At 38.4% G+C, this 72089-nt stretch overlaps 1 pseudogene; it reads left to right on the top strand.

Annotated features, from left to right (window-relative positions):
• The first annotated feature begins 43097 nt into the window (after positions 1-43097).
• LOC113743381 (disease resistance protein RFL1-like) lies at positions 43098-59997 on the top strand (annotated as a pseudogene).
• The last annotated feature ends 12092 nt before the right edge of the window (positions 59998-72089 follow it).

The raw sequence follows: 72089 nt of genomic DNA, 5'->3' as shown, positions 1-72089 counted from the left end.
GTTAGAAAAGGTTATGGATTATGGCAATATTTCCTTAATGGAAGGAAACCTAGGGATTTTGGTATTTGCCAGAAAGGGTCCCTAACCTAACCTATAAATAACTGGTGGGTGTCAAACCAGCAAAAATAAAATTCCTACTCTTAAGTCACGAATTAAGTCCACTATGGTACTGGAGCAGGGACTTAGACTGTGCAATGGGTTACTAGCTTCACCCTGGTGCCAGAGTTTGCTTGATCCGATATAACAAAGTATCTTAATTACGTGAAAGATAAAATTTGAATATAGCAGTGAGCAGGGTCGAATCCACAGGGACTTGGGAATTTATTTTGAATGAATGTAACATTAAATAAAAATGGGGGGAATTGATATGGAACTGTCTAATTTAATTGCTCAAATTAAAAATAAGACAATCGCAGATAAAATAAATAACAATAAATATAAAGTAAATTAACGGAAGGAAAATCTCTTGTCAAAGGTATAATCTCCACTAATGGTTCGAATCATTGATCACAGATGCAGAGATAAAATCTTTCATTTACAAATAAACTGGTTATGGTTGTCAACAAGCTCTGACAACCTGCCTAATCTTCCTGATTCGATAACCACAACAAGCTCTGTGGTTATTGCCCTAGCCAATTAAACAGTCCTAAACACGCTCTTAGGATTTAACCTATTGACAGCATTAATCATTAGACTGGTCACCAATTATAACCAACAAACACACACGCTCGATTTATTTAGGCTATATCATATGTTTCCGCAACAATAACTCAAAAGTTTCTACTACAATTGAATCATGTCACTTGCCACATGCACTAAAATTACCCAACAATTACGGATTGAGCACTCTTAGATAGCTGTTAATTACTCACACAATTAAACAGTGATCAAGTATTTAATTGCAAGAAATAATCATATGCATAAGTGAACAGGAAATATATAAATACTTGCAAATTAAAGAACGTAGGCAAATCAATTCCATCTCACAGTTTTGTCGAACCAAAGCTTCGATTTAACCTCTGACTAGATGAAAAAATTAGCCACTCCTCATAGTTGAGTTGCAGCCAAAAGTACTACTCGAGTTCTTAATTGAAAAAGGAAAATAAATTGGGAAAAGGAAGGAAAAAGGGGACGGAACAGAATGGCTTGCGTTGATTTTCAGAGTCTTTTTTTTTTGCCCTTCTGTTTTCTTCTTTTTTATCCTCTTCAGTTGAACCAGAGGTCTTGTTTGACCTAGCGTTCCCCCAGGGCTTCTTTAGCGTTTCTTTCTTTTTTTTCCAAAAATGGGCCTCGTGTGCAATTGAAGCTCAATGGGATGCGGACTTTCTGCTGCATCAGTTGTATTGTTCTTTGCCGTAAACTAACCAAAAGTAAAAGCCCAAAACACTTGTTAACTTGATGCAGTAACAATCATCAACCGAACAGGGCATTGTAGATAAATACACCTAGATGGTTTCCACACCCCATCATCCCTGATGTAGCGGTTTTCAAGTATCAACTAAGAAACTTGTATCAAGATTTTCTTAATGAAATTTCCTCAATTAGGATTCAATTTCTCCTTTTCTGCCTCAATTGACTTGAAGTTCCTAGAAATCACACAAAATTCAAATATAAGTAGAATCTAGCAAATTATCACAACATTTGGTCAAAATAAAGGGGGAAATATTAACAAATAAACTGCCTAATTTGAGCATTAACAAATTCCCCCACACCAAGACAATACTTACCCTCAAGCATTCACTACCCAAAAATAGCAGTCAAGATCACAAATACTTGAATAGCTCCATAAACTAGCACAGGTGTCACATCTTCTCAACAATTTCACCAAAATTAGGATGTTAAAAACTTGACAAAGCTCACATGGATAGCAGTGTATACACTCCACCACTCAAAATATGGAAAGGATGTTTATATCACTCAAATCAACAACATGGGATAATTTTACCATATGCTTGCTAATATATCAAATCTCCACCACTTTAATGAACTTGATACAAAAATCAAAGGGTCTTTTAATAAGGATGTAATGGGGCTTGGGTTAAATGTTAGACAAAATGGACCTTTAGGCTAATAATGTCAAAAGAAATACCAATAGCTCATTGCATGAAATGAATCGCCCTTTTTTTTTTTTTCAATCCCATAACTCCAAGGCACATCAACAATCGAAGCCAACTCTACATAAGAACCTTCACACAGGCATCAACCCAACTTTCTCAACACTACTACAAGGACACTTCCATATTTTTTTTTGTTTTTTTTTTGTTTTTTGTTTTTTTTTTGGTGCAGCAAAACATAACTAAACTTGAAAGATAAACATAACTGCCAAATCCTTGTAGCAATACTTGATAATTTTCACGCAATAAAACTTAGGCATCCTTTTGACTCAAGGTTCAATAATAAAGTTCAAATAAAAAGGCTTAGGGTGCAAATTTGGGTATCAGACAAAGAAACAGTCAAGGCTCAGATTGGTTAACTAGGTGAAATATGATCAAGGTAGGCTTTTAGAAAGTCAAAAGGGGTTAAACCTAATTGCCCTTCTCATATTAATGCCTCAAATTCAAACGTGGTCTCGATATGCATAACAAAGCAAGTTCTAGAATATCAAACCATGTGTGATATCACTCATTCAAAGCAAATAGAGCAATTATAAATGTAATGCTCATTAGGCCCAAAAGCTCACAAAAAAATGAAAATATGTCAAATTTTTAAACACCCTTCATTCGAATCAATAGTCAAGAAAACACATTACTTGCACTAGCAATAAAATACCATTCACACGTGCATCTTGACTGAATCAATACGAATCTCAAAAGTCTTGAAAAATCAGAAACTAGACGAATTAACTCAAAAACGGACCAAAAATACTTAAAATTTTTTTCTCTTTTTTTCTTTTTTTTTTTAAAAAAAAAACTAAAAATTAAAAACCAACATGATCTCCCTCCCCCACACCTAAACATTGCCTTGTCCTCAAGGAAAAAAAAAATAAAAATAAAGTGTAGAAAGAAAGAAATACTCCCCTGAAGAAATACTAAGTATTCGGTGGGAAAGGAGGTTGGAAACGAACGTGCTCGAAATAGGCTGCCAGGTTCTGACCCATGCGGGACAAACGTCGATCCATCTGTTGGCTCTGCTCCGTGCGAGGACCGACTGCTCGGAGATTCAGCTGATGGTTGAAGGTTCGCTGCTGATCTCGGCGAGGGCCAACGGCTGCTGCTTAATTTGATCCTACCTGTCACAAAGAAATTATATCACGTAAATCATCTTTAACAAATCAACAAACACAATCAAACTACTAAAAACAATAATTCTTGGATTGCCTCCCACGCAGCGCCTTTCTTTAATGTCTTTGGTTAGACAAAATAATGCTTCAATCAGAGTGTTCAGGCACTGCAAGGGTCACCTCCTCAACATTATTAACTTCAAATCCTTCATAAAAAGGTTTGAGACGATGACCATTAACCTTAAAAATCTTGTCAGTGTGAAGACTTTGGATTTCTACTGCACCATGAGGAAACACATTAGTCACAATAAAAGGTCCAATCCAACGAGAACGCAATTTACCAGGAAAAAGTTTAAGTCTAGAGTGAAAAAGAAGTACTTTTTGACCAATACAAAAAATTTTCCTTGAAATTGCTTTATCATGAAATGCTTTTGTCTTTTCCTTATAAATGCGAGAACTCTCATATGTATCATTTCGGATTTCCTCCAACTCTTGCAATTGCAACTTCCTGTGTTCTCTAGTTTCATCCATCCGCATATTGTAATTTTTAACTGCCCAATATGCCCTATGTTCCAATTCCACAGGTAGATGACAAGGTTTGCCAAAAATTAATCGGTAAGGAGACATACCTATGGGGGTCTTAAAAGCTGTACGGTAAGCCCAAAGTGCATCATCTAAGCGCAAACTCCAATCCTTTCTATTGGGATTCACCGTCTTTTCAAGTATCGACTTGATTTTTTTATTGGAGATTTCTGCTTGACCACTAGTCTGCGGATGATAGGACGTAGAAACCTGGTGAGTGACGCCATATTTCTTCATTAATGATTCCATTACTTGATTGCAGAAGTGCATCCCTCGGTCACTAATAATTGCTCTTGGCGTGCCATACCTGACAAAAATATGAGATTTAATAAAATCAACTACAACCTTAGCATTGTCAGTCCTAGTTGCCTTAGCCTCTATCCACTTTGAGACATAATCAACTGCAAGTAATATATACATATTACCAAAAGATGAAGGAAATGAACCCATAAAATCTATATCCCATATATCAAAAATTCCACAAACCAGTATAGGAGTAAGAGGCATTTGATCTCTATGGCTTAAATTACCTGTCTTTTGACAATTTGCACATGATTTACAAAATAAGTATGCATCACTAAATAAAGTTGGCCAAAATAAACCACACTCTAAAACCTTTCTTGCAGTTCGCTTAGGGTCAAAATGTCCACCACACGCATATGAGTGACAAAAAGATAAAATTGATGGAACCTCTTCTTCAGACACACACCTGCGAATAATTTGGTCAGAACAATATTTCCACAAGTATGGTTCATCCCACACATAATATTTAACATCACTTTTAATTTTTTCCTTTTGAGCTCTAAACAAATCATTAGTTAGCGTTCTAATAACAAGATAATTCACTAAATCAGCATACCAGGGAGTTGTCTTTTGAACTACAAAAAGATGCTCATTTGAAAAATTATCCTTCAAGGGAGCAGGTCCTTCACTATTGATCAAATGACTGAGGTGATTAGCAACCATATTTTCAGCACCCCTTTTGTTTTTAATTTCAAGATCAAAATCTTGGAATAGGAGAATCCACCTTGTAAGTCGTGGTTTGGCCTCTTTCTTGTTGAGCAAATATTTCAAAGCTGCATGGTCAGAATAAATAATGACTTTAGTGCCAAGTAAATAAGAACGGAATTTTTCTAAAGCAAAAATAATAGCTAAAAGCTCCTTTTTCGTAGTCGAATAATTGCACTGGGCACCATCCAAGGTCCTCGAGGCATAATAAATGACATAAGAAACTCTGCCCTCTTTCTGGCCGAGTACTGCACCAACAGCAAAATTGCTGGCATCACACATTATCTGGAAAGGAAGACTCCAGTTTGGTGGTCGAACCACTGGTGCTGAAGTCAACGATCCCTTGAGCTTGTCAAATGCATTCTTGCAATTACCATCAAAATGAAATGCCACATCCTTTTGAAGTAATTTGCATAAAGGATGGGATATCTTTGAAAAATTTTTGATGAAACGCCTATAAAAACCTGTATGGCCAAGAAAAGAGCGAACTTTCGGCACACTTATAGGGTAAGGTAAATATTTGATAATTTCTACCTTAGCCTTATCTACCTCAATTCCTTTAGCAGATACCACATGGCCTAAAATAATGCCTTGGTCTACCATAAAATGGCATTTCTCATAATTTAAGACAAGATTAGTCTCAATGCACCTTTTAAGAATTTTTGTGAGGTTAGTTAAACATTCATCAAAAGAATTACCATAGACAGTAAAATCATCCATAAACACTTCTATGATATTCTCCACATAATCAGAAAATATACTAACCATACACCTTTGAAATGTAGCAGGCGCATTACAAAGACCAAAGGCATTCGTCTATAGGCAAATGTACCAAAAGGGCAAGTAAATGTGGTTTTCTCTTGATCTTCAGGCGCCACTGGAATTTGTAGAAAACCTGAAAAACCATCAAGACAGCAATAATGAGATTTTCCTGCCAACCTTTCCAACATCTAATCAATAAAAGGCAATGGAAAATGATCTTTACGAGTTAATGCATTTAATTTTCTAAAATCGGTACAAACTCTCCACCCATTTTGAACTCGAGTGGGCACTAACTCACCTTTAGAATTTTCAATAACAGTAATTCCTGTCTTTTTAGGAACTATTTGAACAGGACTTACCCACTTATTATCCGAAATGGGATAGATTATACATGTGTCAAGAAGTTTTAAAACTTCTTTCTTCACTACCTCCATCATTGGTGGGTTCAATCTCTTTTGAGCCTCTCTCGAAGGCTTAGCACCATCTTCTAATAAGATGCGGTGCATGCAAGTGGCTAGACTTAATCCTTTTATGTCAGCCACTATCCATCCTATTGCCTCCTTGTGGTCCTTCAACACCCGAATTAGTTTTTCTTCCTCTAAAGCAGTCAATTTACTGGAAATTATTACTGGGAGTGTATCTCCATTTCCCAAGAATGCATACTTTAAATTATCCGGTAACTGCTTTAATTCCACCTTCGGGGCTTGCACAATAGATGGCAAAAGCTATAAATGAGATAAAGGTAATTCCAAGTAAGACACATTGAAAAATTCTGGACAAAGAGAATTCAATTCAAAAATAACTTCCTGCAATTCAAAAGGAAAAACAAACTTCCCTTTTATCTTTTGTAAATTTTCCTGACAGAGACCAGTAGAAATAGCAACATTCAAAGCATCGTCATTATTACATTCAAAATTTTGCTGCGCCAAAGAATCAATTACATCTATAACAAAAATTGAATGAGATTTACCAGGATATTTCATGGCATCATAAATACTAAATTTAATAACATCACCATCAAATTCCATAGTCAATGTGCCAGTGAAAACATCAATTTTTGTTTTAGCAATTTTCAAAAATGATTTCCCTAACAGTATTGGAGATGAATTAGAATTATCATCATCCATACAAGCACATAAAAATCTGCAGGAAAAATCAAATTATCAATTTGCACTAAAATATCCTCCAAAACTCTATCAGGATAGGCATTTGATCGATCAGCCAGTTGAATTATTACGCCCGTCTCTTTTAAAGGCCCAACGTTCATTAAATTATAAATAGAACGAGGCATAACATTTATCGAAGCACCCAAATCCAACATAACTTTTTCAATTTTAATATTGCCTATTTTGCAAAGGACCGTAAACATACCCGAGTCCTTGCATTTAGGAGGCAATTTTTTCTGCAAAACTGTCGAGACATTTTCTCCCATATGCACTTTCTCGTTTCCTTTCAACTTTTTCTTACCAGTGCATAACTCATTCAAAAATTTAGCATATTTAGGAATTTGTTTAATTGCATCTAAAAGAGGGATATTTACCTCAACTTTTCGAAAAGTGTCCAAAATCTCCTGTTCTTGCTCTTGCTTTTTGGACTTTGCCAGTCGACTAGGAAATGGAGGCTGAGGTGTAACCACTTGTGTTGATTTTTCTCCAAAAAAATCTGGTTGTTCCAAGGCCCTAGGTTGAGACACATTCCCCTCTTTTTCGAGCTCTTCCTCGATTGCTTGTTCAAAAATTCTCTTGCTCGGCTCAGGCAACTCTTTGCCACTTCTTAATGTGATGGCATTGGCATTTTGCTTGGGGTTGACAATTGTCTGCGAGGGTAGCATTCCAGATAATTGGGACTCCAATCTATTGACTGTGGAAGCTAATTGGCTCATTTGATTCTCCAAATTATGAATGCTAGTTTTCGTCTCCTGTTGAAATTGTTGAGTGTTAATAGCCAAAGATTTCACAATATCCTCAAGTGACATACCTGATTTAGGAGCAGATTGTTGCTGTGAAAGTTGAGGTCTAAGTTGATATTGTGGCTGTTGTGGAAATCCTGGTCGCCTTGCTGCATAATTAAAATTAGGATGATCCATCCATCCTGGATTATAAGTGTTTGCATAAGGATCATACCGCCTCTGAGGTGGTCCTGAAAATCCAACTGCATTAGCCTGCTCAGTCGAATCATCTTGGAGTGTGGGCACATATCTGTTGGATGACTCGAACCATAGCAGATTCCACATGTTTTCAATTGTTGCATTTGTCCTATAGCTAACTTTTCAACCAAAGAAGTTAGACAATCTAATCTTTGCTCTATTGAAGAATTACTTACCTCATTGACTCTACGAGTTGTGTTATCCTGCCTGTCTCCAAATTGTTGAGCATTTGCAGCCATACTCGATATCAAACTTCTTGCCTCCGTGGGTGTTTTATTCACTAAGGAGCCCCCATTGGCAGCATCAATAATTCTTCTGTCAGTTTGGGACAGACCCTCACAAAAATACTGGATGAGGAGTTGGTCAGGGATTTGATGATGAGGACAACTAGCACATAGTTGCTTGAATCTTTCCCAATATTCATGTAGAGTCTCTCCATTGAATTGTCGAATTCCACAGATGTCTTTCCTATGCTTGCAGCTCGGGATGCAGGAAAGAATTTTTCTAGGAAATGCTTCTTCATGTCTGTCCATGTGGATATTGACCTAGAGGGCAAATAATAGAGCCAATCCTTAGCTTTATCGACTAAGGAAAATGGAAAGGCTCTTAATTTAATTTGCTCCTCTGTGACTTCCTGGGGTTTCATTGTCGAGCAAACCACATGGAATTCTTTGAGATGCTTGTGGGGATCTTCACCTAGTAAGCCATGAAAAGAAGGAAGTAAATGGATTAGTCCAGATTTTAACTCAAATGCAACCTCTAATGTAGAATAAGTAATGCATAGAAGCTGTTGATTTAAATCTGATGCAGCCAATTCTCTCAATGTCCGTTCATTAGCCATGGTGCTATTTATCTCTTCCATCTCACTAAATGAATCCACAAAATCTACTACTGAATTATGTCCAGTAGATGAGGAGGATGCCTCTGCTCGTTCTCTTGTTGCTTTTCTCAATGCACGAGCAGTCTTCTCTATCTCAGGATTATATTGCAGTTCATCTGTACGAGAAGATCTAGGCATAAACCAGTAACAATAAAAATAAAAATAAAAATAAAAAATAAACAAAGAAAATAAAATTCAAAGAAAATAAATTTATTTTGACACCAAGTCCTCGGCAATGGCGCCAAAATTTGGTGGGTGTCAAACCAGCAAAAATAAAATTCCTACTCTTAAGTCACGAATTAAGTCCACTATGGTACTGGAGCAGGGATTTAGGCTGTGCAATTGGTTACTAGCTTCACTCTGGTGCCAGAGTTTGCTTGATCCGATATACCAAAGTATCTTAATTACGTGAAAGATAAAATTCGAATATAGCAGTGAGCAGGGTCGAATTCACAGGGACTTGGGAATTTATTTTGAATGAATGTAACATTAAATAAAAATGGGGGGAATTGATATGGAACTGTCTAATTTAATTGATCAAATTAAAAATAAGACAATCGCAGATAAAATAAATATCAATAAATATAAAGTAAATTAACGGAAGGAAAATCTCTAATCAAAGGTATAATCTCCACTAATGATTCGAATCATTGATCACAGATGCAGAGATAAAATCTTTCATTTACAAATAAATTGGTTATGGTTGTCAACAAGCTCTGACAACCTGCCTAACCTTCTTGATTCGATAACCACAACAAGCTCTGTAGTTATTGCTCTAGCCAATTAAGCAGTCCTAAACACGCTCTTAGGATTTAACCTATTGACAACATTAATCGTTAGACTGGCCACCAATTATAACCAACAAACACACACGCTCGGTTTATTTAGACTATATCATATGTTTCCGCAACAATAACTTAAAAGTTTCTACTACAATTGAATCATGTCACTTGCCATATGCACTAAAATTACCCAACAATTACGGATTGAGCACTCTTAGATAGCTGTTAATTACTCACACAATTAAACAGTGATCAAGTATTTAATTGCAAGAAATAATCATATGCATAAGTGAACAGGAAATATATAAATACTTGCAAATTAAAGAACGTAGGCAAATCAATTCCATCTCACAGTTTTATCGAACCAAAGCTTCGATTTAACCTCTAACTAGATGAAGAAATTAGCCACTTCTCATAGTTGAGTTGCAGCCAAAAGTACTACTCGAGTTCTTAATTGAAAAAGGAAAATAAATTGGGAAAAGGAAGGAAAAACGGGATGGAACAGAATGGCCTGCGTTGATTTTCAGAGTCTTTTTTTTTTGCCCTTCCATTTTCTCCTTTTTTATCCTCTTCAGTTGAACCAGAGGTCTTGTTTGACCTAGCATTCCCCCAGGGCTTCTTTAGCGTTTCTTTCTCTTTTTTTCCAAAAATGGGCCTCGTGTGCAATTGAAGCTCAATGGGATGCGGACTTTCTGCTGCACCAGTTGTACTGTTCTTTGCCGTAAACTAACCAAAAGCAAAAGCCCAAAACGCTTGCTAACTTGATGCAGTAACAATCATCAACCGAACAAGGCATTGTAGATGAATACGCCTAGATGGTTTCCACACCCCATCATCCCTGATGTAGCGGTTTTCAAGTATCAACTAAGAAACTTGTATCAAGATTTCTTAATGAAATTTCCTCAATTAGGCTTCAATTTCTCCTTTTCTGCCTCAATTGACTTGAAGTTCCTAGAAATCACACAAAAATTCAAATATAAGTAGAATCTAGCAAATTATCACAACATTTGGTCAAAATAAAGGGGAAAATATTAACAAATAAACTGCCTAATTTGAGCATTAACAATAACCTGTGTTATTCTATCAACAATACACTCTTTGGTTAGTTATAGGTTGGAAGCTCCTTACTCTAACTTCTTCTTCTACATATTTTTGTTTTGTTAGAATAGACAATGAGTCAAAGAGACAAAAAGAGATCAACTTGTGCTTGACATGGAGGTATGTCTATTTAGATTTTCGCTGCGTAGTACATCCATATATACATAATTAGTTCAACGTCTATTTCTTGCTAGATGATGCTTTTTCTGTACTTGGTTGTAATTGGTCTAGTGATCCTATTTTTTGTGACTATTCCTTGAATATTATCAGAATTGTCTTGGGCTATTATGCCAAAATTTTCAGTCACATTATACTCCAAGAATGTGATTTCACTCAATGAATTTAAACCTTTTTATCTGTGCGCTTTTTCCTGTTTTCCATTACAAGCAATTATCTTCCCAATTCCGCTGACAATTCTACATCTAAATCCTTTTGGTTGGGGTTAAGATTGCATATGCATGTCAAGGAAGGATCATAATAGCATTCAAATCCCTTCTGGAGTTAAGTATCTACATTTAGAATCAATGTATTGAGCCTTTTATATCTGACATCTTTGGTAGCACTTGTCTATAAACAGATCAAACCTTTGCGGGAATGATCTTTTCCTTTTTCAAAACAATGTACAAAAGAAAAACCTCAGATGGAGTTTTCTCTTGCAATGGACCAGGCACTTGTATATGTAATCTGATATGGTATTGACTTCTATTGTAAAAAATCAGAGTATGCTTGAGATGGGAACCAGTAAACTAGGTAACAACTTGCTAGCAAATGCACAATCCTGCAATATATGAAGAGGCAAAATTTGAGGTTAATAACTTTAAATCAAGATAAAAAAAAAGACATCAGTTGCTGTATAATGTGGTACAGAGGAGAATGTGGTTTCAGAAAATATTATTAAATCAAGTGGTTATCACTTGAATTTATCCTACTAACAAATCACAGCATGTCAGGAAATCCTATTTTTGTTGTTCTCGGGGTACAACCAATCAGTTTTTCCATGTCCTATGACGTCAGTTGATCGTAATTGCAAAGACAATTCAATCGAATTTTTTTTTTCAACATGAGAAGATGGGACGGGTAAAGTAGACATTAAAGAAAGGATTAGTGTATTTAGTGAACTTAATTGAATGCTAGTTGATTCCATTGCCTGAAAGAAAAGAAATGCTTTGGTATAAACATCAGCAATTACTCCTACCTATTTGAGCAAATGTTGCCGTGGGAATCTCTGGAAGTACGCACCCTGCAATATAGGAAGTAAAATGCGATAAGAGATGAAAAGAAAAAATCAAAAGAAAAGGAGAACAAATCAAGAAAAGAAGATGAGAGTTTTCAAAATAGCAAGCCGAAGTCTCAAGATGACAACCATAAGCTGCAGATGGCATAAGTTATATTCTCTATCAACGATAGTGAACAAGTACCAGGCATGGTTGAGCTTGTTTAATTGCAGGAAGAAGCAGAAACAAAAGGACACCAAGGAGCTGCAACGTTGTCATTGAGATTGCAAGTGAATCCAATTCCCGAACTTTCATCAAGTGCTACATGGAAAGCAAGCTTGGCAAGAGGCAGCCAGATTCTGGAGACAATAAGTTGTAAATTAGCCAAAGGTAGTAATATATTGACATTCATTTTGTCTCAAGAATTAGAGACTTAAAACATCAAAGTGCTGAAAAGAGAATTTAAGCCTAATTCAGTAAAAGACTCTAAACGTTCTAACTCTGAGCTATTCTTGGTGAACCTGTCTAGTTATGACTCGTAGAGAAATTTATTTATGAGTAAATCTTTCCTACACTGACGGTGTATACACTATCATCGTTGGATTCATGACATGTGTGCAAAAGTTGAATTTCAAGCTCAAATTTTGCATAGTTGTCATTCATCCAACGCTGATAGTGTATACACTGTCAATATAAGAAAGATTAATCTTTTATTTAAATAACCTTTTTCTTTGGAGAATTGATATCTTAACAAGGGAGTAAGATGATAATATAAAGAAAAAGGTAAATTGTATGTCATTGGGCTATCTATTGAAATCATTACCTTTTGAGTCAACTGGAGAAGGATATTAGTTTTCTGCATATTGCACACCATGATGATCCACAAATTCATGAAAGGAGAAAAATCTCACGTGTTAGGAAAAGTGGCCTAAGGTAGTAAACACCCGGGGTACAAGGGAATGCAGACTTTGTGATGAGAAGCCCTTCAGCTTTATGTGACAAGAGGTTTTATATATTGCTGGAGATGTTAGCAGTTTTCAACTTCATGCCAGACCAGGAAGGAAAGTTTACTGCTTGCAAGTTAGTATACTTTGTCAAAGAATTGTTAAAACAATTACATTTCCTGGCCCACACCCCCAAAATCTACAAATTCGAATCCCACAATTTCTAATTTGTGTCCCACTAAACTTTTTCAAGAAATGGAAGACTTTTCTAGCTATTAGATTTCCCAACATTTTCAGTTAAACACTAGTCACGGGAGGTGACAGAAACACTATGGGATGGGCATTCAGGGAAAGAGCAACAGGCAATCAAGTCCAACAACAAGCTGAAGCTATCAAGGTTGCTTTGTTGAAAGCAGTAGAACAAGGACGATGGAGGATAATTAAAGTTGACGTCCCTGGCAAACAACTGTTGGAACAAATTCAAGGGAAAAAAAATATGGATAAGTACTTTTATCTAAGAGCTGAGTACCTTGTTTTACAAATGCTTCTCTTTTTCCAAATGGTGTAAACAAGAATGATCTTAGCTATTATTTTAGTGCTCATGCCTTGAGCAATTATCACGAGGTAGAATGAGTCAATTCCTATCTACCATGCTAAATGCATAATTATATAGAACATCCTGAACCTTTGCTCGAACTGTATATCCTTTTGACTAATATTATACCTGGCAATTGGGCGAGTTGGGCGGATTTTGAGTGGGTTGATGTTGGGTTTTCATTTAAATGGGTTACACCCAACCCGCCCAACTTTAGAGTGGGTTAATTTTGGGTTGGGTCATATTGGGTCATCTCAAACCCATGACCCAAATATGACCCAATATATTAATTAATAGATTTTGATACATAAACTCTCTCAAATACATTTTTACATAAAAAAAAAAAAAAATTTCACACACATAAATGTATTTTCACATAGATACACAAAATTTTACACACTAAAACACTCATAGACACAAAAATATACTCACTTCTTAAGCTCTTTTGAAATATGTTATTTTTACACATACAAAGACATTACAATACACACTAATATACTTTCACAAATACACACACATACTAACTATTTAAATTACTTGGATGAACTCACTATTTTTTATACAAGTAAGGATTTTCAAACTGGGTATAGCTTTGGTCCAAACTAAGAGATATTTTAAAACTCAAATTCTTATTTATTATTGCATGGGACACATGTCAATCAACTAAATAATGTAACGAGTGTAACGGAAAAAATTATAACAAAGAATCTCTTGTCAAATAATTAGCTTTCAAGAAACCATATCTTTATAATTTCAACATTTAGCATACAAATCTTTCGTGAAAGGATTAACAAAAATTTGGCTATTACTTCAATATTTAATCGCTCCATAAACGAATTTTTACAACACTTGTCTCAGAAATGTTTATTGATATATATTTGCCATAGGGACGACTCTCGGTCAACTAGTCATAGGCTGATGATTCTTGCTCTACAATAGCAGAGGTCAAATTACGTTTAAATGATAATTGCTAACCCCTTTACTAAACCATCAAAAAGTCCAACCAAAATACAGGGAACTTACTCCAAAAATTAACACTTTTTTTTTTGCCCCGAGGTTTTTTTTTGGGGGTGGTGGTAACAGTTTTGTACACAAGAATGTCTTTTTCCATGTGTCAACAGGATGGGTTATACTTGCATAGAAAACATACAAAGAGGGAAAAGTTGGGTAACGGGTGCCCAACACAAATACCCAAATCGTCTAAAATATATATGGATTTTTATTGCCCAACCCAAAATTTACCCAATACCCAACTTACCCAACCCAACTTACCCAACTCAACCTCTCAAATTAGTGGGTGGATTGGGTGGGTTGTTGGATTTTGGGTATAATTGTCCGCTCTAACTAATATATACAACCTATCATTAAGACCGGAAAAAAAATAGAAAAAAAAAAAGACAACTAGCTGCATGTGCGATTACATGATACTCACGTGCTGATTGACTGGGATTTGTCCACTGCTTCAGTGGACTCAGGAGCCAGTGTTTCCTCTGGCGTCAACGGCTAACATGAACTTGATCAGTGCCCCTAAATCCTAAGATGGAACACGAACCATTGGATTAGACGAAACCCATTTTCTTTCTGATATGTTTTTTATGTTATTATCATTTTCACAAAGCATAATTAGACCAAAGGCCTTGGGGGGCAAAAAAAAAGAAGAAGAACGTGTGCTTGTGTTTTAGTTTTTATCCTCTTTTTTATTTAATCCTTCTAAAAAATTTGACTGCTTGAACAGTAAACAAAAGCCAACACTAAATTGTCAAATTATTGAGTAAAACAAGGTTCTCAAACTGGAAGTTGGAATCATGTTTGATTCAATGAAAGATTCAAACTTGAAACTTGCTAAAATTAGTGGAAAAGATGGAAAAGGCTAACAACTTTTATGAAGGGAAAACCCGACTAATAAAGGTATTGTTGTTCGAAATTTTAGATTTTAACATGTTAATAATACGCCTTTGACGGGACGTTCTTGCTAAAATTGTCTCCTGGTCAATGGCTTTGCTTGTAGATCACTTGGGACTTGGCAGGAGCAAAGGATATAAAATAAAAGATCTGTAAAAGTAAATGATTTGGGATAGTTGTGGGCCAAAAAAAAAATTCCCTCTACAAAGTTTGAAATTAGAGGAGAAACATTATCATATAATGCTCAAGTAATGTAAGGAGAGGGATTCTTATAAGGACCGCATCGATTCTTGGTCTGGTTTGTAGGCTTGTGGGTTTGTGGGCTATCGGGCAATTGCTAAATTTAAAGAATCTTTAGTGTCTCCTTTGTATCATGAAAGAAATACTTTGTTCCACGAGACGAGACCCCAACCGCGTTCAGCTAGCAAATCTGGCAATTGCGTTTTATTCAAGTCTTCCTCCCACCCATTTTTACTTGTGCGTCTTAGGTTCATTTGAAATATGATCATCAAAAAATACGAAAGAAACGTTTAAAAATTACTTTTGTCGTTTCATTGAATCAATATAGAAAAAGAATACTATCCAATTAATTATAAATGATTTCTATGATATTACAAGCATTCTTGTAGCTCAACCATATTTCAAGTAGTAGAAGATTTCAATCCAAAGCAGAAGGATCTTGCTAGGAATACCGCAACTTTAATCTGGACTTCTAATTAATCTTATTGTTAATTAATTGATTTTATCGGCTGGACAATCCTGGCAATTTTAGACCAGGTGTCTAACTAGTTCCCAAGTTTCTTCCCATGACTTTCCTACCAGGTTTCCATGATTTTCTTCATCAATCTCTCAACGTCTAAAAAGAGATTCCTTCTTCCCCTATTAATCCACCCTTCCCTCTTGTCCATCAGCAGTTCTTCTCATCCTTGTGATGATTCTCAGCGTATTAAATTGAATAGTATGCCAAATCTTTAAGATATATTTCATTCTCAAGAGAACCTTCCTGTTAAAGTCTAAAGGTACAATAATTTATTTGACACACACTATAATCTAGCAACAAAGCACGAGTTTTGTAGGGGGAGAGGGCGCATTTTTTTCGTCAATCATTTGTGTTGTAAAATCTTACATACTTTGGCCTCTTTTTATCAGATGACAGATGCAGTTTGGAAGGCCGTCCATATGGAAATCATTGTGCATATCATTGGGAACGCTACAGCTAAATTGATACTACTGCTTGGCAAGGTTATAGAGAAGGTGGAGGACACAGCAGTTGAGAGGGAAGCATTTTGTTTCATGAATTCTTTTGTGTTGTAAAAACTAACATATTCTCTTTTGGTCTATATTTTCCTAGATGGATGCAAGTTTGAAGGCCATGGATATGGTGATGCAAAGAATTTTTAATATCAGTGGGAAGGCTATAACTGAAATTGCAGAGACCCCGTCCTGCGCCCAGACACGTGGCCGCCCAGGTATGGCCGAGCTGGGCCTCGGCCCCAGGCCCCTGGCAGCCGTCCTGGGCCGCGCTGATGCTAGGGCTCCTGAAGGGGCAGGGGACCATCCCGCAGAGGTCGGAGGGAATCCCCCTCATCACCGGATAAGGGCTATGCCGAGCAAGTCCCGAAACGTACGGAGGTCGGACTCCCTTAGCAGGTATGAAAGGTAACTCACATCAAGAAAAAAAGGTACGCTCACTATTGGCGAACGACTCTCGATTGTTTACTCCCGTGAACTTGGCTCACCGGAAAACTAACTTGATCGTCGGAGTGCCCTCGGGGACAACCTCGGGACCCCCTTGCGAGATCAACCTTTTGTTTGTTCTGCAAGCTTGGAACCAGCTCTCCCATCAGCACGCCGAGCTCGTCAGGTCGACTCGGTCCGGGGAAGCTCTGCGCTTCTTCAGTTGGTGCCGTCTGTGGGAAACGTAAGGTAAGCAAGATTGTGTTGATGGCAAGAACGTGATCCAAGCGAACGATAGAGAGCACCGGCCCTGGAGGCGGTGAGGGATCCCAGCGAATGGAGACTGAGGCGGCCCGGGGCACCGGGGGCTCAGCCCTTTCAGGAGAGAGAAGGCAGCAGATCTTCCAGTTCGTGACGGAGAACCTCCCCATGCTGGAAGACATAATCCGGCAGGCGAAGGAGGGGGGGGCTGGAGGCGCGCAGACCTCCAAGGCGAGGGACAAGGGAAAGGAGCCCCAGCTCGTCCCCTCCGAGGATGAGTCGCGGGATCAACCTCCCAGAAGAAAACGACCACGGACCCCGCCTCGTCCCCGAGCCTCGGTGGTCGGGGACGGCGAGAGATATTCCCGCGACGGGTCTGTGGGGAGCCGCCCAAGAGACCCCTCCCCATGGAAACCCACGCGGAATGGGCTCGAGCGTTCCCCTGCTCGGTCTATCAAGAGTCGGCTGCGCGACCTCCCGTGGAAACCTGTCCAAGACGAGCTCGAGCAGATCTTGCGGCCGCAGTTGTACGAGAACAACTACACTACCTCGCCCTTCCCCCGGGAGATAGAGGATTACTCCCTACCCCGGAGATTCAAGATCCCGAGCATTAAGATGTATGATGCTTCCACCGACCCGAAAGACCACCTCTCGGTCTTCCTGACGCACATGCGTCTGCAAACAGCCGCGGATGAGATCTGCTGCAAGACCTTCCCCATGTTCTTAAAGGGGAAGGCTCGGCTCTGGTTCCAAGACTTGGCACCAGGGTCTATCCGGAGTTTCCCTGAACTGGCCAGACAGTTCGTAACCCAGTTCGTTTTCTCGAAAACTTACTCGAAGAATGCGACTCACCTAATGGCTATCAGGCAGAGGCCTGACGAGACCCTGAGGAATTTCATGACCCGCTTCAACGCGGAGAGTCTGCAAGTCCGGGACAAAGACGAAAAGGTGGTCATGGCCGCCTTCGTGAACGGGCTCAGGGTAGAGGAGCTCTTCTACAAGTTGGCCGAGAAGCCACCTAAAAATCTGGAGGAGCTCCTGACCAGGGCGCATGCGGCCGCTAATGCGGAGGAGGCAGGCCGTCTTTAGAAAGAGTCAGATCGGGAGATCGGAGATCGGAAGGGGCGGGGAAACCCCCTAGAGGGCAAGGATGTTCCGGCCAAGAAAAACGTTTTTGACCGGCTCTCGAGGGGGAAAACCCCTGCTCCGCCGCCACTCCCGGAGAAAGGCTACACCCCTTTGACTCGGCCTAGGGTTCAGATCCTAGCTGTCATGGAGGCGGAAGGTCTGGGAGGTCGGCCGCAAAAGATAGGGACACCTCGGAATAAGAGGAACCAGGATCGGTACTGTGCCTTCCACCGCGACGTCGGACACCACACGGAGGGGTGATGGGTCCTGCGAAAGGAGATCGAAAACTTGATCCAGCGAGGGTTCTTGGGGCGATTCGTGCGGCAAGGTTGCCCCGGCCAGGAGCCTGGACGCACCTACCGCGGAGATCGGGGTGAAGGCCAGCGGCGCGACCGCCTTGGGCGGCGTGACGCGCCCGGGAGCCGCTCCCCCGACCAGGACACCCAAAACCTAGCTGGAGTGATAAACACCATCGCCAGGGGCCCCACCGAGGGAGACAGTCACACAACTCGGAAGAACAGGTTATCTCCCCCCGAGGGGGATGACTCCCTGAAGCGGCTGCGCATGGACGAGGAGATCACTTTCGGACCAAGGGACGCAGTTCCCCTAGCGTCCGGGAACCATGAGCTCATCGTGATAGACATTGTCACCAACAATTACCACGTGAAGAAGGTGTATGTCGACCAAGGGAGTGCGGTTGACATTATGTTCTATCGGGTGTTCAACGAGCTCGGCTTGGAGGACGGGCAGCTTACCCCAATTCGGACACCCCTGATGGGCTTCACCGGACCCCCTATCAACCCGGAGGGAATGATCACCATGATGGTCACGGTAGGGCAGGCCCCCAAATGCCGGACCATCCCTGTCAACTTCGTGGTGGTCAAGCAACAGTCCCCGTACAACGTGTTCCTGGGTCGGCCTGCCTTGAACGCTCTCCGAGCTATCCCCTCGACGCTCCACCTCAGCGTCAAATTCTCCACTTCGGGAGGGATAGCCGAGGTGCGCGGTGACCCTGAGGTGGCCAGGGCTTGCTACTTGGCCATGCTTCAGGGACGGAAGAAGGTGGTCGCCCAGACAACCTGTCTGGAGCCTTACATCCCGGGGGACGAAACCCGGCAGCCAGGCACCCAGGACGAAATCGAGAAGTTCCCCTTGAGGGAAGACCGGCCAGACCAGGTGATCCGCATAGGCGCTGCTGCCCCCGGAGGAGAAGGAGGGCTTGAAGGCCCTGTTAAGGGAATACTCCCAGGTTTTCGCTTGGACGGTTGAAGACATGCCCGGGATTCTGACCGGCCTGGCGGTCCACCACTTCAACATAGATCCCCGCTTCAAGCCAGTGAAGCTGAAAAAGAGGAGTTTCGCCCCAGAAAGGAACGAGGTGATCAAGAAAGAAGTCGGAAAACTGCTGGAGTCCAAGATCATCCTGGAGGTCTACTACCCGACCTGGTTGGCCAACCCGGTATTGGTTAAGAAGGAGGACCAGACCTGGAGAATGTGCGTGGACTTCACGGATCTCAACAAAGCCTGCCCAAAAGACTGTTTTCCTCTGCCAAGAATCGACAGGTTAGTAGATTCTACTGTGGGTTTTGATGTCTTGTGTTTTCTGGATGCTTTCAAAGGGTACCACCAGATAGAGATGGCTGAGGAGGACCGGGAGAAGACCTCCTTTATCACCGAGGAGGGAACCTATTGCTACCGGACTATGCCGTTTGGCCTGAAGAACGCCGGAGCCACCTACCAGCGCCTGGTCAACAAACTGTTCCAGAATCAGATCGGCAGAAACATGAAAGTCTACGTAGATGACATGATCATCAAGAGCCGGACTGATCAGCAGCTCGTCCCCGACCTGAGAGAGATCTTGGGCATCCTGCGGGAGAGCCGGATGCGACTGAATCCGAAGAAGTGTACATTCGGGGTTAGGTCGGGAAGGTTCCTAGGGTTCTTGGTATCTCGGGATGGGATCCGGGCCAACCCGAATAAGCTCCAGGCTATCATGGACATGGCCCCCCCGATGAGCGTAAAGGAGGTTAAGCGGCTCACAGGAAGGATGGCCGCCCTGAACAGATTCCTCTCGCGTTCCGCGGTCCGGGGATTGCCCTTCTTCCGGATCCTGAAAGCCCCCAAGGACTTTCAATGGACTGAAGAGTGCCAGAGAGCCTTTGCCGACCTGAAGGCCTACCTGGCTGAGCTGCCCACTCTGACCGCCCCGGAGCAAGGGGAGACCTTGTTGCTGTACCTGTCTGCTTACAACGAAGCCGTCAGCGCGATCTTGGTGCGGGAAGACGGGGGGGCTCAGAGGTCGATATATTATGTCAGCCGTGCTTTACAGCGGCTGGAGACGCGGTACACGCCGGCTGAAAAGCTGGTCCTTGCCTTGGTGCACGCGGCACGGAAACTCCGACCTTACTTCCAGGCCCACAGCATCGTCGTCATGACCGATCAGCCTCTACGGCAAATACTCACCAAGCCTGAGGTCTCGGGCAGGATGACCAAATTGACCGTTGAGCTGGCCGAGCACGACATCGGCTATCGGCCCCGTACTGCCATTAAGGCTCAGGCCTTGGCAGACTTTCTCGCCGAGAGGGCTAGCTTGGCCATGACCGAGCAGAACTCTCCGCCCAGTGGGGCGCGGTCGAGAGAGCCTTGGATTCTGTTCGTGGATAGGGCCTCCAGCAAGGAAAGAAGTGGAGCTGGCTTGCTGCTCATTTCGCCAACCGGGAAGGAGCTGACCTACGCTCTTCGTTTCGACTTCCCCGCATCCAACAATGAAGCCGAGTATGAGGCCCTGCTTACAGGATTGCGGATAGCCCACCAGATGGGTATAACCGCGATCAGAGTCCGGAGCGACTCTCAGCTCGTCGTCCTCCAAGTTCGCGGGGAATACGAGGCCAAGGAGGAGGTCATGAAGAAATATCTGGCCAAAGTACAGGAGGCAATAGCCCTGTTTGATACCTTTGAAATCGAGCGGGTGCCAAGATCGTAAAACAAGCGTGCAGACGCCCTGTCAAAACTGGCATCCTCCTCGTTTGTGCACCTGAACAAGGAAGTTTTGGTAGAGGTGGTCAAGTAGAAAAGTATCGACCAGGTCCGCATCCTGGCTATAGACAGCTCGGCCACCTGGATGACCCCCCTAGTAAACTTCCTCAGCTCGAGTGCCCTCCCTGAGAACAAAACCGAGGCTCGCCGGATCCAGCTCAGAACTGTCAAGTACGCCTACTCTGGGGTAACCCTCTACAGGAGGTCGTACTTATCGTCCTGGCTAAAGTGCGTGACTCCCGAGGAAGGTGACTACGTCCTTCGCGAAATCCATGAAGGGATATGTGGAGAACATGTGGGGTCCCGGGTATTGGCCAAAAAGTGCTTTCTCTTGGGCTACTATTGGCCTTCCATCTTCCAAGATGCCGCAGAACTGGTACAGAAATGTCGAGCTTGCCAAGTGCACGTCCCGCTGCGCCACCAGCCAACTCGGGAAATGATCCCCATCCACAGTCCCTGGCCCTTCGCTCAATGGGGGATAGACCTTCTGGGTCCTTTCCCCCGAGCCCGGGGAAGATATGAGCACCTCGTGGTGGCCGTAAACTATTTCACGAAGTGGGTGGAAGCAGAGCCCCTGGTCTCTATCTCTGGGAGGGCAATTCAGAAGTTCTTCTGGAGGAACATAGTCTGCCACTTCGGGATTCCGCATGTCTTAATATCAGACAACGGGCGCCAATTCGCGGATAACCCCTTCAAGAGCTGGTGCGCCGAGCTCGGGATCAGTCAGCACTTTACATCGGTCGGCCATCCTCAGGCCAACGGTCAGGTGGAAAATGCCAACCGAACCATCCTCCAAGGATTGAAAACTAGGCTGGAACTGGCCCAGTCTAACTGGCTGGATGAGCTCCCTAGTGTCCTCTGGGCTTACCGCACTACGCCCAGAATGGCCACCAACGAGACCCCGTTCTCTCTGACTTACGGAGTGGAGGCGGTGGTACCCGCGGAGATTGGTCTCCCCTCGCCCCGGACACAGAATTTCGTTGCGTCATCCAACGAGGAAGAGCTGAGGTGCAACTTGGACATGCTGGAGGCTAAGCGTGAGGAAGCGGCGGTACGGATGGCTAAGTACAAAAGCCAGCTCGCCCGCTATCACAACGCCAGAGTGAGGACCATACAGTACCAGCCAGGGGACCTTGTCCTAAGGAAGAACTCGGTCAGCCGAGCTCATGGCTCCAACAAGCTCGACCCGAACTGGGAAGGCCCATACAAGGTCCTTGAGGCGAGCCGAGCTGGCTACTGCAAGCTCGCGAGAATAGATGGATCAGAGGTACCCCGCACTTGGCACTTCTCCAATCTGCGACTGTTTGTAGTGTAGGTTAGACCAGGGTGTTCAGTTGTCTGTTCTTTGGAATCCGAATTTCAATTTCATCATTCAATAAATGCTCAACTTTCAAGCTTTAATTTCATTTGTACTTGTTTGCCTTTTAAGTTTGAATCTTACACTAGCACACTTAGCGTTCCTTCACTAAATGTCCTAGTGGGGGGCTAAGGGTTAGTGATGGATGCGGGATACCTTTGAGAGTGCGGGAGTGCTCGACCCCAGGAGGTCGGCACGACTGGAAAACTTTGAAGGATTCTGAAAATTCCACGCTCGGCCTCGAGAGGTTGGCGGACGCCGTTGCGAAGTGCGATGCTCGACCCCGAGAGGTCGGCACTGATTAAAACTTCCAGATGGATGCTCGACCCCAAGAGGTCGGCAAGGGTTATAGCTTGGGAATCTGAGAGCCCGACGCTCGGCCACGAGAGGTCGGCATAGAGTGGACTACTCTGGGCCTGATGGGATTCAAGGTTCGACGCTCGACCCAGGAGGTCGGCACGAACACCTTCAGAGTCAGGCGCTCGACCCAGGAGGTCGGAGGGGAAAATCCTTAAAGTTTGGTGTTCAGCCCCAAGAGGCTGGCACGTTGCCTTGGTAGGACGGCGTGGTGCTCGACCCGGGAGGTCGGCACATGGTTTCGGCAAGCTGGTTGCCTCTAATGATTTAGTTGTTAGACTAACGGGGGTATGCATTTGGTGCTCGACCCAGGAGGTCGGCGCCTGGCTTCGGTTGTTGCAGTGGGGTGCAGGAAAAAGTTGCGAGGAAATTTCCTTCAAGTTTCGTATATGAACCCAAAGGCTATCTATTACAAAGCTCCCAAGTCGCCTATCTATTACAAAGCTCCCAAGTCGCCTATCTATTACAAAGCTTCCAAGTCGCCTCTCTGTTACAGAGCCTACCGAACCACAAAAGGAGGACAGCTCGGACACTCTTTTTCTTGCTGGTAACCTGCTTGGAGCAGGGGCTGAAGGTACACCTTAAGCATGTTGAGAGGCGTATGGTGAAGGCTATTCAGGAACCCAGAAGCAGGGGAGCCTTTCCGTCTCAGATGGACCTTCAAGAGCATTTTCAACTGGAGTATGGTCACATCCTTATAAGGAGACGGAAAGGGTTTCTGGAGTGGTCGCTGCCCTAGGCCACCGGCTCCTTCCCGGAAGCTCTGCCAGGAGACTCGTCCTCCTCCAAGGGAACCTCCGCCAGCTCTGCTCCAATGTCGGTTCGGCCCACCAGGCTCTTCAGGGCATGCCCCTTGCGGTACCCGTCAAAGAGCCAATCCAGCCTATCCTCGGCCGCGGGATTGTAGTCCTTGAAGTCCATCAAGTTGAAGCCAGGAAGGCTAAGGCTCTTCACCTGGTTCAGGGCCCGCGTAGAGCCGACCTGGAGGATGGGCAGGTTAAGCAGGGCGATATCCTCTTCAAACTGCTCGGAAGAGATGAACTCCCGGACAGCCTTCTTCCGCTCCCGGCTGACGGTGCAGGAGAGCTCGATGGCGTGGTTTTCCTTCAGCTTGGCCACGCCGGCCTTCACTTGGTCGAGCTCCGACCTGGCAGAGGCGAGCTGGACCTGAGCCATTTCCAGCCCTTTCTCGGCCTTGCCCAATTTAGCCTTAAGGGAGTCCACCTCCTTAAGGGCCTGGGTAAGCCTCTGCTCTGTCTCTCGATTTTTCTTCTGCAATTTCTCCAAGTCGGGAGACAGCTCGGAGAAGCGGGTTGCCAGGGCAGCACCAGCGGCGTTGGCCTGAGGAGGAGGGAAAACAAGTCAGCACGTTACGCTATCTAACCAAAACACAGAGGCAAAACTGACCCACGGGCTAGAAGGTTTACTTGAGCCTGGGCGGTGTAATACGCGTCCAGGAGTTCGGGAGGGTTGGCTAGCTCCATCCACCTTCTATCGCGGGGGAGGACCGAGCCCACCATCAGCTCGCAAGCCACCTCGGGAAACTGGGCTCGGTCGTTGATGGAGAACTCCCAGGACGGACAGAAGTGGCGGGGGTCGTGCATAGCGGGGGCTTGTCCCGGTTTCAAGGGGACTATGTGGCGGAAGTGCCACAAGCTCGGGGGAGGCGACTCCCGAGCATGCTCCTCGGCAGAGCCAACGCCCAGGTGGACTGGCCCCCCCGATGCCAGCGTGAGGGGAGGGGGCTGAGCTGGGACCAGCGCGAGCTTCTTCCCGGGCTGGGAGGGCTCGTCCCCTCGACCCTTCTTCTGCCCGGTCGCCTTCTTCTTGTTGTTGGCGGCCTTCTTGGAGGGGGAGGAGGTGTCCTGCGCTTCCTTCTGGGGGGCTTGGCCGCCCCAGGGGCCTCTTTGGCCGCCTCTGGCTGAGGAGTGGGGGGTAGCCTCCTCAGTGGCCGCGCCTAGCAGCTTGGATAGCTTCCTCACTGCAGTGGACATCGCCAGGTCAATCAAAATAGGTCAGTCGAGAGATCATAATATATGACATACATGCAAATGCAACAAGCTATAGGGACAGAATCGGCGTTACAGGCGTCGAGGTCGATAGGCGAGGTCAGCACCTCTCCAGGGGACCCGGACAACGTCCCCATCAGCCCGGCCGCAGAGATCTGCTCGGTGGAGAACTTGGCGGCACTGAGCTTCACCTTGGAGCTCACCAGCTGGCTGAGGGTTTCGAAGTCCAAGTCCTCTGGGTAGGGGTCGGCCTTGACTTCCCCAGCCTTCCACACATTGGGGGGAAAATGCATGGATTTAACAAAAAAGAAGTCCCCCTTCCAATCTTTCACGGAGGTGGGGACCCCGTAGAACAGATCTTGGGTGCCTTTCCTTCCCCGGACTTGGCTGGCACCTCGGCGGGAGAAGTAGTACCATCTAGGGAGGGAGAGCTTAAGGATGAAGGCGGCCCGGAAGAGAGAGAGAGAGTAGGGGATGGAGCAGATTCGACAGTAGATCAGGAATCCGATGATGATCCTGATCGAGTTGGGGTGAACTTGGGTGATTCTGAGCCCCCAATAGGTCAGAATCTCGGCTAGGGCTGAAGGAATAGGGAGCCGAAGCCCTGCGATCAGCTGCTCCCTATAGATGACCACAAAACCTGGGGGAGATCGGCTAGCTCGGTCGTTGGGCCCGATAGCCCTTGGCTCGAAGGCCGGGGGGATGGAAAAGGACCTGACCAGTTGGGCCACCGCCTCAGGTGAGATGGTGACCTCTTCGTGGTCGGGGCGACCGAAGTCAAACTCGGCATCATCCTCCTGCTCGGGGGCAGAGGTACCCTCGGAGGAATCCCTGTCCTCCCCAACTCCTCCCTGGGCTCCGCCCGGGGAATCATGTGGAGACTGGGGAGAAGGGTCGGAGGTGGCCCGCTGCTCGATGAAAGCGTCGAGCTCAGCCGCCTCCTCTAGGTCCCGGGCTGAAGGAGAGTGGGCAGAGGGAGAGCTCATGATAGCAATGGGCTCAAGTAAGTCAGGAATGGGGAAGTAAGGATTGGAAGAAAAAGAAGAGGGGGGAGAAGGAGAAGGTGAGGAGGAAGACGAAGAAATGACAATCTGGGGGACTCTACGGCGGGCCGGAATTTGGGACGCGGTGGAAGTAACGTCGGAATGATCCGACATAAAAAGCAGGAGGTGGCGGAGGAAAGGAAAATGCGAAGGTGAAAGGGGAGGGGAAAAGACTTACTGATGTCTGGAGCAGGAAAAGAAAGAAGAAGTCGCCGGAATCTGGGTACCGAAGGCCGGAAGCTGTGTCGCTGGAAAATGGGAATGCACAAAGAAAAGAGAAAATGGCAAATGGAGTCGGTTGAAATCTGGTGACTCCCATTTATAGGGGGTGAAGTGGGGGGAAACGGTTGCGTGAATTTGAACCGTCCCCCATGTGAACGCATTTAATGATGGTACGAAAACCGAAGAGGCGTGACAACTGAAAGGACGCGGGCGCAGCATCCCTGTGACAGTACTGTACCAGAGGTGACCTTGGCAGAGTAGTGCACGGCGCTGGCCTCCCACGTGACAGGGGTAGATTAGGTCTGTCTGACAGCCCTACCTAATCTAGGGGGCTAGTGCAGAGGCCCCGTCCTGGACCCAGACACATGGCAGCCCAGGTATGGCTGAGCTGGGCCTCGGCCCTAGGCCTCTGGCAGCCGTCCTGGGCCGCGCTGATGCTAGGGCTCCTGAAGGGGCAGGGGACCATCCCGCAGAGGTCGAAGGGAATCCCCCTCATCGCGGGATAAGGGCTATGCCGGGCAAGTCCCGAAACGTACGGAGGTCGGACTCCCTTAGCAGGTATGAAAGGTAACTCACACCAAGAAAAAAAGGTACGCTCACTATTGTCGAACGACTCTCGATTGTTTACTCCCGTGAACTTGGCTCACCGGAAAACGAACTTGATAGTCGGAGTGCCCTCGGGGACAATCTCGGGGCCCCCTTGGGAGATCAACCTTTTGTTTGTTCTGCAGGCTTGGAACCAGCTCTCCCATCAGCACGCCAAACTCGTCAGGTCGACTCGGTACAGGGAAGCTCCGCGCTTCTTCAGAAATGATACCACAGCTTGGCAAGTTCATAGAGAAGGTAGAGGACATAGCAGTTGAAAGGAGGGCAGCGCATTTCGTTTCATCAATTCTTTTTGTTGTAAAAACTAACAATAACATTCCTTGTTTGTTCGTTTTTTATTAGATTTTGGATGCAAGTTTGAATGCCATGGTTATGGCGATGCAAATCATTATGACTATCATTACGAAGACTACTGCTGAAATGTATCGATTGCTTGGCAAGTTCAGTGAGAAGGTGGAGGACATGGCATTTGAAAGGGCTACAAATCTATCGGTGGATGCAGGGACGAGTTACTTGCATGGTTTGCCATTGCGGGTCGCGGTCGTGTCACTATCTCGGTTGTTCCACATCCGTCGCGGCATATCGGTTGAATATCGGGTGATACGCACATTATAACACATGAAAGTTTGATAAAATTTTGATAAAATTACTAAAATTAGAAAATACCAAAAAAGACACAATTTAAAAAATATCCGAGTCGACTCCGAGTTAACTCGGATATATCGGCTGATATCATCCATCACGGATTCGAATCGGCCAATATCGGCCTAGTTCAGAGCGAGTCATCACGGATATGGTAATATCCGCGATTCGGGAATCGATATCGTACCAATTCCCTCCATTCCAGTTATGACTCGGCCGATACGTATCGGTATCGGTCGATATGGCGAACCATGGTTACTTGGGCTTGGGATCTGATCTGCAATTGCTGCCCAGGAATATGAACGCATTAAGAAGCAGAGCATCTAACATAAATGAGGCAGTGGAAAGAGCCAAGCTGTCCGGACGACAGAAGAGGAAAACTGAGGTCAAACATTGGCTGGAGGAAGTAGAAACATTATTAGATAATGATTTCATTGCATTGCAGAGAAGGGAACAACAGGTGGGATTTTTGAACCGTTTGTTGATTGGAGGCCATGCCAGAAAGATGAAAAATTAGGTGGTCGAATTAATTGAACAGAGCCGGCATTTTAATGGACTTTTGCTTGAAAAAACAGGAGAATGAAAGCCCGGAAAATCAGGAGAAGTTGGAGAACCATAATTGATGATAAAAATAATAGTACTGTTATTTGGATGAACATCCAAGTAGGGTTAGATCTCCTTCAAGAGTCAAGACTTATGCATATTTTTTTTTGTTTGGGTTAGTTTTGTCTTTTAATGACTCTATGAGAGTTTTAGCAAGAGGAAAGAGTTGAGGTGAAACCTAAGACATAAAATTAAGAGAAAAATGCAGTTTCGGTATCCAAATTTTGACACATGAGCGGTTTTAGTCCCTAAATTTTGGACAAAAACAAATCTGGTACCCAAACTTTCAAATTTTGAACACATTTAGTACCCTTGACGATTTTTTTTCAAATTGCAACCGGAAAAGGTCATATGACAGTCACATCTCCGGCCATTATTGTATAAAAAATGTCAAAAAAATGTCAAATGCCACTCTAATACTAAGTATTAAGTTTAAGGGCTAATAATGTAATAAAAAAACCTAAGGACTAAATAACATCACATGTGTCAGTTGATTACCACCAAGAACAAAAGCAACTATAAGAGCACAATTATCAAGATTAGTCTTCATTGTCTTGATTCTAGGCTTTTGAAAGTAGAATCTATTGCATTCATGCTTCTTAACGAACCGGGAATAAGAAATTGATGTCTTCGACATATGCTGGATCACGCCATGCCCAACCTGAATTTTTGTTAAAGTTTGGTTCTTAGGTTTTCTTTTGGAGAGAGAGAGAGATGGAACACAGATATAAATGAGTTTGGCAGAGTTTTACATCGCTTCCTTCTTCTTTTGTTTTTTAAATGACTCATGTGATGTTATTTAGTCCATAGGTTTTTTTTATTACATTATTAGTTCTTAAACTTAATACTTAGTATTAGAATGGCATTTGACATTTTTTTGATATTTTTTATACAATAGTGGCCGGACATGTGACTGTTACATGACTTTTTTTGGTAGCAATTTGGGAAAAAATTGTCAAGGGTACTAAATGTGCTCAAAATTTGAAAGTTCGGGTACCAGATTTGTTTTCGTCCTAAATTTGGGGACTAAAACCGCTCATGTGTCAACATTTAGATACCAAAACTGTATTTTTCTCTAAAATTAAATGAAATAGTTAACTTCATTTATGAAAATCTTTTTAGTCTTTGATTGGTAATAATTAGTATCAATGTTATTTGTTTTCTTTTTTTTTTATAATTGTTTAGTGATATGCTCTAGTAAATTAAAAAAAAAAAGAGGATAATTACTTCACCAAAATTTTCTATGGGATTGTAAAATAAATATACACCTCTATCTATGTAGTGGTTAGAGGCATGAATGTTGTATCTATCAAAAAACACCTTGTTTGGATTGCCAATTTTTTTTAAAAAAATTATGTTTTTCATGAATACATTTATTAATTACTTTTTTACTTTACAAATATCAAATTCTTACAATATATTTTTCTACAAAAATTTCAGAAAATAGCAATTCAAATTTTATATTTTTTCCCAAGAAATTGGTGTATGTGAGGTGAGGAAACTTTAATGGTATGAAGTAAAAACCATAGAAGTGTACTGGAACTTTAATTGAAAAAATTCAAGACATGTCCATGTCTTATTTGATCAAGTAAGAAAATTTTGCAGATCAATTTTAGAATACTAACCCCATTTGTTAGTTTTATTGCTATACCAAACTATTTAGATGTATAAATGTTTTACTCAATTTCCAATTCGGCATTTTCTAAAAGCCTTCCTCGCTATATCCTGGAAGTTTCCTTTAGTCGTTGTTGTCAACAACGGCCAAGTCATTCCATTCCGGTGGAGCTGAGCCTCTACTATTTGGATGGCCTATTTTTGGCCTGTTTTAACCAAAAATTAAAAAAAAACTTGTTTAAAATATCAACCATGCTAATATTTTAAAGCATCCAAAAGTTTTCAAAAATACAAAAAAAAAAATGCACATTAAGTAGGATACTGGTGGTGCGTGGTAAAGACTGCCATTTGTGGGTGGCGGGTAAGGGAGGAAGGGTTTTGAAAAATTAGGATATTTTGAATAAACATCAGTATTTTTTGTCTAATATTGACATAAAATAACTGTAGTTTGTTACAACAAACTTTGTAAAAAAACACTCAAAAAACATATATTATCCAAGTGAACCCTAAATAACTTCGCTCTCGAAATTTTAAGAAGTTTCTTTGAATTTCATTCTAGTCAAAGTCAACGGCCAAGTATTCTCCCCCTTTATTATTACTACTCCTCTACTAATAGCACAATAGATATTAGTGGAATTGGGGCAGATACGGTTGTCTTTTTATCCAGCTTTTAACATTTATTATATGAGTAAATCTTTCTTTACACTAATAGTGCATATACTATCATCATTGGATTCATGACATGTATGCAAAAGTTAAATTTTAAATTCAAATTTTACATAGTTGTCAATCATCCAACGCTGATAGTGTATATATTATCAGTGTAGGAAAGATTAATCCATATTATGTTTGTTATATTATTTGCTATACAATCATAACATATTGTTAATACTTTGGAAAAAAGTTAGTGTACATAAATAACGTATTGCACGTATATTAAATACAACAACATACAAAATGTGATGGTACATCGTATATTGAATACCACAACCGGACAAAACTTGCCAAAATTATACCCATCCATGTCCCGCTTTTGTTATCCATCCGTTTACACGGAAGTTGAAGACTTTTGAGAATAGATGCTGGAGCCAAAGGAGTTAGTCGACAAAAGGCAGGCCATTGTTTCATTTTGCACATCTTTTGCCTCTGCATGAACCGATTCGAATCCTTATTCGCGAAGGAATTCATTTATTTTTGGACAAATTACATTTTATCCTCTTGCAGATGATGAAATTTCAAAGCCATTTCAAGAATAAGTAAGAAGTATTCCTTTTTACCAAAGAGAAGCATCCAATTAGCCAAAAGAATGAAATACAATTTTCCACTTACAAAAAAACTTAATTTAAAAATAATCCCCCTGACCAATTGAAATAATATCACATTAATTGCAAACTCGTATCACAAAAAAAATAAACCCCAGCAGGCCATCAAGTAAAAAATAGTAAAACCTGAAAAACGGGTGCCATCATAAGCAATAACCAAGCGCCACTTGTAAGCTGGTAGGTCAAAAGGACTGCTATTAGCATTGTCTTCATTCCAATCACTGAGGCCCTTTCAGTAACCCATAAGCATTGCTAAACCACTACTCATTTCAGGCTGTGTCTCCACATATCTAAACACACACACTCCAAGTATACATGCACATAGAGGAAACTACAACAGCTACACTTAATAGAAGGGAGGGATTCACCACTGAGATTAGCAAATGAAGCAACCCCAACAAGTGGATCTGCCAGCCACCACCGCAGCATATAGCTACTTCTTCAGTAAAAGATAAGACTTGTTGTTAACATGATTGAATTCTCAGAACCCAAAAATAGGAACTTATGTTCTAATATTGTGGCTCCACACTCGTATCTTAAGCTTACATGCAATGGGTACTGTATGCAATAAGAGGATAAATTGCCTGAGCATCCTCTTTTAACCTTGAGTTACATATTTACTTTAGATTCTTCAAACAGATATCAGATCCATCTACTATAAAGTGACAACAATTTATGCTGCAATTCTCATGGTATGGTACAGCAACACACAGTGAATTGGAACTTTATATAAGTCAAAGAACCTGTCCAGCAAGAAGTACTATCAGAAGCTCACAAAGCAAGCGTCTTGTCCAGTATATTACATGTCCACCATATTAATAGTGACAGTAATGACATGAGATAAGTATGAATGATAATAATTTCAATGTAAATTTAGGGCCATCAACTCTACAACTCCCCACCACAACCTCCCTCACAAAACCCCCCGAGAGAGAGAGAGTTTGTCAGAATTACACAGCACTAGACCTATTAGTGAAGGGAATTACATCCCTTCTGCTCTGCTCTAAGTTAAAAATCACAGGCATCCACTTCTTAGCAGGAACTTTCAGCGGGAGTAAAGAAACATAAACCAAGTATTGAAAAAATGTCTCCTTTTAATTGACGATTATCAAAAATATCAGAAAATGTTACAAAATTGATATTAACTGCATTCAATATAAGTTCAAGACACATAAGTAAGAAGTATGATGAAATTATACAGAACTCCTTCATGATTTGGATTAAAGTATCAAAATAACAGAAATAATGTAACGAAACTTTTAAAAATATTTGAAATTACCTTTATTTAAAAGTTAAAGTGTCAAAGAGCCGGCTTTTTTACACTTAATTCGGACTTTGTACACCACAACAAAGTTAGTTTGAACCTAATCCAGGTTTTGTTTGTTCAGATCTCAAGTAGTTTTAGATCCCCTCCTGATTGAAGGCACACATCTGGGCTGCGTTTTAAATCAATAAATATTTCAAGCTTCTATATTCAAAAAAAAATTTTAGATGGCTATGATTAGCATTACTTACCTACTTCCTAAGAGCATTTATAGTCATCTCAAAGAATGCAGCATTTTTTTGGGTAAAGAAAAGCCAAAGATTGGTATTGATTGAGCAGGTAAGTATAAATTTCAGACAATATGACCCTCAGCAACTATTTGATTCTTGTTCCACTAACTTCTGTTGAAACTTAAAGAAAATAGCTACATGAAAATGAGATTCTCATTGTGGATCTGTTCACACAAGGGAGGTTATAGAAATTAGGAATCACATTACGAAATCAAAGCAGGCAGCACAATCTAGTGCTTGGCAAGTGGTAAAGCACTCTCTGCTTTCGCAACAGAGACGTGTTATTCAGATAATAACAGTTCAGTAATATTTCTTGTGAATTGTGACCATAGTCCTCAACCATTAAAAGGACATGGCAACGCTCCAAAAGGTTGCAGTACCCAGTCTTATTGCAGTCCAATCCCATAAACATTATTGGGATGTTATGGATGAATGGACATCCCAGAGCTGACACGAATTCTTGTGATTAGTGTTTCCAGTATAATTGTGAATTGGTGATCAAAAGAAGCCCTTCATTTCCATTATGCTCTGAAAAATGTAACAGATGTGGAAGTAGGAACTAGTAATCAATTTTTGATACCGCAACCATTCTTTTGAATTGGAAAAGGGGTCAAAAAGTTTTTTTTTTGTCAGGTATCTTTCAAAGACTTTCTCGCTATTAAGTGTTCGTTTACAACGACAAGTGAAGTTGTGCTTGTTAATCAGGAAAAATCGCAATTGATGATTGTTGGATGCTGTTGGGCCTTCCCACTCCAAAAGCTAACTCTTTTTTTTTTTTGAGACGAAAATTATTGTATAACCTAATTTATCCTACACTAGGAGAAGAGGTCAGATCTAAGGAGGCCTAGAGTTAATCCGGAGGGGACTGAACCACCACCGGACCAGACGAGTGCACTACGCACCCGCCTGAATTTTTTGAAAAACTCAAGGGGTGAGATTCTTTTTACAACCAATGTAGAATAAACTCAACAATAATAAAATTAATACATATTTGATGAATTTTGAAGTAAAACTTTGAGAAAATGTAGCATTGGCTATAAAGTAATTTCCATGAAGGTTTCACTTTTTTTTTTCTTTTTTTTTTTTTTCTGGTTGCTTCTATTGACTCTGTGAGTGTTTTAGCAACGAAATATGGATACAATTATGGGGTAACAATTTGAAACCCGAGGCCTAAGATTAAAGGAAATATTGTACTTCATTTATATAGCTATTTTAGCATTTCCATTGCTGGTAATTGGTATCCGTGTTACTCGCTTTTCATTTTTTTTTTATCTTTAATGCCTATTATTGTAATTAGAGAAAGAAACAAGTAGAAGTACTGCATCAAAATTTATCAATTGAGTCGAAGCTGGACAACGCCTGATCTAATTCAGAAGAAAAGTAAAGCCGCATATTATTGTCACAAACAAAATCTACGAGTCTTTTAAAATAAATCTCCAATTCCCTTGCAGCCAGAAAAAAATTTTCTCACTTCTTCTAACTCCCCCTTTAACTTGTCGAAATGATCCTCCTCCCAAAGAAAACACCCTCGTCCACCAGCAACTGCAGCTTATCCAAGATCGTTCCAGTATTTTGTCGAAATGATCGTCCTCCGCGAAGAACCTCCTCCATGACTGAGAGTTAACGCTTTTTTTGATAGAAATTTGTCAAAACCAGAGGACAGGAGCACTATCCATGTCTCTTAGAAGTATTCGTAGATTCCCCAACTTAATAATGGGAGAGAGAGAGAGAGAGAGGCTAATAATTTTATGTTTATAGTTAACATTAGGGAAATTCTATACTACACAACAATACGACAAGCGATAATTATAAATTAAAAGAAAAAATGCCGTGACTTTTAAGCTGCTTTTTGTAAGTGGATTCCACGTATATGATTGCTAGCGAGTGGACTCCGCTGCTCCTTGGAAAAGTACATTCTTATGCCTTTTGTGTTGGTTGGCAATGGCATCAACTCAAAATCAGAGGAATAAGCAAAATTTGTCCACTTATATGTTTCAGTAATGCTAAATTTTTCTACGTCACAGATTGTACTAATAATCAAATGCCACGTGTACTGAGAATCTTCAGGTTGTTGGATCACAATTCCCGCAAGAACAGCATGAACCCAGAAAGGGCGTGCTTCCTTGGTCACGTCTTTGCTATCCTTTCCGCGCCTTCTCCCTTGCTGACTTCACGCCTCCTTCTTTTTTGTATTGGTTATTCGTTGGTTTTGTTTGTCCGCGCCTTCCCGTGTATCTTCTTCGCCCTTTCCACGCCTTCCCTTATCAGTCTTTCACGCCTTCTCTTCCCCAGCTCCCTATTTCATTACGCATGACTGAGAGTTTACACTTTTTCTGATAGAAATTTGTCAAAACCGGCAGACAGGAGCACAATCCATGTCTCTTAGAAGTATTCGTCGATTCCCCAACTCAATAATGGGAGAGAGAGAGAAAGGCTAATAATTTTATGTTTATAGTTAACATCAGGGAAATTCTATACTAAACAATACTACGATAAGCGATAATTATAAATTAAAATAAAAAATGCCGTAACTTTTAAGCTGCTTTTTATAAGTGGATTCCACGTATAATGTTTGCCAGTGAGTGGACTCCGTTGCTCCTTGAAAAAGTAGATTTTTATGCCTTTTGTGTTGGTTGGCATCAACTCAAAATCAGAGGAATAAGCAAAATTTGTCCCCCCACATGTTTCAGTAATGCTAAATTTTTCTACATCAGGCTCAAGAGACAGTCACAGACATGCACCTATATTTTTGTCAAAATAACAAAAAGCAAAAAGCAAAATGGTTATGCACATGTATCTATGTAATAGTTGAAAGGTTGAACCTGGTATTTACAAGAAAAGTTGGACGTGAGGATATTAACTGTCAAGTTTTGGGTCTTGATTAAAGTAGCAACTGCATTATAAAAAGAAAAAGGAAAAAAAATTAGAATCGTACTTTTCCAATAACTTGGCATAAAATAGACTATTAATGGATATCTTACAAATATTAGTATTTTTTTTTTTAATTCAAAGGAAGACACTAAATCCTATAAAGAGGAAGAAGGCAGAAGAGAAAGGGGAGCCTGAGAAGATTTTCAATCTAATTTTTAACCGATCATTACCTGACTAATGTTTATAGCGGTTAAACTTAGGTCTCGTTTGGTAAGTGAATTTTTTGGATGTTTGTCTAAAATTTTACTGTAGAAATTTTAAAAAAAAAATTGTTAAGTGTGTAAATTTTTGAATATTTTGAAGTGTATAGTTTAAAAATTTCAAGAAATTTTTTGAGATTATTGCAACTAAAATTTTTAAAAAACTCGTAGCAGACAAATTTGGCAAAAAACTTGCCTTCCAAATAAGGCATTAGTTTTAAGGACACAAACACTAGTGTTTACTTTGCAAAATAATCACCCACGAGATGCCAATTATTTCATTCTAATTTTATGCAATAATTTTAGAGATAGGGATAAGGGCAACAAGGATTGGGACGCTGCGGAAAGGGGGCAAGGGAGAAGAAAAGAGGGGGCATTTTTCTCCCCCAACTTTAAATGGAGTGAGGGATGGGGAAGGAAGCCTCGCACTCCACCCTACCAATAATTTAAATGATATATATATATATATACGTGGAATATAAAATAGATAACATAATATGATCATATGTATATGTAATATGAAATTGTGGTAAAATAATATAATCATTATTGTTTATTTATTTGGTAAAAGGATGTTTTTTGAATGTTAGATTACCTTTTCTTTTTTGACGTAGGACATGCTGCTGTTTTTAAAAAATGACAATGATAATTGATTTAGATTTTATCTAAAATTAAATATGAAGAAGTGAATTTATGAAGATCAAAATAATTTTTAAATTGTGTTTCAAGTTGAATTTTTGGTTAAAAAATCTTCTAGTAAATTTATTATCCATATTATACATATATAAATAAAGTCAAATAAAAATAGAAGTGGCCCCCGACGGGGACGGAGCACTTGCAGGGTTAGACACGGGGAAGGCTCCCCACTTCAAGCCTCCCCGCAGCTTGATGGATTTTTCCTCTCGACAATGTCGTCGTCGTCGTCGTCGTCAAAGGCGAAGTCTTTGCCCTTTCGGTGGTGGCCCTCACCTAATAGTGGAGTGTGGAATGATAAAAAGTGAAAAGCAAATCATCTGCAAATATCTATGTATCACCAGTCACCACAGCTGCTTCTAAGTAACCACTTTTGATTAAAATAATTTGTGGACGTCAAATAATAGTTTAATGGAGGATCAAGGAATTATAAGTAATTAAAAGATTCTGAATTTAAAATCTTTTCTTAAAAAAAAAAAAGAAAAAAAAAGGATTAGGTTTAATTTAAACTATACATTTAATGTTGATGTATACCCAAAGAAAAAAAAAATCTAACTTAAAGAAAACACTTGATAATTTCACTTCAATATATAGTTTGACGGGAACAATTACACCGAAATAAAAAAAAAGGCCTATCCTGCAACTATTATGCACTTTCCAGGAACAATTACATTAGCATCCAGCCTGCCTTTAAAAGTTACTCAGAACCTACCGAAAACAAACTGTGAAACAACCATACACTTCAACAGCTCCTTCTCAGAAATTCTGGCTGCAATTGATATGCAGTTTACTACCCCTTTTTCAAGCGTCAGAAATTCTTCCCTTTAGAGTTTAGTCATCAAAGTCTTTGCCGCACCATTTCCTGGAAATGTCCCCTACTTCCTTAAGGAGCTTTCATTAAGTCTTCAAAATGGCAGTATGGCATGGCATGATCGAGGAGAATAGTATGATGTCGTCAAATGATTTGGGAAATTTTTTTTTAAAAAAAAGAATAGGAATATTAACAATCTCTAGGTAGGTTGTAAATTTTACAAATTTTGTAACCGGGCCATGGGTTATTACTCACGAATTAAAGCAACTAATAATTTTATTGTTAAATGACTAAATTACCCTCATAGCAATGTGGATCTTACTGAATAAAAGTGTGTTTATTGATGCGTGTAAATATACATTCAAATATGCACATATGATAGACGTGCCCTTACAAGTGCCCTTATATGCACATAAGGGTTAATTTGTAATTTAGATTTCAACAAAAAAAATTTTTATAATATGTGAATAATAGCCCTTACCCCATTTATAAATTTCCTGGAAGTTTCCTGTTGTCGTTGTTGACTTCTTGTCAACGGCCAAGTCGTTTCCTTTCAGTGCGGGCTCTCTACTAGTACTAGTCGATTGACGGCTGAGGCACATATTGGGCAAATTCTGGAGGTAAATTCTGTAGTGTATTCAATTAATACAAGACAGGTATGAAAAGATAAAGAATATGTCAAATAAGTAGGCACGTTGCAAAGTTGACATGTACGGAGGATGAAGGAAATATTTGTAAAAAAGCAAGTGTTACCTATAATAGGCGCGAGCGGTTTGGAAATGTTCATGGACCCACCGACCGTGAGGAGTATTGCAAAAGTTGAAAATGTATTGGGGTGTCATGAAATTCACATAAATATAATGGGTCTAGAAATAAAACACCGAAGAGGAAGCGTAAGCAGTACTAAACACAGCCATACATGTGGTATTTAACATAAACTGATTTTTGTGAACGTAAAAAACATATTGCCCATAACATACCTGTTCTTTATGATTTTACATAAATGTTTGTAAATAAAATTGAAAGTGTTACACTAATATTTTTACGAAAGGGAAACTAGTAGATTTTGTATTTAACAAATTTTACATATATGAAAGTAAAAAAGATATTGCCCATAACATACCAGTTCTTTATGGATTTTTTACATTACATCAACAAAATACTAGCTATTTATGGGCATTTTACTCTGAATCATTACATTTATGTAAAATACATAAATGTTTGTAACTAAAATTGAAAAAGTGTTACACTTATATTTTTACGAAAGGAAAACTGGTAGATTTTGTATTTAACAAATTTTAAATATGTGAAAGTAAAAAAGATTGCGCCCATAACGTGCCAGCTCTTTATGAGTTTTTTGCATTACATCAACAAAATACTAGCTATTTAAGGGTATTTTACTCTGAATCATTACATTTATGTAAAATACGTAAATGTTTGTAACTAAAATTGAAAAACTTTTACACTTATATTTTTACGAAAGGGAAACTGGTAGATTTTGTATTTAACAAATTTTAAATATGTGAAAGTAAAAAAGATTGTGCCCATAACATACCAGCTCTTTATGAGTTTTTTGAATTACATCAACAAAATACTAGATATTTATGGGCATTTTACTCTGAATCATTACATTTATGTAAAAAACATAAATGTTTGTAACTAAAATTGAAAAACTGTTACACTTATATTTTTACGAAAGGAAAACTAGTAGATTTTGTATATAACATAAATTAAATATGTTAAAGCAACATTACGGTGGTTTTATTAGTTACTTAATTTGTTGACAAGAAACAATGTTTCTTTTGCAAAATTTGTTCATTAGATTTTTTTCAAATAATTAAGGTATAAAGGTAAATTTTCACAATCTTTTGTTAGCAATAGGCCCCAATTTCCTCCTAAGCAGTGACGAAACCAAGATTTTTTTCTTGGGGGGTGCCAAAATTATTGACAAACAAAATTATTTTAATATGTTATGTTAAAAATAATTTTATTCTATTTAAATATATGGCATGCTAAAATATCAAATATTAACTTTAATTATAATGGTACGTCTATTTAATAAATATGTAGCATAGTCAAAACTAAAATTAAGACAAGAAATTACATTTGATTGAATATCTTATAACATCACAAACCATCTAAGTTGTACATTATGAGAAGATGCTTCAATATGTCACTTGTGCAAAAACAAATATATAACTATGCAATATAAATATAACTATTTTCAATTAAAAAGAAATAAAAATTATGTTAACATACCTTGAAATTCATCATCTTTTATTAAACGTAAATTGAGCTCTATGTTCTTTCATAAAACTAAATTCACATTTACACTTTGAAATCCCCTTAACTTTTCCTATCCCCTTTCCGCTTAACTTCAACGTCCAACAGGTCTTCAAGTTTCAGGTCACAAAAGAACTTTACACGTGTCCATCCAACACACTTTTCCTACCGTTTGTGGCCATAATCACTTACTTCTCCTGTTCCCCCAACTTTTCACACCTCTTCTTTGACTAGTAAACATATTGCAGCAACATCCCCTATTTTGATGGCCTAAAGTTTTTGAAAAAATACATTAAATAGGATACCGGTGGTTAGTGCAGAGATTGTTATTTGTGAGTGGTGGACATGGGATCCTTAGAAAGTCAATGAAATACGGCCGGGTTTAAATTTGGTGGTTAGCAAACTGTAAAGGCAACGGAATAAAGCGACATTACCACAGCCACAAGTTTAAGCGAAATTGTCCATAGTAGCCGCCCAAGTCATCACGTATTAAATATCAAGATAGTTGATTGGAAGGGTAATCTTGACAATTCACACTAAAATTGTTGTCGTATAAAATAGTAGGTTCTCATTTTACGAAATAAATAAAAGATAGCATGGGAGTCATTAATCACCCAAAAAAAAAAAGGAATTTAGACCATTTTGATGATCAACACAATGATCTAATACAAAATATTTCAAATTTATATAGGCAATATATTTGTCGCAAAAGCGGGCTAGGGTGTTCCCGTTTTTTGACTCAAAAGATGAGCACGAACTCTATTATTTAACCTAAACTCTTGCCATGGGAAAGAACAGAGGTAATAATTCTAGAGACCCATTTTGGAGACCCATCAAGTTCATAGGCCGTTGTTGCAACTTTCCCGTGTCACGGGATGGCTATTTCATTAACTTAGTAGCCCATGCGACGCTACTCTCGGAGACTAAAATTAAGAGATGTAGCTAATTCAATCTTACCTAATGTGTCAAAGATGCGGAAGCATAAGAGTGTAAACGTACTTAAACGGGTGGAGGTTAAAGAAAGAAAGTTTATAGAACTTGTATACTTGTTATTGCCAAAATCCAAGATCCCACTCGTCACCAAATGACTATTTTGTTAACTCAATAACCCGTGCAGCTTTAGTCTCTTAGCTTTTCGAGACTGAATAAGTCGTGTGGCACTAATCTCTTAACTTTAGTCTTCCAGAGTTACTAGTTCCGCACGGGCTAGTGAGTTAACAAAATAGCCATCCTGTGACACCTGGAAATTTCTCCGTGACCTTCAATGAGCATCAGTCTTAGAGGGTGTTTGATAAAATTGAAAACTAAAGTTTGAATTCTAAAGATCGTAACTTAATTGCCGAAGTCTCAATTTGCTGAATCAATAAAGTCAAATCTGCTTGATGACTGGCTAAAAATGGAGTGCTTAATTAAGTATTTTATTTCATGTGATTTTATAATTGAATAATAATATTATGTTTTATTGTTATTTTATATTAGTTTTTTTCAATATTACCTTTTGATACTAATAAAGAGCATAAGGATGCTTTTGTGGATTTATACGAAAATGTGTGTGTACAATAAAAGAAAAATATGTGTATTTTGCATTTTTGATGAATAGATTATGCTTAAAAGTGCATGTTATAGAAGAAAATACGCGTAAGAGAAAGAGCGTGCGCATGAAGTTTGTGTCTAAGAGAGGGAGAGAGAATGTGCGCATGTATGGGAGCGAGAGAGAGTATATGTATGTGTGAAAGTGAGTGGGTGTGTGAGAGTCAAAATATTTATGCGAGAGACAGCATGTGAGAATGTGTGAGAAAAAAAAAAAAGAGAGAAAGGTATATGTGTCTAAAAGCTACGCATATGTGGGAGAAAGAGTGAATGTGTGTGGGAGAGAGAGTATGTAGGTATATGTGAAAGTGTTTGCGTGAGATTTTTTTTTTTTTCAGGGGTTTGGGGGGTTTTTATCTCTTAGCAGCGGGGCACCCTGTGGGGTTTTCTATCCCACATCGAAATTGGGGGTTAGGGTTTGGGTAGATAAGTCCCCTGGACGCCTTCAAAAGTTTCCGGCTTTTGAAGGTTGTTCGGGGATTCAAGGTTTATTTACACAAAAGTCTGAGTTTCTCTCAGCTTTGGCAAAAGAGATTTTTTTTTTTTCGAGTGAATATATTGTAGTAGTTCATCAATTTAGCAAATTAAGTGATACAAATTTCACTTAAAAAATTTTGGATAAAAAATTAAGTGAGACTTAATTTATCAAACTTATGTTATCAAACAAGTTTAATAGAAAAAAATTACTTAATTTATTAAATTTTAGTGCTATATGGGGGTTATCAAAACCCCTAGTTGCTACAAATTATCATTCAAGAGCACAAAAGATTTAGAGCAAAAGGGAAAAAAAAAAAAATTCTCCTTTCCGGAGCAGAACACCTTTCGTAGGAATTTGAAGAATCAACATTACTGGCTAAATGCTTATTTCCAATATAGTTCGCAGGGCAATCAGATTTAGTTACATGAAAAATTCATGAAAATATTGGGCTTAATTAGACACTTAATTTTTCTAACATAAAACGCAAAGCTTTTCTCTTTTTTTTTTTTTTTTAAAGCAACTATATTATCACCCTCTTATCCAATTCGTTCTCCCTTTGCCCACCTCATCCCCGCTTTCGGCGAAAGAACCAAAAAAAGAAAAGAAGCACATTTTGTATTGTCAATTTCCACTTTATCGCCGATCATTGAATTTACCTTCGGCCTCCATGGAAAGATGGGCTAATTTAACAAGGGATTAGGGTAGAAAAAGCGTCCAAAAATATAGATAAAGTGTTCTTTGCCACTCTTTACACAAGTAAAGCATTACAGGTTGTCTCGCATATTCGCTGAAAAGAAGGCCTCTTTTCCCTGGCGTCCTAATGCAATGAAGGCGTAGACAAAATGCTTTTTCTAATTGTTTGATATAGAGAACGATTTTGCATACTTTCTGTCTTAAACCCTCAACTATAGCTTTGGTATGGGAAGACGGGAAGACGAAGCAAAGAATCAGTTGTTTTCAATAACTTTATTAGTGCGAAATGATTCGCCAGCCCGCGCTGTTTTGGGCTCCATGAGCTTAAAGCTTCAAAGAAGCTTTTACTGGTTTTACCTCTTCTGCATTGACTGACTTTAGCAAGTCATGAACCACAATACCATCAATTGAACCACAGGGTTCCAGTTAAGAAGCTACACGGAAGAATGAAAAGGACCAAATATATGTAATTTCGCTGATAGTACCATATATGTCAGCGTAAAGGAATTCTTCCCCAGTGTAATTATAAATAAAGTGGATTTAAATTAATTTTAGTTAGCACACTAGACAAAAAGAGGTTTTCACAGGTGCAGAAGGCTTTTGTAATCTCTTCTTCATAGTAAAAATTCTACTCCTTTATCCATAGATATAGGTTATTTGATGGTTTACTCCTCTACCCGTAGACGTAGTTCATTTGATGGAGCCACATAAAATTGCATTTCAATTTATTTAACTATTTGGGGCTGAGATTTTTGGGGTTTAGAGTTTTTTAAACATGATAATCGAGCTATGCATGATTGTCCAACAAAAAAATTAACTGGCTTTTTAAACATTGCAATCTCAGTGGCCTTTATTCTAACTTTCCTGAAAGTTTCCCGGACAAGGGCCCGCTGGTTATCCTGAACCCTTTAAATCACTTGACGTCTCCAATTAGTTCAACTTTTACCCTCTTCCTCCATGTATGTACTCCAAGAAGTAGAGAAACTCAAAAGAAACAAAGAAAAAATATTGACGTAATACATACAATTTGGCAGAGTTTCAAGGTTTTCAGCTTCTTCGAGTTCGCTTGTCAATTTCACGTACAACTACAGTGAAATCACTTCCATCTGGAATTTGTACATGTTTGGAGTTGCTTCTTATCTCATCATGTTATAATAGCTTTACATGGCATAAAAATCTTGATTCAATTATAATTCAGTCACCAAAACTCAATCATCATATTCCTTGTATTTGTGAAAGCTAGACCAAAATATAATACAAAATTTTGTCTTTTGGCAGAGTCTTGCGGTTCTCAATTTCTTCAAGATAACCTATCCTGATTTCAAGGTACAATGATTTTACACTCGATCTTGAATTTGCAAATTTTTTGTAGTTGTTTATCATTTCATCATGTTATATTTAGCTTTCTGAGGCCCAAAATTCTTGATCACTTGTTCTTCTTTAAACACATGGAGTTCTGCTCAAGCTTTTGACATGATTGACATTTGCTGGAAAGAATTTCGAACATTATCTAAATCCTGCGTTGTAAAAGTATAACGAAAACAACAGTCCATATAAAAAATTATTCATACCAACACTAGCAAAAATTGTCCAAATCCTGTGCTCTAAAAGCATAGCCCAAAAAAAATCCATAAAAACAATCAATTATACCAACATTGTGGCAAAAATATTAATCTTTTGACCTTTTGCATATGAAATGGGCAGGAAGACCTTGACTTAGATATTGTAATGCTCAACTCTTTAAAATCACTCATGGTCTCCTATTAGTTCAACTTTTATCATTAATTCCTCAATACTCAACAATCATACTCGTAGTAAATCAAAGGAAAAACAGAAAAAAAAAAAAAAAAAAGTACATGCTTTTGGCAGTCTCAAGATTCTCAGCCTCCTCAAGCTTGCTTTCGGGTACAATGAGATCACATCCATCACAATTTTGTAATTGTCAGAATTGTTTCTTATTTCATCAAGTACGTAATTGCTTTACTTGGCACAAAAATCTTAGTTCAATTGTTGGAGTCTTAATTCAATATTTTTGGAGCTGCTTCTTAGTAGTGAAAACTGACGAAAATATAACACTTTTGTGTATTGACAGGGTGCCAGCGTCTTCAAGATAAGTTGGCCGGAAAATTTTGGTTGTCCAACATTGCACGGTAAAAGGATATCATACTCCATCTTAATTTTGTAATATTGAAGTTTTTTCTCACTGCATTCATGTTTTATATAGCTTTTCGCGGCATAAAAATCACAGATTACTTCCTTTTGTTTCAACATCGATTGCTCTCTTCATGCTTTTCACATTGTTAGCATTTTCTGGGCAAGAAAATTGAATTTTATCATAGTTGCAAATTCTTATTAACTTTTGGAGAAGATAAAATGTGAACAGAAGCTGTATATGGGCTGGATCTAGGCCATAATGATATATATATATATATATATATATATATATATATATGTGTGTGTGTGTGTGTGTGTGTGTGTATTTATTTATGGGCAAACTCTAATTTACCCCCCTGTGGTTTAGTATTTTTTTACATAACTCTCCTATGATTTCAAAAGTTATACATAACCCCCTCATAGTTTGAATTAAAGTGTCAATGTGACGGAAATGATCATTCGTAACGGAGTCACCTAAAATGTCAAAAATATCCTTATGTAAAGTTGAAAATTATTTATTAACCAAGAGGGGTTATGTGTATATTTGGAAAACCATAAGGGAGTTATATAGTAAAACATTAAACCATAAGGGAGTTATATGGTAAAACATAAAAATCATACGGGGTTAGTGTGTCATGTATTTATAAGGGTAATTTTGACATTTTCGAAAGTTCTGTTACGAATGACTATTTCCGTTACTTTGACACTTTAATCCAAATTATGAGGGGATTATGTATAGTTTTTGAAACCATAAGGAGTTATGTAAAAAAGCACTAAACCACAGGAGGGTAAAATGTAATTTACCCTTTATTTATTTATATTTATATATTAGCCCAAGCATATTCTTATGTGTATAAATTAGCTTAGTCTCTCATATATGTTTGTGAATGTATTAATTCAATCTTTGATAGGTTGCAATTTTATCATTTATTTTATTATTAATTTTCCCTATTATCTGACCTATTGTAGATTAATTGCTAGATTCTACTCACTTTTGATATTTTGCATTTATTTCAGGGAGTAGAACGAACATTTGATAACAAGTGCCAATTTAACAGAAAAAGAGTCTAAGGCACAGAGCTTATCCCAGGGGCATTGTTGGCAAAGGCAAACTTGTGCCTATTTTAGTAATTGCCGAAGACAAAAGCATTAAAAAGAAGAACGAATGGCTGGAGTTGGGAGCTTCTTCTTCCTCCGGAGTCCTCTCCGCAAGGGAGGGCGCCGCACAAAGCCGCCGCGCAGGAGACTACTTGGAAGCTTTAGTTTTTTTACTTTTCTTTGGTTGCTTGTCCTTCTGGCATGGCGGGTCCTCTTTGTTTTCTCCATTTCCTTAGTTTTTAGAACTTTGACTTTTCTTCTAAAGAGAGCATTGAGTAGCCGTTTTCCTTCTGGAGGTGTCAGACCAAAGGAAGACTATGAATTACCCTTTGTAGCTTTCTTTCTTTATTGAGTAAACGAATTGAATTCACCCAGCTTTCCAATTGATTTCCGCAGCCTTCGCTACAATTTCTGGTGGGTTTAGTTCAGCAATTATGAACTAATTTTTCAATTCTAGTCAAGGAGCAACGAAGGCTCTGGGTCGCCCAAAAATTGTGAGATCGATTTAATTTTATCTTTTGCTTTTATTTATTGATATTCGCATATTCCCTGGTTACAGTGCTTATGATTGTTCAATTAATTGATTGTCTTGGATCCGGATAATTAGTTAATTTGATAATCTATTGTCAATTGGGACGTTAAATCCGTAATTGTTTAATTGTCTCAAAATAGTGATAACTGGCATAATTAGACGTGTGTCAGGGGAATACGCGGGCTAATCTAAAATAACCCTGGTAGTGCGTTATTTGATTAGAATAGGGCTCCTCTAATACGTAAGGCAATTGGGGAATTAAATTCTATGGGCGTACCTAGGATTATTTCTCAATTAGAGCAGTGATTAACGGGCGTACCTTAATCATCGACACAGTAAGGAGGGGTTGACTGTCATCGCTTGTTTGGCAGTTATAACCTATTTATTAGTAAATAATTGGAATTGCCTTTGCTTATCGATGATCAATTGGGTGAACCATTGCTGAAGTTATTCCTTGGCTAGATCCTTAATTATCATTCATTTGATTTTAGTAATTTATTATTTAATTTTTAGTAGCTTCTTAGATTTTATTTACATTTATTTGATTGTCACTTTCTGCATAAAAACACCCCCCCTTTGTCACTGTGAATTTGAAAAGAAACGATTACTCCCAGTCCCTGTGGATTCGACCCTGCTCACCACTATCTACAGAAATTACTTTTAGTTTGAGCAGGTATTTATTATTGCACAGGCTTCGACAACCTGTCAATTTTTGGCGCCGTTGCCGGGGACTGGCGCTAGTTATTTGTTTCTTTTTCAATTCATCTTGTTTACATTTTTTTATTTAGTTTATGGCTTCTTACACTCCGTATTTTGGTGATATACTGGATTTTATTTCCGGGGAAGGCAATGAGGCTAGTTTTTTTGTGAGGTCTGCATATGCAGAGGCACTAAACTCTGTTAGAGAAAGAATGGCTGCTGCAACCTGTGAAATTTGTTATGCCAGGGATCATTCAACCGGTATGTGCCCCGAATATCAAGACTATCTGAGTGACTATCTCAAAAAAAAATTTGGAGATTCTTCACCTCGATCTCAAACGTGGTACGACCCTTATTCAAACCGGTATGATCAAGGATGGTGGGATAACTCTAACGTTAATTATGAAGAGGGGCCAATGAGTTTTCAGCTGCAAGAGTCTCAACAATCGTCATTCATGTCAGACTTGCCCTCACAGACCATCAATGACTCTAAGAAAGGTGAGAGTGCAATTATCCTGACAAGTGATATGGAACTGCAAGAGTCTCAAGAAGGAGGATCCAAAGATACAGTTGAAAAGGAAGTTGAAGCGGAAGACATGAGACTCCAACATCAAATTATTAAAGTGAATGAATCCAGTGAACAATTTCCAAATGCGGTGACATCTCCTCCACTTCTTAATCAATATTTTCCTAATTCCTCTTCTTCAATTCCTGTTACTGAAATTGATTTTATTATACCAAAAAATTTGAAATTTCATGACAGGAATAAGTTAAGAGTGGCAATGAAAAAATATCTTGAACCGATGAATGCGTGTGGTGGAGGAGTGAGTGGAGAATGTAGATCATTGTTGACTTGTTTAGCGCCATTTACTAGTCCATGGAAGCCCGTAACTCGTGTGCTCAAAGATTACTCCATCTATGAGGGTTACCAGGATCATATTGAAGATGAAGCATTGAAACGAGCCACAAGATTTTATCCCCCGTGAACAAGCATAGCATGTCGAGCAAAAGACATTAAAGAAAGGCGCTCATTGGGAGGCAACCCAATTGTTTCTTTTAATTGCTTGATTGGTTTCGTGTCATAGTTTAAATCTGCTTTCCTTGAATTTGACTGATTTTGGGTGTTAATTTTCGTTTTTTCTGATTTATAGGTGCCCTTCAGTCATGACGCGCCCGCGTGGTGATGTGCAGGGAGCTCACGATCAGAAATTTCTGAAACTTCTGGGAGCTCTCCTGCCCTCTTGACGTGCCCGCATGGGGACGTGCAGGAAGCTCACGATCAGAAATTCTGAAACTTCTGAGAGCTCTCTTGCCCTCATGACGTGCCCGCGTCACGTTCGCGGGAAAGGTAAGGATTCAAAAAAAAAAAAAAAAAGAACAAAGAAAATTTTTCTTATCAACGTAGCTTTAGTTTCCAAAATTCAAAAAAAAAATTAAAAAAAAAAATTGATTTCCGTAGAAAAAAAAAAATTTTCTTTTTCTTCTTTTCTTTCTTTCTTTTTTTTTCTTTCTTTCTTCTTCTTCTTTCTTCTTTCTTCTTTCTTCCTCCCCTGCTCCCTCTCTGTTGCCCGCCTTCCACTTGCGCCGCAACCCCCATCACGCAGCAGCCTACCGCCGCAGCTCTCCCATCTCTCTTCTCTCTGGTCCACCGCCGCCACTCAGCGGACCTCCACCAGCCCGCATCGCCGTCCGCCAGGCAGTGCCGTCCACCACATCGCCTCCACTGTCCGCAACCAGCCGCCGCCCGCGACCCCAGCGCTCCACCAGAGCGCGGCTCTCCGTCGCCAGCCGCGGCCCACCTTGCGCGCTCCACCGCCATCTTCACCTCCATAGCGCGCCGCTCGCTCCTGCTCCACCGTTGACCGCCGCTGTTTTCATCGACACCGCCGCAACCCCTCACGCGATTCCGGCACAACTGACACCCACTATTGTCCCATTTCGTCTGGCTACTACCTACGGTGGAGGTAATTGGAAGTTGCCCCCCCTAATTTCTTCATTTCGTCCGGTTGGCCACCTGGTTAACTGCTGAGGTTTTGTGATTGGGTTGTAATTGTTCAATTTCTGAAATGCTGTCACTGGTATGCCATATTATTGGGGCCCTTGTTACGATTTGACTACATTGGGTGGGCTGGTGTTGTGAAATTTTCTTTTGCTAATTAGGACGGCAGCTCTGCCTGTGTTTTGATTGTTGAAATTCTCAATTGTTGGCATTGATAGTTGTTATTTTGGTTTATCGGTGGCCGGCTAGTGGTAGTGTGTGATTTCTTTTCCACAGTTTACTACACCAGTGGTACTGGTGAGGTAATTGGACCTCAATTGCATACTTCTATTTAGTTGACCAAGTGATCATTGTCCAATCCCTGAGCTGTTATCATTGAAATTAATAATTTTGAGTTGCGACTTTTATTGGCCAACTGGAGCCATTTGTTGGGATTTTGGGTGAGCTGAAATACTGCAACTGTCTAGTGACATTTGGGCGATTTGATTCTGCTTTTGCATGTTGAATTGGAATATCTGGCCGCTTGTTTTACTTGTGAGATTGGTAGCATTTATTAATTATGGAAGACATCCTGGTGATTGGTTAATATTGCTATTTTGGGACCATTGTTTGTGACCTCAGCGGCCGGGGTTCCCAACTGGTGGATTAGTACATACTTGGGGCTATTGCTTTACTACTGCTTTGATCTGCTATAGCATTTGTTGAAATTTCTGGAGATATTTGTTGAAATTTTAGAATGCATTTGTTGAGAGTATGGATGGCCCGAGTTTGCTTGTTGACTGACTGATTTGGGTAGCCCCTGTGCTTATTGACGTGACCTTGCTAGTTTCTAGTTGTTGATAATAATTGCTGGTTGTTAGTTTTGGAGTGCAACTGTTGCTTTGTTGACCATATTTAAGCTTGGGTGGCCCGTGTTTGCTTTTAATTGTTGAGTTGGGGAACACCGGTGACTATGAATGTGCGTTGGTGATTGCTATCTTTGTTGGATATTCTGTCTTTTGTTGTTTGGGGTGATAATTGGCGTCAATGGTGAGTGGCGCCACTTACAAGCACAGGTTCACAACGTAGATGAACGAATGACGAACATCACCCGCCAAGTGGCAAGGATGTCTCAGAACTCGGCTTCCTTCCACTGTTCCCTCCTATCCTTTGGCCACTCGTGAGGGAAGTTTCGTTGCACTCTTCGCTTTAATTGCTTTAATCCCTCCATTGAGGACAATGTAGGATCTAGGTGTGGGGGGGACAGCTATACTAGTTCTTTATTTTTAGTTTGTTATTCGTCCACCTCTCGTTCATTTTTTTTTTCTTTTTAGTGATTGGCTCGTAAGTGCATGCCAAGATTTGATGTTGGATTATTGTCTCTGTTTCTACTATTGCCAATTTTAATAATAAAAAGGTATCAAGTTAATGTGGTTGAATTCAAGAACATCTCTTTGGTGAATATCAATAATTGTTTTACTCTTATAATTTTTGGTTAACTTTCTTAGGCATAGGGAATGATTGTTGGCATTTTTAGTGAATTGGTCCGGTTATTAACTTTAGTTCTCCATGTTTGAAAATGAGGCTAGCTGATGCAAGTTTTCTTTTGGTTTTTGTGTTATATTGAGTTTTTGTGATTTTTAGCTATGAATAAACTTGACTGTACTCCGCTAGTATTTACTACCGAATAACCGGGGATTTTCACCAAAAGTGTTGATTCTCGCGTCAAAAGGTAGTAATTCCTATGAGTACGTGGTCACGTGGCGATAGAAGTTGAGTAACCGGGCTCCTTCATCTGGCCAATGTTGGAGTTCGCGTCAAAAGGCTCAAATGGCTAGCGACTAAGTCTTTTGTTACTACTGGAAAGAAAAAGAATCAAAAAAAAAAAAGAGAGAGAAAAGTAGAAAAAAAATTGTGAAAAAAAAAAGTGAAGGTTGTGTTAGTGTGTAATAAAAGTCAGCTTGCCGAATTATGGATTTAATGTTGAAATTTTGGTTAATAGTTGGACCATTTGCTGATAAATGTTATGCGTCATTCCTTTTTCTTAGATTAGTTAACCTGAAATTAGAGGAGTTTGTGGTTTAGAAGCTAACCAAAGTGATATTTCTTGGATCTTATTCACTGATGCTTGATTATTGTTTTTTGGTATCTTGGCAATTTGTGAGATAGAGCAATAGTCACTATCAAATATTGGTACTTGTCTGCTGTTCTCATGCTTGAGGACAAGTATGGTTTAGGTGTGGAGGGAATTGATAGGTTGCAATTTTATCATTTATTTTATTATTAATTTTCCCTATTATCTGACCTATTGTAGATTAATTGCTAGATTCTACTCACTTTTGATATTTTGCATTTATTTCAGGGAGTAGAACGAAAATTTGATAACAAGTGCCAATTTAACAGAAAAAGAGTCTAAGGCACAGAGCTTATCCCAGGGGCATTGTTGGCAAAGGCAAACTTGTGCCCATTTTAGTAATTGCCGAAGACAAAAGCATTAAAAAGAGGAACGAAGGGCTGGAGTTGGGAGCTTCTTCTTCCTCCGGAGTCCTCTCCGCAAGGGAGGGCGCCGCACAAAGCCGCCGCGCAGGAGACTACTTGGAAGCTTTAGTTTTTTTACTTTTCTTTGGTTGCTTGTCCTTCTGGCATGGCGGGTCCTCTTTGTTTTCTCCATTTCCTTAGTTTTTAGAACTTTGACTTTTCTTCTAAAGAGAGCATTGAGTAGCCGTTTTCCTTCTGGAGGTGTCAGACCAAAGGAAGACTATGAATTACCCTTTGTAGCTTTCTTTCTTTATTGAGTAAACGAATTGAATTCGCCCAGCTTTCCAATTGATTTCCTCAGCCTTCGCTACAGTTTCTGGTGGGTTTAGTTCAGCAATTATGAACTAATTTTCCAATTCTAGTCAAGGAGCAACGAAGGCTCTGGGTCGCCCAAAAATTGTGAGATCGATTTAATTTTATCTTTTGCTTTTATTTATTGATATTCGCATATTCCCTGGTTACAGTGCTTATGATTGTTCAATTAATTGATTGTCTTGGATCCGGATAATTAGTTAATTTGATAATCTATTGTCAATTGGGACGTTAAATCCGTAATTGTTTAATTGTCTCAAAATAGTGATAACTGGCATAATTAGACGTGTGTCAGGGGAATACGCGGACTAATCTAAAATAACCCTGGTAGTGCGTTATTTGATTAGAATAGGGCTCCTCTAATACGTAAGGCAATTGGGGAATTAAATTCTATGGGCGTACCTAGGATTATTTCTCAATTAGAGCAGTGATTAACGGGCGTACCTTAATCATCGACACAGTAAGGAGGGGTTGACTGTCATCGCTTGTTTGGCAGTTATAACCTATTTATTAGTAAATAATTGGAATTGCCTTTGCTTATCGATGATCAATTGGGTGAACCATTGCTGAAGTTATTCCTTGGCTAGATCCTTAATTATCATTCATTTGATTTTAGTAATTTATTATTTAATTTTTAGTAGCTTCTTAGATTTTATTTGCATTTATTTGATTGTCACTTTCTGCATAAAAACACCCCCCTTTGTCACTGTGAATTTGAAAAGAAACGATTACTCCCAGTCCCTGTGGATTCGACCCTGCTCACCACTATCTACAGAAATTACTTTTAGTTTGAGCAGGTATTTATTATTGCACAGGCTTCGACAACCTGTCAATCTTCTCAATCATCATTTTTTTTTGGGATCCCTACAATTAGATCTTGTTGAATCTAAGTCAAAATCCAAGTTTTGGTGTCAATTTTATGGTATAAGCAAAAGGATAAATACACATATACATACTATTGGAATCAATGGTATTTAAGTTAAAGTTATCTCTATCTTGACATTTAATAATCGTAATTGACATTCTTTGAAGAGAGTGTACAGTATTCAATAGATTTTTTTTTTTGGATTTAAAAGTAGATGCAACTCTCTAGAGAGTTGCAATATACTTTCTGGATTTAAAAATATGTGCAATTCTTTGGATATATCTGTAAGTGTAATCGTTTGGATTCCTAACTTGTAGCCAGAGTTGCATCTCATACTTTGCAAGGTAGGCAAAGACAAATTGGTTGATAATCGAGGCATTTAATCAATTACAATTGCACTAGCCTTTCTTTGGACACTCCCGGAACTTCCTTCACGAGGGCCCGTTATCATGAACCCGTAAGGCCATTGGTGGTCTGCTCTGCTGTTAGTTCAACTTTCACCATCCTTTCCTCAACACTCAACAATCATAACACATAATCTTGGCAGTCTCAAGGTTTTCAGCTTCCTCAAGTTTTCTAGTCAGTTTCAGGTATAATGAGATCATATCCATCGGAATTTAGTCACTGTTGGAGTTCTTCTCTTATTTCACCATGTTATAATAGCTTTGCTTGGCACCAACATCTTGATTCAATTATAATTTCTTCATCAAAACTCAACAATTATAGTCGCGAAAGAGAGACCGAAATAAAATACAACATTTTGTTTTTTGACAGGATCTAGTGGTTCTCAACTTCTTCAAGTTTTCAAGAAAACTTGTCCTGATTTCAAGGTACAATAACATCATATTTGATCTTGAAACTATAAATTTTTGTAGTTGTTTCTCATTTCATCATGTTATGGTTAGATTTGTAAGGCCCAAACATCTTGGTCACTTGTTCTTCTTTCAACACACGGAGTGCTTTGTTCAAGCTTTTTACATAATCGACAGTTCTTGGCAAAAACTTGTAACAAAGGACAGATGATCCAAACCTGGACCTAACTAATACTAACAAAACTAGATCTGGGCATAGGATGGATCTATAGGAGTAAATTGATCCTATTGAGTGTGGAAACATGTACGGATCTCGGCCTTAATCTTATAATTTATAAGCTTTTACATAAAATCTTGAATTTTTATAAAAATTTTCTTACACCAGATGCATATCAATTTTTTTGTTATAAAAAAAAGTTGCATATCAGTTTCATTTACTAAAATGCATAATTGAATCAGCATAATTGGACTACTTCTTTCTACCAAATTAAATGTTTTAGAGCACGTTATGAGTTTTATGCACGTATGAAATGAGGAGAGTAGTCTACTGTAGAACTGTAGCATCCTTCCTTTCAATTTTTTTTCAAAAAAGGAAAAAAAAAGGGAAAAATTGTTGACATATTTTTATCTAGGTAGGATGTTTTGAGACATTTTCTTCTTCTTCTTCTTTTTTTTGGAGAAAAAAAAGGTGTTTGAGCCATTTTTATCCTGACATTTTTTAGAGTACAGCTCTTATTACCTATTTCGTTTAGATCTTTAATTTGATGTACTCAAAATTAAAATTAATGAAATAAAAAATTACACAAGGTATCTAACCCAAAGGCTAATGAAGTAGGTTTTCGTGCATAGCTCTTCTTTTCTTTTTTGTTTTGGGACAAACAAAGAACATGCATTTTCCTGATGAAATTTTTAAACAGATGAATCATGCACTAAAAAAAAATAGTTAGCCGCATCAAGTGGGATAAATTTACACCACAAAATCAATGGTGCAATGATCGAAATATAATACAAACTTTTATATTTTGGCATAGTTTTGTAGTTCTCAACTTCTTGAAGATAACTTATTCTCATTTCAAGTTACATTCAACCTTGATTTTGTAAATTTTTGTAGTTGTATATTTAGATTTCTAATGCCCAAAAATCTTGATCACTTTTTTTTCGCCCTTTCAATACATAGAGTGCTCTCTTCAAACTTTTTATGTAATTGACATCTTTTGGCAAGAAATTCGGATATTATTATAGGTGCAAAAATTTTGTTATCAATTCTTTAGAGAAGATGAATGTATGGACTACTAGCTTGCTAAATTCCAGAGCTTACCATGATGTTATACTTTATAATCAACGATCATGAAGATCCCCTGATTAATTCAGATATACAGATCTGTAAAAAGAACAAGAAAATTTTTGAGTTTAAAAATGTCTTCAAGGGCCAAATGAAATAGAGTAATATTAATAGGAAAAATAGAATAGTCAATTAGCAAAAATTCGTTTGACATATTAATGAGATAATGGTCAAAAGCTTGGAACTCGAAAGTGCTTTTCTGTAATAATATATTTGATGTACCTAAATTAATTATACGTTTGCAAATTCGTAGAGTAATATGAAATTGGCTAGTAATAGGACCTCGTGGGTTTCCTGGATCTAAACAAAGGGCTGTAGTGGGGCCGATTCTTGGGCAGAATGAGTTGATCCAAATCGGGATCTCAAAACCACCAAAATTGGATCAACGAGCACGATGGGTATTCAAATTCATCGGACCGAATCCGGATTCATTTAGTAACATGCTTAATTAAGCCCACCAAATTGGACGACTCCGTGTTTATGTGCTCTTCTTCCCTATCAAATGGGAAGGTATTAGAGCACTCCATGCTAATTAACATCCTCCCTTTCAAGTTTTGAGACATTTTTTTCTTATTTTTCATCCTCTTTCTCCTTTCTTAAAATAATGTATTTGAGACATAATGTATTAGGGTGCAACTCCTGTTACCTATTTCATTTAAATTTTTTGGTTTGATACAATCAAAATTTAAAAATCGACAGAAAAGAAAAAAAATGTCACATGGTTCTTCATATCACATTGATATTTCTCCACATATTGTAGTAAATATTTTATTTTTTTTGCCAATGGGAAGAATCACAGATGAGCTTACAGTTTGATATATTCTTGAATTCTATGAGGCCTTTAATTGGACTATTTTGTCGTTTGCTATTTGTCGAATGAGTGGTGAGTAATTCGACATACACACCAATTGACCTAAAATTTATTTATCAAAAAAATTTTAAAAAGTAATTAAGATACCATTTGCCACAAATAAGAAAAAGAAAAATTATATTAGTGAGAAGAAACATCATGTTGTACCCAAAAAATATAAAATTACTACTGTATACTTCAAGAACATTTCATTCAGCGCAAGAAAGTTGTATTTGATAAATAGTTGAATATGAGAAAAAGTCTTTTTCATCTTTAACATTGATGATGCACATATTCAAAAATAAATGCAAAAAGAAGTTGAGGATACCATTATGTAGAATCCAACATTAATCGGCTAATTGTCCTCACCGAGTTCAAATTTGTCAAACTAAGTTTGGAAATGCCCTGTTTCAAAATTTTCCAATGGATTATTATGCTGCCTTTATTGAACAACGTTATTGGTAGATAACTGGAATTTTTAGAGATTCTCTCGTCACTTGATAGGTAATGGAGTGCATTGGAAAATTAATGGAGTGCATTTGGGATTTGACATATGAAAAAGCAAAGAAGTGGTACTATTTGCGTGATAACCTAAGATCGCTCGATACGAAGTTGCAAGGATTAAGCGCAAGGAAAAGTGACTTCGAGTCGAAAGTGACAAATGCAGAAAGATCAGGTACTAAGAAAAGGAAAATGGAGGTTGAGAACTGGTTTGGGGACGTAAGAAAAATAGAGAATGAATTCGGTGCATTGAAAACGAGTATAGAACAGGATTGTCTTCTAAAAAATGCATGTAGCGGTGGGGATAGAGTGGAGGAAATGGATGCAAAGGTACAAGGCCTTATTGAGGAAAGTAATCATTTTGGTGAGCTTTGCCTTGAGGTTTTTGAGAGCAGAGGTGAGCCACGAGAGATAACAGAATTATTTGGAGAAACGTTCCGCAAAGGTCTGAAAACAATCACGGCGTGGTTGGACACCAATGAGATCTTAAGGATTGGGATCTGGGGGATGGGTGGCGTGGGTAAGACTACTTTGGCGGAACACATCCATAATCACCTCCTTGAGAATACTCAATCCAAGGTTTGTTGGATTTCTGTCTCCCAAGATTTTAGCATCAAAAGGCTGCAAGGTGACGTTGCTAAACGCTTAGGGCTCGATCTGTCAAACGTGGATGATGAAAAAGTAAGGGCACGTAGGTTGCGCAACGCATTCGACAAAATGTAGGTTGCTCATGTTGGATGATGTTTGGGAAGACTTTGGTTTAGACAGCTTAGGGATTGATGCAAGAAATTGCAGACTGATTTTGACTACACGCTCAGAAGAAGTGTGCAACCGGATGCGATGCCAAAGCAAATTTGAGTTGAAAACTTTGGACACAGAGGAAGCTTGGGGTTTGTTCGAGCGTACACTTGGCAGCGAGACCGTGCTTGATGGAGGTTTGAAAGATATTGCCAAGTCCGTTGTGGAAAGGTGTGATGGTTTGCCTCTTGGTATTATCGTAGTGGCTGGGAGCATGAGAGGTAAGACGGACATCCAGGAGTGGAGAAATGCATTGGCAGGCTTGGATGGAATAGGGCATGATGAGATGAAAGAAAAGGTGTTTCCAATCCTAGAATGGAGTTTCAATCGCCTGAAAGAACGTGAAAGGAATTGCTTCTTGTATTGCTGTCTTTATCCGGAAGATCGGAATATGAGAAGAAAGGAACTAATAGAGCTGTTTATTTGGGCAGAGCTGATGTCAAAACGGGGCACAAGGTCAGAAGCATTTGATGAAGGTCACACGATATTAAACAAACTGATTAGAGTTTGCTTGCTGGAAGGAACTAAAGATTACATATCGAAACTACAGATTACACCTTTCACATCTAGATTGATCACGCATGATTCCGAAGAGGATGACTGTGTGAAGATGCATGATTTGGTCAGAGACATGGCATTAAGGATCACGCATGGAAACTCCAAACCAGAGAGCAGCAGAGATGATGTACCACGATTCTTGGTGAAAAGCTTAAGACGGGAACATTCAAAAGTTACAACACTGGAACAAGAAGAGTGGACACAAGATCTCCATGCAGTCTCCTTCTATACAGATACATTTCCACGTATAAAAATAGAAATTCCACCAGACTGGTCACCAAATTGTCCTAAGTTCTCAACCTTGCTTCTTTCTCACGTTTTCATAGAAGAAATCCCAGATTCATTCTTTCGGCACATGTGTGGACTTAAAGTTTTGAATCTATAATCGTGCGAAGGTATAACAAAGCTGCCTAATTCTGTTTCAGACTTGGTGAATCTCACTGCCCTGATTTTGGGGGATTGTAGCGGCCTCCAATTTGTGCCACCACTGGGAAAGCTCAAGCAGTTGAGGGATTTGGATCTATCCGGAACTGGGATTAAGGATTTTCCTGAAGGCTGGGAGTCACTGGTCAATCTCGAAACGCTCAACTTGGTCATGTGTTGGGGTTTAACACGAAAAGTAATACCGAAAGGGACATTTTCCCAACTTCACCGTCTTCAGTGGCTATTATTGCCATCCTATGGCACGACACAACTTAATGATCCAGAAGTGTTGAACCAATTAGAAAGGTTTACAGGATGTTTGGCTTTTACGGACTTCTATAAAATTACTTGGTGGCCAAAATACTATATTCATGTTTATATCAATGACATCTTAACTGAGTATCCGAGTTTATATCGATACCAGGGGAAACAACTGTATTTTCATCAGTGTAAGCTTGGTAGAGGATCGAACAAGCTGCCAGATGATATAGAACGTCTGATAATCGAGGATTGTGAGGGCATGGGCATTAGGTGCTTGTCAGATGTTTTTAAGAATTTTATAAATTTAAGCCACTTATCTAGATTGGATATTAAGGATTCGGTTGGAATAGAGTTCCTCTGGCAATTGTCCTCTGCTGCTCCACGTGATCAGTTGGAAGTCTCGTCTTTTAGTCCACTTTGTGGTCTCAAAAGGCTACGCCTCCACAGGTTGCCAAATCTGGTTGGTCTTTTTTACGGAGAATCAGAACCATCATATTTGCTTCCAGCTGGCACCTTTTCTTCCCTTAAAATATTCTGGATTGATGGATGTCATGACATGAAGCAGCTATTCACGGTGCAGTTGCTGCAGAACCTTCAAAGGCTTGAAACATTAACAGTTGAAGATTGTGAAGGACTGGAGGAGATAGCAACAGATGGCAATGGAGTAGGACAAGGAGGAGGAGAAGGCACCCAATTGACTTCAAGTGAAGGAGCCACAGCCACTGTCATCCTTCCGAAATTGAGGCGGTTGCGTCTGGATAACCTGCCACAACTGAAGAACATTTGCAAGGCAGCCATGATCTGCGAATCAATCTATAAGATTGAAATATTTAATTGTCCAAATTTAAAGAGGCTGCCTTCGTTTCTTTCCACCATTGACGGACCACCATCTCTTCCCATCATTCTTCATAAAATCAGGGGAGATAAAGAATGGTGGGAATCATTAGAGTGGGACAATCCTAGTGCCAAAAATGACCTTGCCCCATACTTTACCACAGAGTGATGTGATATTTGAAGACCACTTGTTTGATCAAAATCCTGACTGGTCCTCATGTACGTGTTTTCTCCCTTTCTTTGAGGTTTTTCCCCCCAAAATGATCTACTTCTCCACTAGCATAGAATTTGCTATTGTGTAGGAATCCGTATTAATACTTTCCATATTGAGCTCAAGGTTTCTTTTTTTTTTTTTTAACTATCTTGTGGTGCAAACTGCTAACACCTTTTGAGTTGTTCTGATGGGAAAATAGATTTAAGTACATTAGTTTCTCTTTCTTTCTTATGTATTTTTGAGTTCAAAGTCGTTATAAATTTCTTTATGTTATTTTCTTTTTTCATTTTAAGCTATTGCATGTTCTCTGTCTTTCTCCTATTTCTAGTGAGGCTCAAGTTTTCTTCTACTGACAACCTTCCCTATAATGCTGAACCACGAACTGCACCATTTCTTGCTGTTGAAAGTTGTCTTGTTTTCCCCTTCTCTGAAGATGCTTTCTACGTATGTTACAGGGTGTATATGTTTGCAAATGTTTAAATTCCAAATTTCATATTGAGAGCCACAATAAGTTGGAAGGAAGGAAGTAGAATTACATTAATGTAATTTCCATGATCTTACTTGCGTTAGTATCATGGATGAGTTTGCTTTTTGTTTCTAACTATACTAATCAAGTGTTGTTTATCAGGTAGCCACAAAACTGCTGCTGCAAGAGAGGTGATGTTGCAAAAACAAGTGTTGATTGAAGCCAAATTTCATTTCAGTACATACTTCTTCCTTAGCTATATTACAGTTGCTAAGATTATCATCCAAATTCACGTACCTCCTTCCTCTGTCTAATGCCAAATTCCCAAGTGCCTCCATTGTTAATTTCTAGTGAACTCCCTTACCTATCAAGTGCAAGAGGGGAAGCTGCAGTGATACAGTTTTTTGTGACTATTCCTTGATTATCGATAAAGCTGTTTAGGGTAATATGACAAAATTTTTGATCATGTTGTACTCCAAGAATGTTTTCTCACTCTATCAATTTAAACCATTCTACGTATGTGCTTTTCCCTGATTTCCATTTCAAGCAATTATATGTCCAGTTCCACTGATAATTCTTTAGCTAAAGAAGGATCAGAATAATATTTGAATCCCTTCTAGAGTTAAATATCTACATTTAGAATATGATAGACTCTCGTATTTTCTCAATCACTTTTAGTACCTGAACCATTCTAGCAACAAGATTTCCCATCCTTCGCAATTAAACACAACTCACAAAGAGTGGCAAATGGCAACTATAAGCATGTGTGATCACTTTACTGCGAAGCATGGTGATATGATACTCACGCGCTTATTAACTCGGATTTGTTTAAGGCATTAGAGGAACTTGAACTGTATGACAAAGCAGGAAATGCAAACAAGCTTTAAATTAAACAAAAACCTTTCCCTTTTTTTTTTCTCTCTTTTTCCTTTTTAGCATTTATCTTCTTGTTTAGGATGCGCAAAATTAGATGGTTGCTTGTAATTTGGACCCAACCCTCAAAAGAAAAGAAGGTTTGCTTGTGTTTTGGTTTTTCCACGTCCTCTTTTTTTTTTTTTTTTTTTTTTACGCTTAAAGATTTGATGACTTTATCAAAAAACCAAAAGTCTACAACAATTTGTCATAAAAATTACAGAAACCCAACTTATCAAGTAAAATGACGGTGTCAAAATGGCCCAAATTGAAATCATACTTAATTAAGTGAGATATTCAAACTTGGTAGATTTTAGGGAAATCCCAAGTACCGAAGGCGTGGTCTTAACCTCTGGGTTCTTATATACCAAGGATACCCCTTTGGTGGGACAGCATTACTAAGCCCCTCACCAAGTGGCCTTTCTTATGGGTAGTTTGGGACTTTGGAGGAGGCATGCCTTTCTTTCAATTGGGAGCACAGAAAATTGAGGTAATTTTGAATGATTGTAGTGTTACATGTAAAATTACACCATAAAAGAGTAAGAAAAAGATGCCAATTTACAGATTATAAATCCTTTATCCTACTTTCTACGTCAGTTCTCTGTTTTATTCACAAATTAAGTTCAAAGCGTCGCATGTAAAATTATGTGACAAAATAATTAGATGAACATCGTGATAGAAAGTAAAAGATGGCAAGTCTAGAGCCCAAACTATTCTCTAAATCCTAAAGAGAAAAACTATGAATGGAAATAAGTAAAACGTCATCATATTTTCTGTCTACTATTACTAAGCCAGACAAAGAAGTCACGCACTAAAAATTGGTTTTTCCTTTTCCACTAATTAATTATTGGGTTTGACTAATAGGTACCTCAAGTGTTAATTTTGGAAAAAGTATAATTGATTTGGTAAAGTGCCAAACGATCAAGATCAATTAACAGTATGTAGGTTTTCTGGGCCAAGAACAGGTTTCTGGGCCAAAAACTTGCATTAACATGTGAGCCTCTATTGCTCAAATAACATTTCAAAATTACACAATTCTTCTTTGTAAATTAAAGAATTGTTGCATTGAACTGTAAATTAAACTGCTATCATTAATTTGTAAAAAAAATATGTCAGAACTTGCACAATTCTTGAACAAAATTGTCAATAGAGTCCACCGGAATTCATACAAGAAGGTGGAGCAGATCGAGAGGATTGAAGGGAGGACCATGAAGAAAGAAAATTAATTAAAGTTGAAATTTTCCTATACAATGACTTTTCACATGTGTATTAGGAAATTCAATCAAACTATAAAATTTCCTAAACTCAACTTTTCCAAAATCATAATATACATCATTTGAATTTGTGAAAAAAAGGGTTTTCCTAACTAGTGTTAACCAATGGATGCTGGTTAACATACATAAAATTTACCTAACTTATTATGTATATACACATATTAACAATTATTATCATCTCTTCTATCCACATATTTTTCCTATTTAATCTTACCTATTCTCGCTTGTATTTATTTATTTTTCCTAATTGATTTTATACTTTCAATAATATAACACCTAAATTATATTTTAACCGGTGTTTATTGGGCATCCGTCAGATATACCCAAAAAAAATATGATGAGGTATTTCTCTTATTCGGACATCCACATGGCAGGTTTTGCAGAACATAACCATATCAAAAGTGATTATCACCCAAAGTTACTCTTTTACTTGACCATAGCTCTAAGGTAAACACCAGTTCAGTTTTGATTTCGATTATGCTCTTGGACTAGTCTGATTCTTGCCTTATTTAAGTCACAGATAAGTTTATGGAAAATTTTGAAAGCTGACCTTTGATTTTTTGTTTTCTTTTCTCTTGATTTAATATCTATAAATTTTCTTTACTGATCATATACTTCAGCAAGTCGTAGTTGATGATGCCATATATAGAAAAGGCTAGGCTGGAAAGGACACAAAAGAAATGTATGTTTAAAAATTTTACATGTATCTCATAATCTCCCTGTCATTTTTCTTGCACGTCCACATCTCTGGACGTTGGAACCTAAGCCAAATTCTCAATTTTTATCCGCTCTCACTAATTTGACTGCTTCCTCATTCATTCATCTCTCTACTTGCAATGTTAATCAATACCAGTCCAAAAAGTTGAAGCAGAAAAAAGGGGAAAGTTTCAAGGAATTTCCTGGTTTGGAAGCTCATCATTAGTCTCAGCAACTTCTTTGGTAAAAGCTTTTTGGTTTTCCAGCATTTGAAGGTAACCGGCACTAGTTATCAGCTTTTTTTCATGGTCTATAGTTTTCTGTCCTTGAAGTGTTTTCCCATTTTAGCTGCATAATTCTCAATTCATATGCGAATTGATTTCAAGTCCGAATGGCCTGTCCATGTCCATAGACTCTTAACAGATTGGGAATTAGGCATTGAATGGGATTATCTCAAACATATCCAACAACTTATGGGAATATTTGAGTAATAATTGGGTACCCAATGGGACAATTTTTTTTTTGTTTTGACTTTCGTTCTGTAACTCTCAACAGTTCAATCCTGATGTTCATATGGGCTTAGACCTTTTTTTTACATAACAATGCACCTGCACGTCTTCTTCAGATTCCGATTATGTGCAAAGACAAAAGAGGGAGATTGGATTTGGGATGCGGAAAATTCAAAGCATGATGTGTTCAAGCGTTCGGTGAATTTATTCATAGGCCGCACTTTGTGGAATTAAAGTTTCTTGATCATTTCAGTGATTCAAAATTCCAAGTTTTTCTTCGAAATTTTACAAACATTGTATGAACTAATCTAGTTTTGCTAGTTGAAGAAATCTTGATGAGCTTGCATTGCATAATTATTGGATTTTTTAAAATAAACCTTTTTTTTTTTGCAAGGGGTCATAAACTGTAAGCAAGGGCTATGTGCATACTAACCATTTTTTGTTCTAAAAAAAAAGGCTTCATTAAAAGTAAGCTACTTAATTACAAAACGTTGGGTAGTCTGATTTTCTCTTCAATTTTAATTTTCAGATCTGCTTCAAGTTGCTCCATGCATCTTAGTTTAAAACATTCTTGTATTCTCTATTCCAACAAAGATGATACAACTATTCGGAAAAGCTCAGGTAGAAAAGAAGGTTTGCTTGTGTATTAGTTTTTATCATCTTTTATTTTCTTAATTTTATCCTCCTAAAATTTTGACTACTTTTTATGAGGGGAAAATCAAATAATAAAGGCGTTTGTTTAAAGTTCTGAATTTTAACATGGTTAGATTACGCCTTTGACGGGACATGTTTTCTAAAAATGCCTCCTAGTAAATGGTTTTTTTTTATAGCTCACTTGGGACTTGGGGTGACAAAAGGATATAAAAGAAAAGATTTGTAAAAGAAGATGATTTATGATGATCGTGAGGACGCTCCCAAACAAAAAAGAAAAAAAATCCCTCTACAAAGTTTGAAATTAGAAACATTATGACATCCTGAGAAGGATTGAATTATTTTCTATCAAAAAAATGCAAGACTCAAACAATTTTTTTTTTTGAAATATAGTTGGAGTTTAATAGACGCCCACTCCTTTTAATAGTAGCCTACTTGTGTATTAATAAAAGACAATAGAGGATAAGATAGAACAAGGTTGGATTTGACAAGCTTCTGGGCCTTGCGGCAGGAAATTTAACTGCGAAAGTGAAAAATGGTAAGTAAGGACCTCATCGACTCTTGGTCTTAGATTGTGGACTTGTGGGCTATTGCTGAATTTAAAGAATCTTTTACAGATCGTTGTATGATGGAACTTTTTCCTTGTTTCCCTTTCCTTCTTAATCTTTGTCAATGCGTCGAAGGTTCGAAATTAGTTTTCCACGAATAAAATGCTAGCTTTTCTAGCTAAGGATGGCAACGGGGGCGGGGATGAGTCTCCACCCTTGTGCCGCTGCCTACTAATTCCCTCCGGCTCTCGCTTTATGCCCCAACCTGCCCGTTTCCCTCGCAGGAGCACCTGCGAGACTAATAAAAGTTTGTTATATAATTTATTATAGTTAAATTTTAGCAAATAATTAAGTACTAAAATATCAACACATCACCAAGTTATTATTTATTGTAATTTTACAATTGAAACTCATAAAAATAATCAAACAAAAGTTATTTGAATACAATCCAACATGATGAAATAAATACAACTAAAGTAGTCAAGTTTTCACTTTTGGCACAAATACAATCACTAATTCATTATTATGTTGTGCTTTTTTTGAGAAAAAAGTGCTATTGTATTAAATATAATTAGGAATTTAGTATAACTAATTAATAATTTCTATTAGTAGACATATATAATTATTAGTATAATTGATAAAATTAATTATATTACATATAATAATATACATTATATAATACATATAACTAATAATATCATTATCATAAGTTTGTAACTAATTAAATTAAATATTAAATATATAATTATATATATATTTTTTATTTATATATATATATATATATATATTAGCGAGTGGCGGGGTAAGGGATAGAGCAGGGCCTACCCCATTTATAAACCGGGGGAAAAAATTCCCTCCCCCGACCCCGCCCCGCCCCAATCCACACCCCTATTGCCACCCTTATTTCTAGCTCTGTAGCAATAGGGAAAATGTCGTTCTAGGTAAAATGTACATAGCTTGAGTACGTACTTGGAGAGGCTGCCTTGTTATTTACATACCAGTCTCATACTACGGCTGTTTAAGAGGATTCTTGTAATCTAAACTTGCTTCATATTGCTATTTTATTCAAGAAAATGACAATTTTCCTGAACAACAACAGAGACATTTCTCTACCCAAATTGAGTGTCTTGCCGTTTAGATTTCAACGGTATGTGCTTCAGTTGGTATAAAAGTGTTTGGAATATTGAAGATAACCGTTTTTTATATTCAGACTTGTAAGTATATGAGGTTCTTCATCCGCTTGGGGCCTTGACCGTTCTTTGATGCTTATATATTAGTCTGAGTCCTGTCACGCCCTAGGCACGTATGCCCAAGACGCGACCTGACTTTCAGCAGCCAAGTCCAATTATTTGATTTTCATTATGGATATTTTAAATTAGATTTGAATGCTCACACTCTATTTGTGTATTGTATTAGTTTTAGCACTAACTTATTCGACGTGAGATGGGGTATTACATTTATCCTTCTTTTTTAGGTTTTGCGTCCTCTGATCCAATCCCATTTCATGCAGAGACTACGGAAGATTCGTTCTGATATCATAATGTCATACCAAAGTCAGAATCTCAATATCCAAGTCCAATTATTTAAACTCCGTCCTTGTTTGCTCAAAACAAATATTTTAAATTGGATTTGAATGCTCAAATTCTACCTATGTAATAAGCTTATTCTACACACACACACACATAAGCCAAAAAATTATAAAGAGAGTATATATCTTACCTTACCTATGTAAAAGTGGGGATGAATATGTAAACAGTAACGAACAGTACCTATGTAAACAGTAACGAACAGTTGCAGTGATTCGGTTATGTTGTTGCTTCTGTGAATTGCAGTGGTGTTGGGGCCTTTTGGTGTTGCCTGGGTTGGGCTTCTTTAGAGATCAGTGATGCCCATGTGGAGCGGGGGCTTGTGTATATATAAAATCGCTATATAATATTTTTTCTAATTTTCTTTTTCAATCTAAAGTTACTCATTTCTCACAGTATGAAGATGTCTGCATTTTTTTAATGTCAAATCGTTACATAATCATCTGCTTCATACGTTTTTTTCTTCCGACCTAAATCTTTTGCTTCATATTTGCAACTTGTTCAGGATATATAAGGCAAAAAGATTCGCCCTTACACCTTTACGATGTCGATTTCAAGTTTTGAAATTAATATAAACAACGTGAGAGTTTTTCCAAACCACAAGTAACGAAATGGTCAAAGGTCTTGTATGTCCCAAAAAAAAAATTGATTGGAATGGCTACAAATGCTCAAAGGTCTTGTATGTCCAAAAAAAATTTGTTTGATTGGGACGGCTAAAAGTGCTCGACGGTCTTGCACGTCCCAAAAAAAAAAAAAATCTATAGCCATGTTTGCAGATCTCGATGACTTGATTCTATTGCCTCCGTTTGTGATTTAGCTTTGCGTTTGGGGTTGGTTTTTCTTGGTTCAAAAGTTGGTTGTAGTGCCTAGCCAGCGTCAAATATCTCAATTTTTATGATTTTTTTTCAAATTTTATAAATTTAATATTTTCTATTCTATAGAAACTCTTTTACACAAGTAAAATAGGATGCATGCTACGTATACAAAAGAGAAATTTGTATTTTGAAAAAAAATTATGTATCATGCATCCAAACCTACTAATATAATAAAAAAAAATCCACTAAACATAAACTTATTTAGGAATACGTGTGACTCGGGTTTTATAACCCTATTTATAGATAATTTTACTATTATCTTTTAGATTCCAATTTCAACCCATCAGAGAAATATAAATTACCTTTAAATAAAGAATCACGTCCTATTAGATACATTAAAGTTCAAAGTATAATTGATCACTTTAATTGAATTTAATCTTATTTAACAGTCTTAACGATGGCTTAACGATGCAATAATTAATGCTATATTAACAATGTTAGATAACCTGATTTCAAAGGTCTTGTTTCTCCATACAGTGAGGAAAAGCACACCACAAACCAATGTTTTAAAAACCGGACCGTTAATTGAACCGGTGACGTGAAAGGGTCGAGATTCAACCGGTCGGACCGGTTCAACATCGGTTCAATGAATTTTTTAAAAAATAATTTATATAAATATTTATGCACAAAATAAGACATGTAATGGACTAATTTAATACATTATATGATGAAAAGTTTACTATTTTTGAATAACTTGATTTTTTAAAAATAAAAATTTTAAATTATAAGTTAAAACAAATAAATTTCATTTCAATTTCAATTATATCTACCAAAAAAATCTTAGATCTAACCCAAAAATATCATAATATTTTAAAATTATACAAAATTCATGTCTATGAGAATTTAGATTTTGTGAACTTAAATTTTAATTTACGTTTTGAGATTTAGAGATTGCAATTTAAAAAAGGAATTTTGGAGTTCGAAAGAACTCAAGAGAATCAAAAATAGAAATGCAAACTTGATAAGAAATAAAAAATGAGATAAAAGTGAGTGGTTGTGGCATTAAATAATTTGGGCTAAAGAAAAATAATTCTTTTTTAACCTTTTTCAATTTAATGGACAAAAATAAAATTAAAAGATGGAAGAAAATATCAATAAATTAAAAATAAAGTGGTTTGATTACAAAGAGAAGAGAGAGAGAGTGTGTGTGTGTGTGTGTGTGTTGAAGATTAAAAAGAAAGAGCCATGAGATGATTAGATTTTGTAAAAAAAATGAAAAAAAGAAATATGAGTGTTTGTTTTATATAAATAAGTTATCAAAAAAAAACTAATAAGATGTGATGGTGCAATGGTTACTACATTGGTCCTTTATTACAAAGGTCTTGAGTTCGAATCTTGATAGTTGCATTTTGCAAAACGTAAAAAAAAAAAAAAAAAAAAAAAAAAAGGGAAATCTCGAAAACCGGAAACCGTCGGTTCAATCCGGTCCGGCGGTTTCCACAGTTTAACCGATTCTTGATCGGTTTTCTAACTTGGTCAACTATAGCATAGAACCGGACCGGAGCCATGGTCGGTTAGCAATCCAACCCCGTCGAACCGGCCGATCCGGTCCGATTTTCAAAACATGACACAGCAGCAAAATAACGAATCTAGGTACCAGACGCACGCGTCCGGGTAGGCAAAACTAGTCTATCTATCATTAGGCTGAAAGTGAATGTGGACTGGTTATGGCATAATTTCCAGCAACTTGGTGGTCTTTTGTTCTGTTAGCTAAGCGCGAACTACGTGGAAAATGGTCCAGCCATCTTCTGTGCACCCTTGGATTACTTCCAATTCAAAATTTGACAGCTGATCATCATTTGGGAACGTTAGGTGCTAGAGTTGAAACGGTGGGTGGTGGTCGTACGAAGAAGTTATAGTGGGGGGACCTTGTTGCCGACTGATTTTGATGCATGCATGCATTCCTTCAGACTGGGTTAATGAATGCAGCACGTACGTTCTTGGTAACGAGCGACAAAATCACATGAACAGCTAGGTATCTTCTTTACTGCAGCTTTTTATTATTGATTTCTTGTCCTTCCCCAGTGTACTGGTTGGAGCCCTGTGTTAGGTTAGGTAGGTAACTTCTTCAAAGGTAAGTTTTTTTTTTTTTTGCCGATTTTTTGTTTTCCTTAGTATACTAGTTAGAACCACCATAGTTGCGCCGTGGGTATACCATGTGTTTGTAACATTGTCCATGTGATTATTACATTATCTTGAGAGGAGATGCTTGGTTTGCTGCTGCTGTTGTGTTAAGCCGGAGTTAGTGAATTTGGACTGCCCCATTCAGTTCACTGAACGGTGAAGGGACAATGCTTAGTTGGCCTTTACCCATTAGTTGTTTTCAATGTGATGTCATGTACTGATGAGAAAGATATGAACAAATGTATAGGACAAGTTGGTCTACCACTAAATGGGCTAATTACTTAGATTATTGCTGAGGAAAAGAAAGTTCGGTCATCTGTGGCTCTGACAGTGGGCTATTGCATACTTATGGGTGCCGGGGCGTGTCAGCCCGGCACCGAAAAGCAAAGTCAAATTTTTTTTGGTTTGACATGACACAGCCCGGCAGCAGAATTTTTTTTTTTTTTAAGTTGTCAGCTACCGGGCTGACAAGGCCCGGTAGCCGACACCCTCTGATCCACAAAGCTGACACTGCTCGGCAGCCAGTGCAATTTATAAAAAAAAAAAATTTCCTGAAGCGCTAAAGAAGTATGCATTTCTGAAATGAACCATCCACGGAATTAAAGGAGAGGTAAGAATTAAACATAGTAGGCTGCATTTCTATGGTGGAAGGTTCACTTTTCTGCGCACAATAAATAGAAGCAATGCAAATGTGGAGACGCACAAAGAAGTATATTAGACACTCAAAAAAGCGAGTTATGCATGGATGCAAAATAATATGTATTTTAAAATTATAATAAAAGCCCTCTTAAAAATTTATTCATTATCTAATATTCAATACTTATATTTGGTAAATTAAAATAGTTAATTAAATATTCTATTATAATATAAGTAGCTATATATCATTAAATCGATTGAATAATATGTAAGCAGTTTTTTTTTTTTGCCATTTCAAGAAGTTGTCTATTAAGTTTCAATTAAAATAAAGATTTTATAATTATTTGAAATCATGCAATAAAAAAAATCAATGTAAGATGAACATAAATATAAATACCCCAAATTGTATGATTGAAATATTTGATTTAATATGCAGGAAAGACAAGAAGAAATGGCAAGAAGTTTTTTAAAAATTAATGTGAGTTCTTTATATTGGTAATCACCTTTATTTGTTATTTTAATCATAATACCTGATTATAACCGATTAAAACTCATCCTAATACTATTTACAACTAAAGTTACTATATACTCAAATTAAAATTTTCTTTTTCACTAAATTTTCTTTTGTATATGATGCATGTTTTATCATTTGTTAATAATTAAAATAACAAAAAGATGCTATTAGGCTAAATGTCTCGACAATGTGGATTACTTTTAAGGATTTTAATGAGAATTAGACCACACTTTTTATGTATTCAATTTAATTCACATTCTATTTCATTTGAAATATAATTATGTAAAACATACGGGATTAAAAAATACGAAGATAAACCTGTGACTAATTCTAACTTGATTTGAGCGTTATGTATTATAATTTTGTATTAGTTGTCCTAAATTTGGCTAAAATAAAAAATTTGCTATTATGTTTAATTCTTAACTCCCCTTTAATTCCGTGGATGGTTCATTTCAGAAATGCATACTTCTTTAGCGCTTTAGAAATTTTTTTTTTTATAAATTGCACTGGCTGCCGGGCAGTGTCAGCCCGGCAGCCAGCTTTGTGGATCAGAGGGTGTCGGCTACCGGGCCAGGCCCGGTAGCCGACAACTTAAAAAAAAAAAAATTTCTGCTGCCGGGCTGTGTCATGTCAGACCAAAAAAAATTTGACTTTGCTTTTGGGTGCCGGGCCGTGTCAGCCCGGCACCCATAAGTATGCAATAGCCCACTGTCAGAGCCTCAGATGACCGAACTTTCTTTTCCTCAGCAATAATCTAAGTAATTAGCCCACTAAATGGGTGTATTTTTCTTCGTCGATAGCTTTCGGAGGCTAATTACTTAGATTATTGCTGAGGAAAAGAAAGTTCGGTCATCTGAGGCTCTGACAGTGGGCTATTGCATACTTATGGGTGCCGGGCTGACACGGCCCGGCACCCAAAAGCAAAGTCAAATTTTTTTTGGTCTGACATGACACAGCCCGGCAGCAGAAATTTTTTTTTTTTTAAGTTGTCGGCTACCGGGCCTGGCCCGGTAGCCGACACCCTCTGATCCACAAAGCTGGCTGCCGGGCTGACACTGCCCGGCAGCCAGTGCAATTTATAAAAAAAAAAATTTCTAAAGCGCTAAAGAAGTATGCATTTCTGAAATGAACCATCCACGGAATTAAAGGGGAGTTAAGAATTAAACATAATAGCAAATTTTTTATTTTAGCCAAATTTAGGACAACTAATACAAAATTATAATACATAACGCTCAAATCAAGTTAGAATTAGTCACAGGTTTATCTTCGTATTTTTTAATCCCGTATGTTTTACATAATTATATTTCAAATGAAATAGAATGTGAATTAAATTGAATACATAAAAAGTGTGGTCTAATTCTCATTAAAATCCTTAAAAGTAATCCACATTGTCGAGACATTTAGCCTAATAGCATCTTTTTGTTATTTTAATTATTAACAAATGATAAAACATGCATCATATACAAAAGAAAATTTAGTGAAAAAGAAAATTTTAATTTGAGTATATAGTAACTTTAGTTGTAAATAGTATTAGGATGAGTTTTAATCGGTTATAATCAGGTATTATGATTAAAATAACAAATAAAGGTGATTACCAATATAAAGAACTCACATTAATTTTTAAAAAACTTCTTGCCATTTCTTCTTGTCTTTCCTGCATATTAAATCAAATATTTCAATCATACAATTTGGGGTATTTATATTTATGTTCATCTTACATTGATTTTTTTTATTGCATGATTTCAAATAATTATAAAATCTTTATTTTAATTGAAACTTAATAGACAACTTCTTGAAATGGCAAAAAAAAAAAACTGCTTACATATTATTCAATCGATTTAATGATATATAGCTACTTATATTATAATAGAATATTTAATTAACTATTTTAATTTACCAAATATAAGTATTGAATATTAGATAATGAATAAATTTTTAAGAGGGCTTTTATTATAATTTTAAAATACATATTATTTTGCATCCATGCATAACTCGCTTTTTTGAGTGTCTAATATACTTCTTTGTGCGTCTCCACATTTGCATTGCTTCTATTTATTGTGCGCAGAAAAGTGAACCTTCCACCATAGAAATGCAGCCTACTATGTTTAATTCTTACCTCTCCTTTAATTCCGTGGATGGTTCATTTCAGAAATGCATACTTCTTTAGCGCTTCTGGAAATTTTTTTTTTTTATAAATTGCACTGGCTGCCGAGCAGTGTCAGCTTTGTGGATCAGAGGGTGTCGGCTACCGGGCCTTGTCAGCCCGGTAGCTGACAACTTAAAAAA

Source organism: Coffea arabica, chromosome 5e (assembly GCF_036785885.1).
Source record: "Coffea arabica cultivar ET-39 chromosome 5e, Coffea Arabica ET-39 HiFi, whole genome shotgun sequence".
NCBI classification, from domain to species: Eukaryota; Viridiplantae; Streptophyta; class Magnoliopsida; order Gentianales; family Rubiaceae; genus Coffea; species Coffea arabica.
Note: the sequence above shows the minus strand (reverse complement) of the source record. Positions and strands in the feature narration are given on the sequence as shown.